This window comes from Juglans microcarpa x Juglans regia, chromosome 1D (genome assembly GCF_004785595.1).
Source record: "Juglans microcarpa x Juglans regia isolate MS1-56 chromosome 1D, Jm3101_v1.0, whole genome shotgun sequence".
NCBI classification, from domain to species: domain Eukaryota; kingdom Viridiplantae; phylum Streptophyta; class Magnoliopsida; order Fagales; family Juglandaceae; genus Juglans; species Juglans microcarpa x Juglans regia.
Window position 1 is genome coordinate 17,097,305 of NC_054594.1, and position 72,089 is coordinate 17,169,393.

The 72,089-nt window shown below is 37.1% G+C and overlaps 3 protein-coding genes, 3 long non-coding RNA genes and 1 pseudogene across 7 annotated transcripts; 2 read left to right on the forward strand and 5 right to left on the reverse strand.

The window, feature by feature from the left end:
• Window positions 1-4,266: 4,266 nt before the first annotated feature.
• LOC121256640 lies at window positions 4,267-22,776 on the forward strand. The gene is given in 5 exon segments (XM_041157485.1): window positions 4,267-5,755; window positions 5,840-6,135; window positions 20,462-20,548; window positions 20,878-21,940; window positions 21,942-22,776. Coding segments are annotated over 5 exon segments (2,625 nt in total). The 5' UTR covers window positions 4,267-5,167; the 3' UTR covers window positions 22,533-22,776.
• Window positions 9,370-10,163, forward strand: LOC121256654. Its single transcript, XR_005939041.1, has 2 exons — window positions 9,370-9,575; window positions 9,890-10,163. It is a non-coding gene; the product is annotated as an uncharacterized LOC121256654 (long non-coding RNA).
• LOC121256649 lies at window positions 10,186-16,237 on the reverse strand. Its single transcript, XR_005939040.1, has 4 exons — window positions 16,101-16,237; window positions 10,780-10,782; window positions 10,708-10,717; window positions 10,186-10,196 (listed from the first exon to the last, which is right to left on the reverse strand). It is a non-coding gene; the product is annotated as an uncharacterized LOC121256649 (long non-coding RNA).
• A 544-nt stretch (window positions 22,777-23,320) lies between the features above and the next one.
• On the reverse strand, window positions 23,321-41,744 carry LOC121234301 (annotated as a pseudogene).
• Window positions 26,707-28,870, reverse strand: LOC121234306. Its single transcript, XR_005934365.1, has 2 exons — window positions 28,650-28,870; window positions 26,707-26,933 (listed from the first exon to the last, which is right to left on the reverse strand). It is a non-coding gene; the product is annotated as an uncharacterized LOC121234306 (long non-coding RNA).
• Window positions 41,745-43,380: 1,636 nt separating the features above from the next.
• LOC121235142 (probable voltage-gated potassium channel subunit beta) lies at window positions 43,381-46,119 on the reverse strand. Its single transcript, XM_041131410.1, has 4 exons — window positions 45,547-46,119; window positions 45,076-45,219; window positions 43,760-43,924; window positions 43,381-43,485 (listed from the first exon to the last, which is right to left on the reverse strand). Exons 1-4 carry the CDS (start codon window positions 46,108-46,110, stop codon window positions 43,390-43,392), a joined length of 969 nt encoding a protein of 322 aa, XP_040987344.1. The 5' UTR covers window positions 46,111-46,119; the 3' UTR covers window positions 43,381-43,389.
• A 1,907-nt stretch (window positions 46,120-48,026) lies between these two features.
• Window positions 48,027-56,408, reverse strand: LOC121240663 (purple acid phosphatase 23). Of its 2 annotated transcripts, none has more exons than XR_005935584.1 (10): window positions 55,957-56,408; window positions 55,665-55,856; window positions 54,080-54,416; window positions 51,561-51,778; window positions 51,264-51,454; window positions 50,211-50,492; window positions 48,996-49,118; window positions 48,525-48,634; window positions 48,373-48,442; window positions 48,027-48,263 (listed from the first exon to the last, which is right to left on the reverse strand). XR_005935584.1 is itself a non-coding variant. In XM_041138160.1 (10 exons), exons 1-10 carry the CDS (start codon window positions 56,216-56,218, stop codon window positions 48,247-48,249), a joined length of 1,770 nt encoding a protein of 589 aa, XP_040994094.1. In that variant the 5' UTR covers window positions 56,219-56,405; the 3' UTR covers window positions 48,027-48,246. The 2 variants fall into 2 exon arrangements, 1 of the variants encoding a protein (XP_040994094.1); XM_041138160.1 differs by having other exon boundaries at window positions 48,525-48,602; window positions 55,957-56,405.
• Window positions 56,409-72,089: the final 15,681 nt, after the last annotated feature.

Sequence of the window (72,089 nt, forward strand, 5' to 3'; positions counted from 1 at the left end):
AACTCTGGATAATGAAATAATAAATATATACTATTTCAATTTATAGATTTTGGAACAACGTGCTCGTGATCCCGGATCAATTTCTTCTGAATTGTATGCATTGGCCCGTGGTCCCTCAAATAAAGCACTTCGATATACTGCATGCACGGTTCGAGGTTATAGATTCCATACTTTGGACCGTGAACGTAATAGAAAGACTCAAAATTGTGGTGTGTTGGTCGAGGGGAGTCATGGAACAGATAATATTGACTATTATGGTGTCATACGTGATATTATCGGATTGAAATATCTGGGTGGGTCTGTAACATATGTCTTTAAATGTGATTGGTGGGATCTAGGCGGTGGTCGGGTTTCGATACATAGGGATAATCACTTTACGAGTGTCAATACTGCATCTAAATGATACGAAGATGATCCATTCGTATTGGCTTGTCAAGCTACCCAAGTCTATTACTTGATTGATCCAATGAAAAGTGCTGATGAAGATAGTGGGGAGATAACTTGGCGAGTCGTACAAAAATTTGTTCCTCGAAATATATATGAAGCAGGAACGAGTGCAGATTACTAGAATAGTGGAGATGAAGATGACACTCCGATTGTTGAGGCATACCAGGAAGATGGAGAAGGTATTAACTTGTTTGTTGACCTCGGTGCACTCGAGTTGCTCCCCTTGTGTAGAGATGATGTCCCACCCGTACATCTCGACCCGTCTGTATTAAATGATCATTTAATTCAAATCAGTGAGGAGGAAGAAGAAGAAGACGAGTCAGTAGATGAAGACGAATCAGAATCCGGGCAGAAGGTGGATAAAGATGATGAAGAAGAGGTGCATGATGATGATGAAGATGTTATTGATGGAGATTCTAAAACAAGCATGGAAAATTCATCTGAAGAATAAAAGTACTAAATATTTTATTCATATAGGTGACTATAAAATATCTTGAATTTTCATAATTTCTTCTAATTAATTTTCTTTGATATAATTAATTATTTTCAAGAATGCCGCCAAAACGACAACGAAGAAATGTGCCTCCGCCAAGTCCAAGTCCTGAACCCATTGAGGACTTCCCACTCGAGGAATCCGTTCCTGAAGATCAAGCTAACACAGAAGAGAACAACAGCCAGTCGACACCTACTAGTAAGGAAATATTGTCGTTGATAATTATATATATAGTTAATACTTTTTTCTCAATAACTATATAATTATAATTATAGTATATCTATTATCATGTAGTTGATGCATCTGCACGTCGCGGTCGTGGCTATACACGTGGAATCTCTCTTGAAAAAAATAGAAGGCATGGTAAACTGAAGATCACAATTCCTGATAATTCCACTGGAGGAGTGGATGATTGTGCAGCAGCGCTTTCCTCCTATATTGGCACAGTAGTTCGAGCTTATGCTCCATTTTATGTGCTCTCATGGCGAGATGTTCCGAATGAGATTAAGGAGCACATTCGAAGTCATGTGCTGGTGAGTTTACTTTTCAGTACATTTTTTTCACCTAGATTAATATATTATATTTTTTACCTGATTCCCTTATTAGAATGAATTCGACCTCGACTTTGGCCGTAGCGAGGATTTGAGAACCGTGAATGAGTTGATGGCTACACTATTCCGACGTCACAAAGGACGATGTCATGACCACTTCAAGAAGTTTGAGACGTTGGAAGAGGCTGCGCAGTCTCCTTTTCAGCAGATGAAGTTAGATGATTGGAGAAAGTGTTGTGATCTTTTCGCATCTCCAGATTATCAGGTATTTTACATTTATACATTTTAATTATTTACATTCATATTCGTTTTATATATTATATGTATACATATTACAATTAACATTTTTAATATATTTTGTAGCACTTGAGTTCTACAAATGCACAGAATAGATCCGTTCTGACTGTCCACCATCGTGCCGGTTCAAGGTCATTCCACCGTCTTGCTGAAAAAATGGTAATTAAAAAATTATGGAATTCATTTATTTTCCTGATATTATTTCTGATAAGTACTAATATTATCTTTTTAAAATTGCTAATATTGTCGCTTTGTTAGAAACGTGTGATGATCCTGAAAACTTTTCCCTCATTCATGTCTATGCTGCTGCTCACACCAATGAGCATAGTGAGTGGATGGATCCTGTCGCTGCAGATAATTATGTAAGCAGTGTTAATTTTGTTAAATAAATTATTTATATAATATTTTAATAGTTTATTTCTTATTTCTATTTCTTTTAATACGTTACTAATTATTTACGATCATTACCTTTTAAATTGCAGAGCAAAATATTGGAGATGCAGTCGGCTTCTGAGGAATCCTCTCCTAGTGACATAGACATATTCACGCAAGTGCTCGGGCCGCAGTCTAGTATGGCAAGAGGTTTGGGACGATCTATCAAGCATAAATGTTCATCCTCCTCAACCTCATCGACTTCACAAATTAATAATCTTACGGCAGATTTAGAAGCTGCACGGCGTGAGAATGAGTATATGAGGTCGAGACAACAAGAGTTAGAGTCTCTCTTAGAATGACAGTCTCATTTAGAGACGCGTTTGCAGGACCAACAGAGAGACCAGGAGGAAAGAATACGCAATGAAGTGCAAGAGCAAGTGCAACGGGAGATGATGGTGCAAATGGAACGTGTTATGTTGTTGCAACAGAATCCCCGTGGGCGAGGGAAAAAGAAGAAATAAATTTTATCAATATTTCTGACTAGTTTTAATATCTAATTTTGTACTTTTATAAGACATTGTTACTTGTTAATTGGGTATGTAATATAATACAATTGGTATTATGTTTTTAAATTTTATGAAATTAGTTTTTCTGATCTGTACGTTCGAATGTAAATAAAAATCGTTCGAACGTTGGTTCACACTGTAACAAACGTTCGAACGTAAATACAATTGAATCGTTAGAACGTTAAACTATACGTTCGAACGTACTCACGCTAAAACGAACAAACCTTTCGAACGGTAAAGCGACTAACGTTCGAACAAAGAACTTGCATTCGGACGCTCCTTCGTTTACATTCGAAATAACGTCCGAACATTAAACCCGCTACGTTTGAACATTTACGTTTACGTTCGAACAAATATTCGAACGTTTATTGTAATTAACGTTCGGACGCATTAACATTCGAACGTAAATATGATACGTTCGAACACGATATCCAACGAACGTCAACTTCTCTCATTCGAATGCCAATCGGTCGGGTATAACGTCTGAACGTTTGATTTTACATCCGAACGTGATTTTCTGTGACAGTTCATAACCGTCACAAAAAAAGGAACGTTCGAACGTTGTACCGAACGGAACACTTCCAACCGTCACTAAAAATATTTTTTGTGACGGTTGAACAGTAAACCGTCACCAAATGTTTTCTGTGACGCACTTTAGGTGACGGTCATGGTGACGGTTTCAAACCGTCACCAAATATGTTTAGTGACGGTTTGCCATTTTTTTGTGACAGTTGTCTCTGTCACAAAACACACATTCTGTTGTAGTGCTTCCTGGTATACTTGTTGTCAGACCACGGACAGCTCAAGGCCATGGCAATTTAGGCAACTGCCTAAGGCCCCTGCTGGTAAAGGGTCTCAAAATTGTGAAAAAATAGATAAAAAGAAAAAATGATAGACCGAGAAATGAGTAATGTTAGTTGCAAGTTTTAAATAGATAAATTATATATAATTTTTTTTTATAAAAAATTAGGTCTTACATATTAAAAAATAAAATATATTTTTTTAAATGCGGTCTATTGTTTTACAAAAAGATTGTATAGAACTTTCTATTTAAAGTTTCTACAGATCATTTCTCTAATATTATAGTTGTAAGCTCCCTGACTTGACATATGACTTTAGATTTATCAGCTTAACTAAGTTGTTTTTCACACTTTATATATCTTTCACTCTTTCTAACGCTTAGATTCTTTGGTTTCCATTTTCTTATTGAAATATTTTAATTTTCTATTTGCATAATATTATTGATTTTATTTGGCTATTCTTATGAATTTAGTCTCCCCTTAGATTCTCAAGATCTTAAGCTCTTTAGTGTATTTGAGTTTCGATAGCATCGTAATTGGAAGTACTATATCATATTTAAGTACGTAGTTAGGAATATTGTTAACTTTAAATAAATTTTAATTTAATTTTTATTATTATATTAAAGATAAAAGGGGCCTCATGATCTTAATTTTCGCTTATGCCTTATTTTATACCGAGCCGCCCTTACTGTCAGACATTACTTTCACAATATATTCGCAAATCACAAATATAATGATATATAGAAATGGCAGCGATATGAGAAAATTTCAGAGATCAAAGCTACTGATAGGCATATAATAGATGGGGTATTTGACTCACATTCACAGTTGCGGCATGCACAATGCTCGTGATGATGATCACTAGCTACTCTAGTCCACCCTCCTAATTACTCAACGTTTCCTTCGGTATATATAATAGTTATCTGATATTGGAAACTCTTATCTCGAGCCTTTTATCAGAGAGCAGTAGAAGAATCTGCAGCAGGCGATTTACCCGGATCAAATTATTAAGCAAGTAAGTTCATTTCCTTTCGCTTATTAAAACACATTAATTAAGACAGCAAGTCCATTTAATTAACCTTTCTTCTTTTCTGCTTTCCTTTTTCGATTTTTTTCGTTCTAACATACTGAAACATTTGGCCAGTTTTTTCTGTTCTGCAAAGCCGAATGAAAGAAAAAAAAAATAGATAAATAATAATTCCCACCTAATTCTCTAGCTGTTTTTCCACTAACCAAGGAATTGTTTAGTATTTCCAGTAAGTTCAGGTGATTTTTCCTTTTCTAAAGCCAGAATAAATATAAATAATAATTCCCACCATGAAAAATGGAACCTAAGCCGCAGTACTAGAAATATCACTCAGCCAATTGTATTGTCTAGGCAAAATAAATGGAAAAGAAGCACCTTGATTATATTTATATATATATATATATTAATGGAAAGGTTTGTCTTAGATGCATGTCATTTTTTTAATGGGAGCTTTTATAAAATTAGTGAAATTTGTATGCAAATACTTGAAACGGATCTTGTACTATGTCTCTAGAATATAAACGGATCTTCTACATTTTTATCATAAACTTGTTAATATTAGTGAGAATTTGTATGCTTTGTATTAGGATCAGAGAGTTGCACACAAAATCATGGGTAGAGATGCTCTCTCCACTCGTATTGAGGCTATTGACAAAAAGCTAGCTGGGACTCCAATTAATGCTGAAGAGAGTTCTATATTTAAAGTGCACGAGCTGTTACTCAAGATAAATGAGAAGGCATACAAACCCATGCTGCTTGCGATCGGTCCTTACAACGACCATGGCAAGGATGGGCATGGGTTTATGGAAGAGCATAAACTGAGGTATCTGAAGCAAATGCTTCAAAGGAGAAATGAACGTAGTGTGAAAGATTACATCAGTGCCTTGAGTGATTTGGAAGAAAGAGCCCGGAATTGCTATGCCGAACGCATTAGCCTGAAAAAAGATGAGTTTGTAGAAATGATGCTACTTGATGGGTGTTTCATTATTGAGTTTTTCCGAAAGCGTTTGATGCCGCATCTAAGGGATAAGCATGATCCAATCTTCCAAACATGCTGGATGCTTGCCATTATAGATTGTGATCTTATATTATTTGAAAATCAACTTCCATACTTTGTTCTTACTAAATTGTTCGAGATGAGTGCGAGGGACCAGACACCACTTCCTAGCCCATCCATACATCCTAGAGAACACACCATCAATTTTGAGCAAAACAATGAAATTACCTGTCTTGAAAGCTCAACCTCCATATATCATTCGAGTGTCCAGACCATTCGACTTAGTGATTTTGCCATTGATTTTCTCATTGGCTCATTATCAACATTTCAAGATTGGGATTTCATTGGTACTTATTCAACCGAAAAGATTAAGCATCTACTTTGTCAGACGGATATAGCTATTACTCCTCCACTCGCAAATATGGTACATGAGCATCTAAAGGTTGGAGCCAAATTCAAGAAGGCAGATTTTAAGCATCTACTTGATTTGATGCATACAATTATCAAGCTTTCAATACTTGAAATGGAACTACATTATGCCACAGAAAGTCAAGAGGTTGGAGTCAAATTCAAGAAGGGAGAGATATTTAAGCATTTGTTTGGCCTGATACATGGAGTTGTTAGTGCTTTACTTGCAAAATTGGAAAATATGAAGAAGGGCGATAAGAAAAAGTCAATATTTTATGCCAAAGAGCGTCCAGATGATCTGGAGAGGATTAAAGACTGGAAGTCAATACCATATGGAAATGAGCTTCATGACGCTGGAGTCAAATTTGAGATGGCAAAGAAATTTGAGGATAAATTTAAGGAGAACGAAAGCTGGAAGTCAATAAAGGATGGCATTGCATTTCAAGAGGCTGGAATTGAATTCGAGAAGGCAAAGAAATTTCAAGACTCTCAAAAAAGGCCGAATGAAGATGGCAAGTCCAAACTTTGTGGAATCAAATTCGAGATGATAAAGAAATTTATTCGCCTACCTTTTCTGAATAAGATTGAAAAGTGGAACTCAATTCCTCAAGGCACAAAGTTTAAAAAGGCCGAAATCGAATTCAAGAAGGCAAAAAAATATACGGATACAAAAAATATGATAGAGCCAAGACCTAATGCAACAGAGCTTAAAGAGGGTGGAGTCAAATTCATGAAGGCAAAGCAACGTACCACCTTTACCAAGTTTAGCACTGGAGTCTTGGAAATTTCGCCTTTGAGAATAGATGGCCTAACTGAAACTTTTTTGCGAAATCTAGTTGCATTTGAGCAATATAGTTCATACAATGATTCGAGGTACGTCAGCAACTATGTGTGCTTCATGGATGATCTCATTGACTCTTCAAAGGATGTTGAAATACTCCGTCGGAAAGGAATCATTGAAAATTGGTTGGGTGATGATGAAGTTGCTTCCACCATGGTTAACAAGCTTGCTTACTATGTCGAATTTTCACCCAGCAACTGCCTTTATGCTAAAACGTCCATCGACATGAACAAGCACTGTGCCAAACACTGGAATGAATGGATGGCAAATTTAAGGCACAATTATTTCAATAGTCCTTGGGCTTTGCTTTCAGTTTTGGCGGCTATTTTATTGCTCGGACTTGCAATTACACAAACCGTATTCTATTATTAATTAGGTTTTCATGTAGTGTCTTCATCTTATTGTTCTCTTAGTTAATGTAATATAATGTTGAGTTTAATAATATTTAATTTAGAAATTAAATGAGTTATATGGTTCCTCACCAAATCTTTTGTTTGAGCTACAAATCATCTTTTATTGAATAATAATGTGGAGGACACATCTACCTCGCATGCTTGATTTTTCATATTGCATGAGAATTAGCACTAGTCTAAACAGACCAGCCCCAGGGATAGTCATTGAAGTAGAACTTCGGGTCAACCCTAAATATTGAAAACCAATAGTTTAATGTATAATGATAAAGTTTCTTTGAAATAGCTAGCTAGCTTGTAGAATTTTCCTATACATGAATATCCACATGTATAGTGATAAAGTTTCTTGTTTCGTATTTTTAGTATTAGATGGAACTGTATATAGAGCAGTTTATAAAAGAATATTGGATTTTGGAGAACCCAGAGATGCCAAGATCTCATATCAACTGTTGTAGAATTTTTTTTTTTTTTTGTTTTTTTGAGAAATGGTATGGATATATTCATCATCAAGAAGGGGCCAAATGGCCGATACATGCAGGAATGTCTTCTAGATCTATGAGTACAACATCAGAATGTAGTGTGTGTTTAGCTAGTAATTGAGCTATCTCGTTGGATGCTCGGTGAACATGTTGTACAGACCAAAATTCAAAATGATTTAGAAGAATTCTCGAGTCCGAGGAGACGAGTCCAGCTGGAGTCCAATTCTCCTTTGTTCCCGTGATCTCGTGCATCACCTGCAGGTCGTGCCCTCAAGGATGATCTTTCGAAGGCCAATATTAGGCGCTAGGAGAATCGCCTGTTGAGCTGCGTATGATGATGCAAGATGAGGTTCTGAAAAATTGGAACTCTGCATCCTCATTGTAGCTATGAAATTGCCTTTATTATCTCTGATAGCCACTTCTATTCAACTAGTGCAATTTCGATGTTGGAAGCTAGTGCACCAATTAACCTTGTAGCAATCGTGAGGAGTAACCACCCATTGGGAGACTGGGAACCAAACCAGAGGAGTAGGCGAAGTGCAGTGTTGTAGGATTTCCAGCTGGTCTTCTGTTTAGACTGAAGAGATAGGGTCATGGGGTTGGTGAAGTTCTTGTTAAAAATAAAGTCATTTCTACGCTTCCAAATTTTCCAAACCACAACTAAAAATTCCACCAGAGTGGCCTCCTCCATTTCTGCTAGCATGGTAAATATTGACAGAATCAAATCCCACCAAATTAGCAATCTCTTGATCTTAGGAAATTTATTTTTAATTGTAATTATTTATGAAATTTTTCATTCAATTGTAATTATTTACTTTTTAATAGTTATCATAGAAAGACTAGGTCTCTATCTATATATTTTAGACGTCCTTACACTGTAATTTAAACTAAATAAAGTGTTCAATTCTTAACATGGTATCAGCCAAACAACGTTCCTAATCCTCCAACCTCAACGCCTTCCATGGCCATTTCCTCCAACCCCCCTCCTTCCCCATACCTCCTTCACCCATCTGATTCCCTAGCGTCATTCTCGTCTCTGGAGTACTCATTGGAGATAACTATCCCAAATGGCAAAACGCCATGACCCGTGCACTCAACGCCAAAAACAACTCAGTTTTGTTGATGGTACTCTTTCCCCACCCACCACATATTCACCAAATTATACTCAATGGAATCAAACCAAGGACATGGTCCTTACCTGGCTTCTCAACTCCATCAGTTCCTCCATCGCAAACTCTGTCGAATTCCATACTGACCCTTGTGACGCCCGGGTCTATAACCTTAAACGAGAGCTATCCTCCCTACACCAAAATACCACTTCCATCCATGAATACTACAACCAGATTAAACAACTCTGGAATGAACTTAGTCATCTCCAAAAATGCAGTGACCTCAAAGAATTTCAACAACAAGTGGAGGATGAACGAGTTTACCAGTTTTTACTCGGTCTTAATGACTCATTCTCTCAACTGAGAATCCAGATTTTGGCACTGGAACCCCTTCCCCCCATCACCAAAATTTTCTCTATTCTATTTCAGGAGGAACAATAGAGGCTTCTTCAAATCCGAAATACCCCATCAGAGCTTTAAAGCTTTGCCGCCCACTCCAGTGGCTCCCAAAGACCACCGTTCAAATGCTCGGAATGTGGCCGGAACGGCCACACGCGTGACAGGTGTTGGCGCCGCATCGGGTACCCTCCAGGACTTGAACCCCGCACGAAGTCTCCTCCATCTCTTCTTGGCAAACCACCTCCGAATCAGTTGCCGATGGCTCACCAGGCCTCTTCCTCCACTGCAAGCTCGCCAGTACCTTGTCTCACTCTCGATCTCTACCAAAAACTCTTGGATTTGCTCAGCCCATCAAACCCTTCCGCAAATTTCATGGGTAATGTTTCTTCCAATCTCTCTTCTCCTCAAGGCCGAACATGGATCATCGATAGTGGAGATAGCCACCACATGTGCCATGATTGGACCCTTTTCTCTGCACTTTCATCTCCTCCCCATGCGCAGAACTTGTGCTTACCCACGGGTGTTTTACTTCCCATTGAAGGGATCGGCACAATTCATTTGGCCGAATCCCTAACTTTATCTAATGTCTATTTTGTCCCTTTATTCCATTTTAATTTACTTTCTGTACCCCAACTCACCTCTAATAATACTTGTCTTGTCTTTTTTTCCTCCACTCATTGTTTTTTTCAGGACCCTCAGTCGACGAAGCTGATTGGAGCGGGTGAGCTTTGCAATGAACTTTACATGTATCGATCTCAACCCATCACAGCTCTTTCTACTCAGACTCTTGCTAATAAGATCCTATGGCACCAACGCCTAGGTCATTCTTCTCGTTTAAATATTCTCAATTTTTTCAATAATAATGCTTGTATTATTTCTGATTGCGATATTTGTGCTCGTTCGAAGCATACTCGACTTCCTTTTCCTTCAAATGTTAATAAAAGTACTTTTGCTTTCAATCGTATTTTTTGTGATATATGGGGTGGTTACCATAGTTCTTCAATTTGTGGTGCACATTATTTTCTTACCATTGTTGATGATTTTTCTGCTCCACTTGGATCTATCTCATGCGACATAAATCTGAAGCATATATTCATCTCATACATTTTTTTGCACTTATCCAGAATCAGTTCAACACCATGATTAAAATTATAAGAACTGATAATGGACAAGAATTTCTTTCCCACAAATTTCAAATTTATCTTCATGACTACGGGATCATTCATGAACGTACCTACATTGAGACTCCGCAACAAAATTTTGTTGTGGAGCTCAAACACCAACACCTTTTGAATGTCGCTTGTAGTCTCCGATTTCAAGCACATTTACCCTTAAAATTTTGGGACGAATTTGTTCTCACGGCCGCTTATCTTATTAACTGCACCCCGAGTCGTCTTCTTCAAAATAAATCTCCTTTTGAACTTCTCTTCAATATCCCACCAAATTACGCTCATTTACGCGTATTTGGATGTCTTTGTTACGCTCAAACTCTCCATGCTTCCAACGACAAATTCTCACCTCATGCCACCAAATGCGTCTTTCTTGGGTATCCTGGTCAACATAAAGCTTACAAGCTTTACAACCTAGAAATCCAAGCAATTTTTTATTCTCGTGATGTTACTTTTCATGAACAAATATTCTCATTCCAAACTGCTTCTTCTTCTTCTTCAGATCCATCACTACCCATTATTCCTCACCCCATTCCCGAACCCATAACTTCTCCTCCCCCCTCCACTCCTATTCCCGACCCACCACCACATCCACCATCTACACTCTCCATTCGTCCTAGACGCACCACCACTCGACCCGTATATCTTCAAGATTACGTCTGCCCAACCATTCATACGGAGTCCACTGCATCCTCATCAGCTGCATCAGCTTCAGGTATTGCTCATCCTTTATCTGCTTTTCTTTCCTATTCTCATTTTTCTCCTTCTCATCTTACCTTTTTAACTGCTCTCACAACATTTGTTGATCCTTCCTGTTATTCCACTGCCATTCGCCATCCTCATTGGCGTGAGGCCATGACTGCTGAGATCCGAGCCTTAGAGGATAATGCCACTTGGACTCTTGAGCCCTTTCCCCTGGTAAGAAACCCATTGGATGTAAATGGGTTTTCAAAACTAAACTCAAAGCTGATGGCTCTATTGAAAGGTACAAAACTCGATTAGTTGCTAAAGGTTACACCCAAGTTGAAGGTCTTGACTACCATGAAACATTTGCTCCAGTTGCCAAAATAACCACTGTCCGCTGCTTACTGGTAGTTGCTGCCATCAAAAATTGGGTCATTCAACAACTTGATGTCAATAATGCCTTTCTACATGGTGATCTTGATTAAGAGGTCTATATGACTCCACCACCTGGATATTTCCCTAAGGGGGAGACTCGTGTGTGTCGGCTCCAGAAATCTCTATACGGTCTCAAACAAGCCTCTCGCAACTGGTTTTTTAATCTAACCACTGTACTTCTTGATGCAGGTTTTAATTAGTCTCAGGCAGACCACTCTTTATTCACTCTTATCTCTCACACCAGCATCACTATTGTCCTCGTTTATGTAGACGACATCCTAGTTGCTAGCAATGATATTTCCCAGATCGATGTTTTCAAGAGCATTCTATCTGCACACTTCAAAACAAAGGATCTCGGCTCCCTCAAATATTTCCTTGGTCTCGAAGTTGCTCGATCTCAGAAAGTCGTTCGATATCCTGACTGATAGTGGTCAACTTGGTGCTCGGACAGCTCACTTTCCCATGGAACAAAATTTTAAGCTCGCAAATCGTGATGGCTCTCTCCTCACCGACCCTGGTGCCTATCGACGATTGGTTAGACGTCTTATCTACCTGACTATAACACGTCCTGATATTGTTTTTATAGTAAATATTCTCAGCCAGTTCATGATTACTCCACAAGATCCACAGATGCAAGCTGCCATCCGTGTTCTTTGCTATCTCAAAGGCAGTCTAGGTCAAGGTATTTTTTTTCTCATCATCTAGCACTTTGCATGTTACTGCTTACACAGACTCCGATTGGCCTAGCTGTCCCACTACTCGAAGATCCACCACAGGGTTCTTCATTCAGCTTGGCACAAGCCCTATTTCTTGGCACACAAAAAAACAGACGACAGTGGCACGTTCCTCCGCTGAAGCCGAATATCGCGCCATGGCAGTTACCACTTGTGAACTCACCTGACTGAAACAACTCCTCACAGATCTTGGTGTCTCTCATTCTAAGCCTATCAGTCTTTATTGTGACAATCAATCCACTCTACATATCGCTCACAATCCTATTTTTCACGAGCACGCCAAACATTGAAATTGATTGTCACCTTGTTCCTGATAAAATTTGGGCAGGTCTCCTTACAGCTGTTCACACCTCTTCTCATGAGCAAGTCGCCGACATCTTCACGAAAGCCTTGGGATAGGAACTTTTCCAACACTTTCTATGCAAATTGGGTATTACGGATCTCCATGCACCAACTTGAGGGGGAGTATTGACAGAATCAAATCCTACCAAATTAGCAATCTCTTGATCTTAGGAAATTTGTGCCTAAAGCTCCTTGTTGCAAATTGGTTAAGTGGATTAAGCCACCGTCGGGATGGTACAAATTGAACTCGGATGGTAGTAGTCTCGAAAACCCAGGATCTTGTGGCATTGGTGGGGTTATTCGAAGCGATTCAGGATGTCTTGTCAAGGCTTATGCCTGGTTTCAGTTCCAACAACAAAGCAGAACTTTTGGTGCTTCTTCAAGGTTTGAAATTTTGCAAGGTGGTGTTATCGTGGTGGTTGAGGGGGCGTTGTGGTGTGTGGTACCAAGAGGATTTTTGGGAAGAAATTGTTGGTTTGACTCGTTCTCGTCATTGCCGGTTTCAACATGTGTTCAGTGAGGGTAATATGGTGGCAGATTGGTTAGCCAAGGAAGGTGCCTAGGCGCCGACTTGGTTTTTTCTAATAATTGTGATTTGCTGCGGACTCTTTGTGATTTGCTCCGTTTGGATTTCTTAGGCCTTCCATCTCTAACAGTTTAGTTTATTCTGGTTTTTGTGGTTTTGTTCTAATAGTCAATAAATAAGTTTGACTTAGATTTGTTGTTCTTGGTTACGGGCCTGATGGGTTTTCCCATGGTCCTTTCTTGTTAACACAGTATTCCTCCATAAGTGAGAGCTTTATTAATAAATTTGGGAGATGTTCACTATTAGACATGTGACTTTCTACTCTTCTTAAAAAAAAAAAAAAAAAAAAATTGTAGACGTTACCGATCATTAACGTACAACATTAGTTTAGGATGATGTGAAGTAGTTATCTATATATTAAAACCATTGTTGCTTTTCTAGGAATTTTGATAATTGTGGGGAATGCCTTGGATTGGTTCATTTTGTTGTCTAGTCCGTGCATGCATGGGTGGTCCCTATATACAGCTTGGTTGAAACTTACAACTCATGACGCATCAACATTGACTATATATGATGATATAGAATATCGATTATGACAACATCTGAGTCAATTAATTAACTAAAATACGTACTGACAAAAACTAGATACTCAAATTGTAAGTTAATATTTATAACACAAAATATATTTAATCTTAGTGAACATGCATGGAAGGTCTTGAGGGTTTTGATAATTAGTAAATGATTCGGTCAGTTTTTTAAGAGTTTCGTTTTTATATTTTTTATAACCCTCAAATTATCTGCTATAAAACATATTTCTCCGTCGGAAATAACACACTTTGTATTAATAAAAGTTAATCACAGTATGTTCTTTAAATAAACTACTTTCAACATAATCCACATGATTGATATATGCAGTATATTGTCTATCCATTAATTAACCACATAGTGTGCATCACGTGGATGAGGCTGATCTAGATCATGATGTATTATTATAAATGATGTAGACTCGTGGCCAATAAATTAGTTAAGCCTTGACTTGCATACGACGTCGGAGCAATCGAAGAGTGCCTTTCCATAATATTGTAAATGATACGCATACGAGTGCTGCTGTTCTGTGAACATTTATATTTCAAACATTCATTTAGAATACTACGACGTTTTATCTACATGATAATATATGTCTCTATAGACACAAGATGATAAAAATAGGACAAGTCGTTATTGGATGGGCTAATCATGAAGGTTTATATCTAGCTAGCTAGTTGGCAGGACAGATGGCAAGTTTTGTTTTCTTCAAAAGAAATGTCGATAAAGTTTGAAAGAAAATGTCAAAGCATACTGTCAATTCTCGCCTCACGATAGCTAAAAATCTATGAATTATTGAGGCCCGATGTGTAAACTTGGATAATGAAATCACATCTCGTTTTATATTATTTTTTTATATCAATATTTAAATACATAAAATATAAATATTTTTTAATTTTTAAAATTTTAACTTTTTTATTTAATTATTAAAACTTCTTAAACGTACAAACAAATTAATATAAAAAATAATTCACTTTTCAAATTCTAAAATAAAAATAATATTAAAAATATATATTCCAAAAAGATTTTAACTTTATAATATTTTTATTCCATATTTACATATTTAATAAAATATTTAATTTTTATTATTATATTAAAGATAAAAGGGGGCTAAGTAAAAAAAAAAAAAAAAAAAATTAAAATAGTCAAGCGAAAATTTTAAACAATAACATTAGAACGGTAACTCTAAGGTCCAATTTGGATACAAGAAGTGTTTTATCTCATCTCATCATTATAACTTTTCTAAATATCCACACAAAATATAATAATTCATTCAGTTTTTCAAATCCTAAAATAATGATAATAATATTTTAACAATATTCAATTCAACTTTTAACTTTTATTTCAATTTATCTTATATCAACTCATTATGATACAGAGGCTACTCGGTTTGGATACACAAACCTATCTCATCTCATCTCATCAATACAACTTTTTCAAACTTCCGCAACAATAATAATATTAACAATTCAACTTTTTTAAATCTCAAAAAAATAAAAATATTAAAAATTATATTATAACTATATTTTATTTAAATTTTAATAAAATATCTCGTCTCATCGTAACCAATTAAACGAGACCTAAGAAGCAATTTATGTGCGTTATTTTATATCAAGCCGCCCGTGTCAGACATTGCTAGCTTTTACAATACATTCGCATGTATAAATTTCACATTTCAGTTTTATTTATTTATTTTATAATTTTAAAATATCTTTAAATATTTTTTTCAAAAATAATATTAATACATTAAAATTAATTTTTTAACTATTAATTTTTTAACTATTTTTTAACTATTAATACATGAACGATGAAAATAAAAAAAATAAATATATAGAAATGGCAGCGTTATGAGAAAATTTCAGAGATCAAAGCTGCCGCAATAATCCCAGATAGGTAGAAATGGGGTATTTGACTCACAGCTGCGGCACACATGCATAACGCTCATGATGATCAATAGTCTAGTCCACCCTCGCAAATCAACGTTTCCTTCGGTATATATATACATATACATATAGTTATCTGCATATCGTAAACTCTAATCTTGAACCTTTTTACAGAGAGCAGGAGAAGCAATTTGCAGCAGGCGATTTACTCCGAATTATTAAGCAAGTAAGTCCATTGCCCTTCGCTTGTTAAAAAACACTAAGACATGAGCAAGGCCATTTAATTAACCTTTCTTCTTTTCTGCTTTCTTCTGTGATTTTCTTCCTCTAACATACTAAAACATTTGGCCAGTTTTATCTGTTGATCTGCAAAGCCTAATGAAAGAAAACAACAGTTTACATAGCTTAGCGTCTCTACTTTTTAATATTCACTTTAATTAAATGGTTCTATTCTGCAACTAAGATTTTAGAGCTTCACAAAGAATTGGCTTATAAATTACGGGCCGCCTGATCCCGGCCAATAGCAATATTAGAATTTTCTACTCAATTCATCAGCTTCTTAATTTGTGATTACCCAATCAAGGTGCTTTTCCATGACTAACAAAGGAATTGCCTAGTATTTCCATTCAGTTCAGCTGTTTAATTTTTCCATTTTGAAAGCCAGAATAGAAAGATAAATAATATATAATTCCCTCGTGAAAAATGGAACCTAAGCCACAGTACTAAAAAAATCACTCGCCTATTGTATTGCATAAGCAAAATAAATGGAAAGGAAGAAACAACGACATAAATGGATGGATGATTGCTAGCTTAAGCACCTAATTGATTATATTATATTAGTGGAAAGGTTTGTCTTAGTGGATGATTGTAGACTCATGTGGCCGACCAATCGAAGAGTACCTTTCATAATATTGTAAATGATACGCATGATGCGAGAATGGTACTTGAATAGTAGAGAGAATAGTTTATAAGGGGGACCAGCCCGAACCATGAGTAATCTTCTTTCCTTAATTCGATCTTAGTTTGCTGCTAATTAGCAAGATGGGCGGCTTTCTCTGGTTGCGAAGGATCAATATATGATTAAAAATTAATTAACATCAGTGAGTTATCTACTAATTTTATCATTAAGACTGATCATGCATGGCTGTAAAACTCGTCCTTGAAGGTTGTTAACTAATTATCTAAGAGCGCATTTAATGGGTTTTGTAAAATTCATTTATATGTAAAACTTGAGAAAAGTAGCTCAAAATTGCTTGATCATCTATTTTCAAATTTATTTTTTAATTTGCTATAGTGTTTAGCTACATACAACATGAACGGTAAATAAGAAAAATGATACTTGCAGTTGTGAGTGTGCAAGTATTATGTAGTCGTTTTGAAAAAAAATGAATAAATATGAGATCCAAATGAAAAGAAATTAATTTTTTAATAGTAGACTCTATTCTTTTTCAAAACAACTGCACGGTTTTTGCGCATTCCACGACTGTATGTAGCATTACTCCTGTACACAAATGTAAAAATATTTTATTTATTTTTTCTCTTTCTTGTACTTTGTCTCTCACAATAGTTTCTCTCTGCTTGTACTTTTTTTCTAATAAATTATTAAATAATATAACATTTAAATGATGTAAAGAAAAAACAGATAAACTGATATTTGACATATTATAAAATTCAGTATATAAATTGAAAAAATGAATGTTGTCGATGTATTTTAAAAAACTGATACATAAATTATTGTGAGTGTTCTAATTTCATAAGATAATATTAATAATGATGCTCGTGATGGTGATGGTACTGATGGGACAAGTCGGTCGTCCCTAGATGTGCTAATCTTGAATGTTATTGTAACACTTCATATTTTAATGTATTTTTAATCGAAAGATTATTTGTTATTAATTTAAAAATTGATTCTTTTGTTTTAAATTTTCATATTTTAGAAGGTTTATTTTTATGATTTTTAATTTGTAAAAATTAAATTTGACATATTTCCTTAATATTAATAATTATTATGCATTTAAATTTATCTTTAATTTAAATTAATTTATTGTTGAGTTTGATTATTTTATTTTCATTTAATTAATACGTTTGAATTATTTTATTTAACTTGCTGTTTTGAAATTATTTCCGTTGGATCATTTTTTATGACCCAAAATTCAAAGATTAGACCTCATTTATTTCCCTCAATTTTTTTTTTCTTTTTCTTTTCTTCCTCTTTTTCTTTTTCTCCTCATTTTCTTTCTCCTCTCTCTTTCCTTCCCGCGCGCGCAATTCTCTCCCCTCTCCCTCGAGCATTTTCTTCCTCTCACCCAGCCCGCCGCCGCACGCTGCCGTGATCGACACCGCCCAACCCATTCGCTCCCCCACCGGCCAGCGACACCACCCCTCCAATCTCAGCCCCTCTCGTGCAGCCATTTGTTCCCACGCACGACGCAAGGCCGCGGCACCTCTTGTGTTCGCGCGCCGCCGTTGCGCCACCTCCGGCCACCATTTCTTCACCACTTCATCATCGACCTCCTAGCAACCCAATGGATCCAACCCCAGCTCCAATCCATCACCGGTGAAGCACATCCAACCCTATTTCCAATTTGGGTATTTTTGGTCTTCAACCACCCTTTGCGCCCCCACCTACGGCCAACCACCACTACCACTAGCTTCACCGACATACCTAAATCCTACCCTAGCAATCTCGGGTCTTGATTTGTCCCCGTTCGAAAGTGAATTTTTGAGACCCACGGCTACAGTGCATTTGGCACTGTTTTGTTGCTGCGTTGCCGCTTCTAGCACCTCTGTGATCTTTGAAAAATTATATTATAGCATTGTAAGTATTTTTCAAAGAACTCTTGTGATTTAAATGTATTTTTGCACTAACTCATTTCACTGTGATTTGGTTGATTATGCCGGACTGAGTCTGATGAGTAGGGGTCGATTGGATTGGATGATGGAGTTGTTGGTGTGAATGGTTTATGCTATGAGATTTATTGGCTGTTTCGGGTTTAAATATTGGTGTTTTGTGTTTGACGTGGGTTATGGTGGATATTGGTGATTTTAGAAAGTGATGATATATTTTGGGATTATGAAGATTTTAAATTTTGAGGAATTAAAATAGGTTATTTAAGAAACTTAGGCTTAAATATTGAAATACGTTATTTATTGGAAACTTACAGAAATTACGTGATTATTTTTATAGGTAACGATTTATAGTCGATTCGACATTTTTTGAGAAAATTTTTGAAAAGCTAAAAAGTCCAGGTAAGCGGGGTTCCTATGCTAGATTTGCATAAGAAGAAATCAACTGAGGTTGGTTTGTAAAACAATGTACATGTTGTTTTAAAAAGAAAAGGTGAAAAACAACCTCAGTATATGTTATGCATTCACTCATGAGATATGTATGAAAGATAAAAGAAATGTTTTTGACATTAATAGTGTAGACATGAGCAATATTTGACATGTTTCTGAAATATGCAAAAGAGCGAATATGATATCATTGAGACTTTTATGCATGTGATATGAAATGATTTGGATCTGTTTTTTATCAAATGGAAATAATATGAATATGTTTCACACGTGTTTTGATATAATATGGATATGATAAAACTTTGGCATACTTATATGTTCTGAATCTGATTCTGAATATGGTTCTGATACGATGATGCTGGTTCACGTGATATGGTTGGTACCAACATGATATGATATGATATAAGTGCACCCACTTTGGAAACAAAGTGATCTTTTTACGTATTCTTTCCTGTGTGCACACTCAAGGCTCCGAGATTGAAAAAGGGAAAGTTCACCATATGACACTGCATAGTTTGGCTATCGGGGATAGCAGAACCCTACCACGGAGGTTAAACATGGTATATGATATGACACGATATGATATGATATGATAAGATGAAAATGTTTAGTTATGTTATGCCAAAGTGTTTTTGAATATGAAACGGATCTTTAAATATGAATAGTTGATTTTGTGTATGTAAAGATTGAAAAGTCGCTCTGATTTTTTGATGACATGTTTTTCTAAGATCTGCATATAAAAATAAAATTTTTTGTTTCTACATACTGAGTTTTCTGAAAATGCTCATGTTTACATACTAGTATATGTTTTCTGATTACTGAGTTGTTGATAACTCACCCGTTATCTCCATAATATTTTTAGATGATTTGAATGTTCTAGTTGAGAATCAAGGATATGGAGCATTGGTGAGAGAAGTTAAGAATAATGGTTTAAGCATAGAAGGTTTATATGGTTATTGAGGATTTTCATTCAGTAAATTTGTGCTCTGATGATGTGATTTGTTGGGAGGTTGATATTTATATTAAGACTTTGTATTATCTTAGAATAGTTGTTTTGGAGTAATTGATGTAAATAAATAGGTATCTTGTGCGATAGAAAAAAATTAGAGTACGTACTATATGGATGGAAAAATGATTTTTAAGTGACATGGGTTAACTCTCCAGACCCTCAGGGACGGGACGTTACAGTTATTGCTAGGTAGCTAGTTGGTAGAGAACATTGAGTTTAGTTGGTGCAGATCATTTAACTCACTCTGCATCTTTATGTTGTTTATCCTTTTAACTTTTTCGTGGCAGCAGAGAGAAACGAAGGAAACGATCAACTGGATCAGGAATTTGACCCAAAGTATCATTTATTAATTAGTTATAGCGTCGAGTTGAGTTATTATTACAACTACATACTCAGCTTTAATTTTAATTTATAACATACTCTGTATTTGTAAGACTTGATAAGATTAAGGGTCATGATTTTGTCTAAATTAATAGAAAATGGTTGTTTTGTAAATCTTTAATAATTAGAGGGGATCGTTGTGACTTTTCAAATTGATATTTATGAGAAAGCGATGGACAATTTGAGTTACGTAGTTGAAACTTACGTTGTGTTTTCTTGGAGCAGATCGAACTCAGTCTGCATTTTTATGCTGTTTATCTTTTCAGCTTTTTGGTGATAGCAGCGCCGATTCAGAATTTAACCCAAAGTAAGTTTCATTACCTTCTTTTTCCTTGATTATATTATATCTAAATCATTTTTTTTTTTTTTTAGTTCAAGAAATTAATAAGTTATTTTACATTTTCTAATTATAATCTTGAACAACTCAAGTTGAGAATGGCAGAAAGAAGAAGGATATGCTTGTGATAAAATCTGAGATTTTGGGGAATAAACATCAAAATCTACTCATGTCAACGATCACTGTGGCTGTTGATGTTGTGTTTAAGAATCTTTATTATATTCTAAGATGCATCATGTGGAAAAGCTTGGCTTGAAATGCAATAATATTATCGGCAAACTATTCTCTGATATTTATAGACTAGGACAGATGCCTGCTGGTGAAGCTCATCATGCTCTCTCCGTTGACGAAAGATTGGCCAGCCTCAGTAGTACTCCAATTGATCGAGAGTGTTGTGTATTTAAACTGCACCGCAGTTTACGCCAGACAAATCCCGCGGCATATGAACCTGATCTGCTTGCCATCGGTCCTTATCACCGTGGAAAGGATCACCTTAGTTTTATGGAAAAGCACAAATTGATATTTCTCCAACGAATGCTTAAAAGAAGGAATGAGAACAGTGTAAAAAGATACATCACAGCCATGATAGAAAAGGAAGAAAGAGCTCGTAGATTCTATGCAGATCAGTTCCCTGAATTATCCAAAGTTGAGTTTGTAGAAATGATGCTACTTGATGGGTGTTTCATCATTGAGTTGTTCCGCATCCAGCGTGACGCACTCTTTGAATACTTTGAAAATTTTCCAATCTTCCAATCCGTTAAAAATGAACCAATCTTCCAAATCTTCCAAACAGATTGGATGATTAACGGCATAATGCGTGATCTACTGTTATTTGAAAATCAACTGCTATTCTTCATTCTTACTGAATTGTTCGAGATGAGTGAGGGTTGCAACCAGAAATATGATTATGCTCATTGTGAGAGCACAACCTCTGCAAATCAGAGTGAGAAGAACCAGACTGTACTACTTGGCAGCCGATCTAGAAAATCTAGCAAACACGTCATTGATTCTGACCAAAAACATGAAATTACTATTGATGAAAGCTCAAGCTCCAGGGATGTGAGTAAGAGGGTCCTGACTCGACTTCTTGATTGTGCCCTGGCATTCTTTTGTTTTGCTTCGGAATTATCACGTGGATTGAATGTCGATGGATCAAGTTATGTTTCAGACGCCAATATTAAGCATCTACTTGGTCTGATACATAAAGTTATGAGTCCTTCACCTAAAGGGCCAGGAGTACCTTATTCACCTAAATCAAAGGATCTAGTTGGTCCAAATGAGAATGTAGACCGGAAGTCAATACCTTATGCCACAGACCTTGAAGATGCTGGAGTCACACTCAAGAAAGCAGAGGAATTTAAGGATATGCTATATGCTATTTGCTCAGCTTAATAGGGAAGAGTGGAAGTTAATACCAAATGTCATAGAACTTAAAGAGGCTGGAGTCAAATTCCAGAACGCAGAGACGGGTAACTTGTTTCACATAAAGTTCAACAATGGTGTAATGGAAATTCTGCCTTTGAATATTGTAGATAACACAGAGTCAGTCTTTCGAAATCTAATTGCCTATGAGCAACATAGTCAACATATTGATCTCAAGTATGTTACTGACTTTGCAACCCTCATGGATTATCTGATTGACACTCCAAAAGATGTTGAATTAATTCGCCGGAATGGAATAATTAATAATTGGATGGGTGACGATAAAGTTGTTTCCAACATGTTCAACAGATTTTGTAGCTACACCCAATTTAGCAGGGACTTCTATTATGCTGACATTATCAAGGAAGTGAACAAGCATTGTGACAGACGCTGGAATGTATGGAAGGCAAAATTAAGACGTGATTATTTCAACAGTCCTTGGACATTGCTTTCAGTTCTAGCGGCTATCTTATTGCTTCTACTAGCAATTGCACAAACCGTATTTTCCATTCTTTCTTATGTTTTCAAGTGAGTCATTACTTTTACTAGTGTTTGATCTTCTTAGTTGTTGTTATGTTTTCATTACGTACGTGGCTGCTCAGGAAATCTTCTCTCTTGAGCTTCCAAAATCATCTTTTGTTGAATATTGGAAGGATTAATTGTCATGGAAACCAAATCAGGGGCTGCATCTTTGCTTACTTTTTCGACTTTAATTTTCGGGATGTAACTCTATCATGTTCATCTATTTGAATATTGCAGCTTCTGATATTTATCCATTTGGCTTCCTCACTTCTTAATTATTCTATTTTACTTTTTCATGCGTCTTGGTTGGATCAACAACGAAGACTGCTGCTCCTCCTCCTACTACTACTACTAATAATAATAATAATAATAATAATAATAATGTGCATGTGCATAGGCAACAGGGAGGAAAAATCAACCAACTTCGAATAATTGAAAAAAAATGGAGTCCTTGAAACCCCCGTAGGAGCAAAGTGATACATGCCGATCGAGGGTATGCAAGTGCATAGAAAATTGGACGGCGAAAGCCAGACCACGGGCCGATTTGCTTGCATAAGTTTGCAAATAACATATTACTATTCTGTGATTCTATTGCCTCCAGGCTCCAACAATCAACACAGTGGCTATGACAAAAACATTAATTAAAAAAAAAATACGTAGGCAGAAATAATCAAGACAGTGCTTTTAGCAACAAACATATTTTGCACCCAACACCTAAAAACAAACCGAAAGAGGAAAAAAAAGACCAGGTATGCATGAAATCTCAGAGTTGTTCGGAGTTGTACTTTTTTTTTTTTAACTATGAGAAACTAAGCGATGAATCTGTAACGATGGAGTCTACCAACGCAATGTGCAGAAAAGAGGAGCTGTTGGATATATTGTTTCACCAATATGAATCTGGACGCTTTGGCTTGCTTTGAACAACAGCCTCAATCCTTTCCATCACGACTGGAGTCTGCAGAGGGATGACATCAATGGCTTTCATGTTCTCTTGAATCTACAGAGGGAAAACAGCTCTCATTAATTAGCTATGAAACTCGGTCCAACATTTTTTTTATGCTTTTTTTTTTTTTTTTAAGAATAAGGATCACATTTCATTCATAAAAGTGAACATATAAATATGACTGAAAAAGTCAATTACAAACGTTAATAGCCAGCACACTTTCGTGGCTGACATGGTCTAGTTTAGACTACAGATCTCTAAAGACCTAAGTCTAAGGGACAAAAATTTTTTTTTTTTTGGATTTTTATTACAATAAAAGAAGAACAGGACACAAAATAAAATACAAAGAAAAACTGCTACAACCACGGACACAAAGACTGCTCCCAACGGCTGCGGTGGCGTGTGCAGAACATGCGCCACCCTGGGAGAAAAATGTCAACCGATCTTGGAGGATCCAGACTCACAGAACCCAGTGGCGCCGCGCGTGACGACAACAGAGGGCCTCCTGGCGGAGCAAGAGAGCCACTCGCCAAACGTCTCTAATATCTTCTGGTTGCGCGTGCGAGCAACTCGCCGCTCCATTTGGCGTCGCCTTCGGTAGTCTTGAAGATCGGCGGCTGGGCAACGCCATGGAGAGGCGCATGCTGATCTATGTTTGCTGGAAGATCTAAATCCGCCTTTCTCCCTTATTTAGCCTGCAAAATACAACAAAAAAACAAAATAGAGCACTACACAGAGGGTCTGGAGAGTAGAGAGAAAGAGAAAGAGGGGAGGAGCCGAAGTTCCCACCCCCTTGAGTCAAATCTGGAAAAAGGGAGTCAAAATGGACTTTTCCTTTTAGAACCGAAGCTATACATGCATTTTCAGTAAAGCTTTTAATACATAATATTTTAAAGCAACCCAGTGCCACCTCTTTGGAAGGGACTTCTAAGTTTTAACACATAACTCTATCGATAGATTGGAATGAGAGTTGTAACGAAACATGTATGAAAGGAAAGAAAAGTAAAATACCACATAAATAAACAGCAAAAGTACAGTGGAAAATTAACGATTAAGGGGTGTTTGGACATAGAGATAAGACACAAAATTCTAAAAATTCTCAAAACTCATTATAATTTCATTTCCAAACATCACTCAAATACAAAACACTTTTTAATTTCAAATATTTAACTTTTTCATCTAATAATTATCCAAACATAAAAACCAATACAATTTTTACAAACTTCAAAACAAAACAAAAATCATATTAAAAATCATATTATTTTTTAACTTTGTAATATTTTAATTCAACTTTTTTCTCTCTCCTATCCCAAAGTGCACTTAAATCATTTCACTACTATTCATAGAATTTTAGGATACTCCAAGTATCCAAACGAGCTCTAAACCGAGGAGAAATTTTGGAGGCAAACCACAGTGAAAGGTCTTTCACAGAAGACACACAAAGCCCTTTTCAAAATGCACTGGGAGTAATATAAAAGTAAAGGAAATCCCCAATTAGAGAGTTATGGCAACATGCACCAAGCATGAAAACAAATTGGACACCTTGGAGCACAATATAGTAACATCATGATTTACTAGTCTTCTTTAATAAATTTGAATGATAAGCGTTCATTTCGGATCTATGGTAATACCATAGAGGGTGATCAATAGGTCAAAATGACCAATTATACCAATTTAGAACTATTATGATGTTGCTTTTGATATAACTCTTACTGTTCCATCTATCAAACATATGGATATACTGTGTGTGAACAAAAGTGACAACTTTGGTAATCATCTCATATCAATACACACAGAATATGATGATCAGCTATATATGAACCAATCACACACAAAATACAATGCTTTTGCTAACGAGAAAAACCCAAAATGGGAGAAATGCCTTGGATACTTTATCTAGTCAACATGGAATTCGCTATAAAGAAAATAAGTATTAAAATGAGTAATGCTATATACAGTCTCCTAAGATGTGCAAGTTCTATGCACTCCCTTAAAAGTGGTGTACACCATGAAAAGTAGATTTATTCATATGGATCCCAAGTTTGCATATTTTTTCAAAAGAAGTGCACAAGGCTTGTATATCTTAAGATGTACAAATCATTTCCCTATAAAATTTACAGAACATGTAAACCGCCACACCATAATCTTAATGTTGTACCATTCACCTAGCACAAAGTTCGATACAACCATGGTCCATGAATATTGCTTCCCTTTTGACAATACCATGCTCCAAATCCAAGGTGTGCTTCATGACCACGTTCACAACATTTTAAATTACAATACTTGTACTTCCAATCTCAAGTGAAAGTGAAAGAATTATACACGGTGAGGTTTGTATTTCTGATATGATTCAAGCACAAACTAAAGCCCTTCAGATCTGGTGAGGAACCTAATCCTTGAGCTCCAATAACGGTGTTTTATCATATTGATGCAATTCTCTCTGATCTTCTCACAAACAAAACACTATGGCATTCTCTCTGAAAAGCTCATTCTGTTCTTATTCTCTCCAGAAAATAATATTTTGATAAGAAACATAATTTCTCCAGAAAATAATAACCATAAAAGTTGTCTCTATAAGATGTATTTATATAGACAGTGTAATCCCTAAAAATCACAATTAGGTTGAAAGTGCAGTTCATGAAATATACCAACTACGTATGATAATATGCAAACCAAACAATAAGCAAACAAAACCCATATGAAAGTAAATGTCACTTCATCCAACAAAGTACGGTTTCAAACACGTGAACACTTCAGATCTCACCTGAGATTCCTTTGTTGCTCCAGTAATAACAGAAGAAACATTCGGATTCACGGCACACCATGCAATTGCAAGCTGAAATAATGGAACTCCAAGTTCATTCGCGATTGGCTTCAGACCTTCAACTTTTTTCAGCACGTCATCAACCAATGACCTATTAGCGAGATTCTACAAGGAAAAAGCAACAGCTTTGCATTCTACCCTTCTTTCTTTTCTCCCAGGAAAAGGGTGATATTTTAGTTTAACTGTGCAGAACACTGATGAAAAGTAAATATCACTCATCCTAAAAGAAGCCATAATTTTTTTTTATATAAGTAAATAATTATATTGATATGAATAAGCATAGCCCAAGTACACAATATGGCATATAAAAGGTAACACCTATTGTAACTCCCCGTCCCCGAAAGTCCGGAGAGTTAACTCATGTTACTTGATAATTAACTCTAACATTGCTAATATATTTCCAAAAGCTCCAAATCAAACGTAAACACTTTAAATTTAAATAACCACACATACCCGTATATAAAATCCTCAATACAGTAATCCCAAAAATTCACAACTTCTCAACATATCACTTAAACCAACCACATAATTATCAAAATCACCAATACTCATCGAAAGCGTTCTATTCTTAATCCACTATTCTAAAGTCATCTCACCCAATTCTTCGTAGTCCTGATCCTCAGCTGAAATATCCCAAAAATCATCTGAAAAATATTGGAGACAAGTGGGGGTGAGTTATCAACAACTCAGTAAGCAGAGAACATATGCTAGTATGTAAACATGAGCATTTTCACAGAGTTCAGAATGCAGAAACAAAACATTTCAATATGCATATCTCAAAAATACATTCTATCAAGAATCTAGAGCGATATTTCAAACATTTCATATTCAGAAAACAACTTTTCATATTCAAAGACTTCTTTGGCATAACATGACTGAACATTTTCATCTTATCATATCAGAACATAACAGAAGCCATGTTTAACCCCCGTGGTAGGGTTGTGCATTCTGCGAAAAACCAAGCAGAACATAAATCACCATGAATAACAAAGCGATTGCACTCAGAACAGAAATCCACTATTATATCCTGTGGTAGGGCCAGAGGTCACTATTGTATCCCGTGACAGGGCCAGAGGTCACTATTCTATCCCGTGACAGGGCCAGAGGTCATTTTTCTATCCCATGACAGGGCCACATATCAGAGCAAAACAGAATCAGAAACAGAGTCAGAACAGAATCAGCAAGTCATGCCAAAGGTTTTTCAGATACCACATCATATCAAAACAGTATATTGAAATTCAGATCATTCTTACATATTGAAAACAAAAGTCGGAGCATCTTTTTAATCAATGCACAATTTTTCATATTCTCATTATAGTTTCTTTTTCAGATTTCAGAGATAGCATGACAAAAATTTAGCTCATGTCTACACAATGCATGTCAGAAATTATTTTTCTCTTTTTCGTACAGATTTCATGAGTATGCAAATAAACGACCGAGGTTGGTTTTGTTTTTTCCAAGTTCTCATTTCACTACAAAAAATATGCAAACTTTTCAGAAAATCAACCTCAGTCTCAAATAATTCATTAAGATCTAGCATAGGAACCTCACTTACCTGGACTTCTTAGCTTTTTCGAAATTTTCCTCAAAATGTCGAACAATAATTAATCGTCACCTATGAAAAATAACCATGAAATTCTCATAAATTTCCAATCGAACACATATTTCAATATTTAAGCCTAAAATGCTAAAATAACCTATTTGAATTTTTCAAAAACCTAACTTCACGTAATCCTAAAATATCGGCACATTTTCTAAATTCATTAATATCCACTTAATTATAAACTCATAATATTTCTAAAATTGCATAATAATATTAGTAATAGATACAATTATGTCGTAAAATACATATCTGGTTTACAGGCTCATTAAAACAAAATTGATTAAAGTAGGAGGTCAAATATTTCATTTAATAAAAGAAAATAGACTAATTAGTATCTCTTTAAAGAGTTCAAAATGGAAATCCTACACCACTATGTACTTCTAAAAATATTAATACTTATAATATCTTTCAAATATTTATTCAATTTGTATTTAAAACAAAACTCATACAAAGTGAATTTAACATATAAAAACTACAGCAAGATCAACTTGTAAATATTTTGTTTAAAGCACCAGTACATTGGTTTAGCTTATAAGCCCAAACATATGTGCCCAAAATAGACTATAACCCACGCAAAAACAAAACCCAAGCTTTCAGATTCAATGAGCATAATATTAACTCATATGTTCCAAAGAAAGCAAATTGGTAAAACACCTAATATTATTTGAGTAACCGAGAACCACAAACATATGTATATTTCTTTCTTAAACTACCACAAGACAAGAAAGTCAAGAGATGAGCAACGACAAAGACTTACTCAAGGGAAACCGAGAGGCAACAAGTAATAGCAGAACACACACTCACGGCAAGCACCAAACTCACCAAGATACGAGTGAAGCTTAAGGTTTTATGGCAAAAACAGGGCACGGCAAAAGTAAAACACAACAGGGCAGTGAATGACCAAACCAAAAAGGGAAAGCTATGGAAATAAATCACAAGCATGAGCCACGAAATTACTAGGAAAATTAAGAGAAAGAACAGCAAAAGATCTGCACGGTTTTACAGCAAAAGAACAGCAAAAGATCAGCAAATGCTTAGAGGAAGAGATCTGCACAATTTTACAGCAAAATTGAAATTGAAAATTTAAGAGATGTAAATGGAACCATTACCAGTCGAAAATGGAGGAATGAGGGGCGACGTTTGCTGACTTACAGAGGAAGAACTGAAAATGAAAATGGAGAGGAAGAAGAGACGCAGCAGACGGCAACCCACTGAAGAAAAGAAAAGAAAACGAAAGAAAGGAACAAAATAAAATGGAGGAGAAGAAAAGAAGTAGCAGCTGAACGTATTGCAAAAAGGGGATGAAGACTGGAACGGACATGAGGTGAAGAAGCCACGGCGCAGGAGAAAGAAGGAGAAGAAAAGAAGAGATGAAGCCCAAAGGGCTGGACCCAAAACGACGCCGTTTGGGGGGGGCGGAATTTAGTGGGCTGGGTTGAAAGCTCACGGGTTGGGCTGGGGACCAAAATTGGGTTGGGCTCAAAAGAAGAAGAAAAATAAATAAATAAATAAATAAACACACACACACAAAAAGACCCAGTCCGAAAATAGAAGGGTCCAACAAAAGAAAAAGGCACAATAAAATAATTTAAGAGCCAAATAAATTTCACAACTAAAAAATTATAATATAAATGTAACAAGAAATCTGATAAATTTAAAACAAGAGAATTAATATTTAAGTTAATAATAAACAAAATCCTTCATAAAAATAAAATACACCAAAATGCGGTGTATTACACCTATTTAGGAAGAGGAAATAGAAACTAGAAAATCATGAAAATTGAGGCCACGAAAATCCACAGCTGTGGCCTATAGAAAAAGAGTGCTGACAAAAAATAATCTAAGTTTTTCCAATGAACGCTCTTTGTCTTTAAACGTCTGGTCATTTCGCGTCTTACATAGGCACCACAAAATACATATCAGAACCATTTTCCACATTGCTGAGATTTGTGGGAGACCTCATACATTGGTCCAAGTGGCCATGAGCTCAATCACTGTACTGTGGTAGGCATCACCCAAGCAAGATCTAACCTGTTAAACACTTAATTCCATAACATTCTAGCGACCTTACAATGCAACAGCAAGTGATCCACAGTATCACCATTTTTCCTGTACATGCAACACCACTCTACTATGATCACCCTTTGTTTCTGTAAGTTGTCCAAAATCAAGATCTTACCCAATGTTGCTACCCACACAAAAAATGCCACTTTAGGAGGCGTCTTATTTCACCAAATCCTTTTCCATGGGAATTTGTGTTCTATGGTTGTGTGAGGATCTTATAAAAAGAGCGAACTGAGAATATACCTTTACCGGTGGGTATCCACCATATCGTGTTAGCGCCTTGTGTTCTCGGTATCATGGTGTATAGAAGACCAAAAAACTCCTCAATGCTGCCAACTTCCCAATCTTGAGCTGCCCTTGTGAAATTCACGTTCCATTGAATTGGGTCCACAGAGAACTCCATACAATCAGTCACTGATGCATCTTTCTCACATGTAATTCTAAAAATTGAAGGGAAGAATCCTTTAGAGCATAATCTCCACACCAATGGTCAGTCCAAAATTTTATTTTAGAACCATTACCCAACACCAGCAAGTGTGCCTAACAAAAATTCCCCACCCTTCTCTAATGTGTTTCCAAACTCCAAACCTTATCCCGATTGACTAGGTGAAACTTGAATTCATCTCCAAACCTATTCCACAGAAAATCACAATAAAGTTTCTTGATGCATTTCGCCACACTTGTTGGGATTGGGAATACAAATAAAAAGTAAGTTGGCAAATAAGAAAGAGTACTTTTGATTAGAGTGATCTTGTCACCTTTCGAAAGATACAATCTTTTCCAACCTACCAATCTGCATTCAATCTTCTCAATAATTGTATCCTAAATTGATATAGACCTTGTAGCTGGCCCCAAGGGAAAACCAAGGTAATTCATAGGGAGAAAGGAAACCTTACATCCAAGGGTATTAGCCAACTGCCGGACATTGCCAACATTACTCACTAGTACCAACTCTGATTTATGATAATTCACTTTCAACCCTGATACCGCTTCAAAACAGAGTAATAATGCCTTCAATGCTTGAATTTGGTTTTGTTCTGCCTCACAAAAGATCAGTGTATCATCTGTAAACAATAAGTATGATATAATAATGGAGCCCCTAGTAGGATTTCTAACCAAGAAGCCATCAATAAATCCATTGTTCACCAAAGCTAAAATCATTCTGCTAAGCGCCTCTATAACAATGACAAATAGAAGTGGGGATAAAGGATCCCTTTGTCTTAGACCTCGGGAGCTGTTAAAGAAACCATTCGGACTACCATTCACCAAGACTAAAAACTTCGCCATCGAGATACACCATGTAATCCACGAGCACCATTTCTCCCCAAACCCACAACTCCCAAGCAAATAAAGTAGGAACTCTCAATTAACATGATCATATGCCTTCTCCATATCTAATTTGCATAGAATCCCTGATTGTTCAGATTTTAGCCTATTGTCTAGACATTCATTGGCAATGAGAGCTGAGTCCAAAATTTTTCTACCTTCCACAAATGCATTTTGGGGTTTTGTAACAATCCTCCCCAAGGCCTCCCCTAGGTGATTTGCGAGCACCTTCTATATGATTTTATACACCCCATTCACAAGGCTAATGGGCCGGTAATCCTTCACCTCCGATGCCCTAAGCTTTTTCGGAATAAGTGCGATGAATGTGGCGTTGAGGCTTTTCTCAAACTTCCCAATCAAAGAGAATTCATACAACACTCTCATTAGATCCTCCCTCACCACATCCTAACATGTCTAAAAATATCCCATGGAAAAACCATCTAGGCCAAGTGCTTTATCTTTGACCATTGTTCTTACCACTCACTATGAACTTCCATCTTGTTAAAGGGCCTCTCCAACCACGAGGCTTGCTGTGTATCAATTGACTCAAAAGCTAGTGCATCGAGTTTTGGTCACCATCCCATCTGCTCACAAAGCAATTGTTCAAAAAGTCAGTAACATGCTTCCTAATCACAGGAGGTTCCACACAGTCCCTGCCATCTGTTTTCAACATCTCAATGTTGTTAGTTCTCCAATGAGAGCTGACCACTCTATGGAAGAACTTTGTACTTTGATGTCCTTTCAATCACAATGCTCTTGATTTTTCGCCTCAGGAGATCTCCTCCAATAACATAACCTTATCTAGCTCTGCCACTTATTCAGCCTTCTGAGAAACTTCCTATAGGGAGAGAGCTACCTTCATAATTTAGAGACCATGTTAGCCTCTTTAGTTCCCATTGTTTTTTTAGAATCTGATTTCTTTAACTGACCATGTCCCATTTCAATGGCGGTTAGCAAAGCCATAAATTGTTCCTCAAAACCTGCACACTCAATTCCTACACAATGTTGGATTTCCTTACCTTATGAAACACCCAGTCAAAAACACTGGACTAATTTGGCAGTAGGTATTGTAGTGGAATCGGATCCCCCCCCTCATGTCAATCGCATCCCTGGGTGCCCACTGTGTCTTCATCGGCACTTCCAGATTTTTCTCAATACAGATAGGCCTTTCCCCTCACTCAGAGGAGTCCCTTGTAACAACTAGTATCCTTGAAGGCCCCACGGACTCCCCCCGACCCCCCAGGTCGCTCCCAGATTCTGAATATAGCACACGGGCTACATCCAGTGGGTAAAAGTCACTCGCAGGCGAAGCTGTCGGCTGAATCTCAAAAGGGGGCTCTTCACCTCTGTCTGTTGGCCTTGTCTGTCCTTGTTGGGACTAAATGAATATCGACACTCATTTGTGCAACAACCGTAGGATCAGATTCAACCTCTTCCAACGTCGTCGTCTTCATCATCGTCCACTTCTCAACCAAGGACGAGACTATCAAGATCTTCTCCGCTAGCGCATCCTGCAGCCTCCCGCCGATAAAGGAGCCAGCCTCTCCTCCCTCTCCAATTCTCCAAAGGAGCTGGGCTCTTGCTTTGAATTTGCCCTTGACAAGGCCCGTGGGTTGTGGCCCACAAACCTAGCCCTTAGGCCCTTCAGTTCAGCCCTTACCATCCGATAAGCCCACGACTTCAGCTTGCCCACATCCCTGATCTATCTTGTGGTCCAAGCCCAAGTCCACCTCCTCATCTTCCTCAACACACCGTAACAATAAACTGATTTACTCCTATAATGCCTCCACCTGTGTTTGCATGTTTTGTAAGGTAGCATGCACACCTCTCTTCGACAAGCCATCAAAGGACTTGCCACCACCTCCTTCCCTCTGCATACATACTGTACCCGAGGGCTTAGGAATCATTACTGGCTTAGGAATCATTACTGGCTTCTGGCCATTACCATGAGTTGCCCTACTGCTAGTGCCTCCACCCCTATGTTGTTCTTAGGACTGCACCAACGCCTCCTTGTACGACTGATGCTGTGTATTGAACTTCATCCCCGGTAATCTCTGCATAATTCCACCTCCATTATGTTTGACACCTTTTTTCCTCCGAGATAAGGTCCTTCATCACATCTGCCAACCTCCTCCAGCCCCTCCCCTCCACGTCTTCTGAAATGAAGATAAAGTTATGCCTTTTACCCCCACCATATTCCACCAATGCCATATATCTGCCACGAGTATTTGAGCACCTCTATGCTATCAAACTTCTACCACCTTCCCTTATCGTAGCATACATCTCCTTCATCCCACCCCTCAGGCATTCCTCCAATACTCTAATAAGCCAGTGTACCATTGTTTTCCCCAGATATATCTCCTTCAACACCTTCCAACTTCTCTCTGTAATGATCAAGGAGCCTCCCTCCCTAATCAAAACAAAGTCTTTTGATTTAATAGCTAACTTTTTTAGGACTCCCCTTATACTTGATCTCACCTAAACTCACTATCCACATGTAAAACTCATCGGAGAGAAAAAGTTGTACGGACTCCCATCAAACAAGTACCTGCACCCTATTGAGCTTGACAGCTTTGTACGGAATAGGAACAAAAGCTGGGAAGCTTCACAAAATGAAAATACTTTGTAACTAAACCCGCATAAACCCCCCGACCCCCCCCCCCCCCAATGGCCAAAAAATAACTCTTGGTCAATTAGCAGCACATATTATACATACATGCTGATGGTGAAGTTCATTTATTTCTTGCATAAACGTAGATATCATAGAGGCACAGCTCTCAGAATCAATTTTGATCCACCACACATGCTACATGACTATACTCATATTTATTTTTGAAAGTTCAGCCAACAAGAAACAGTAAGAAATTGAATCCACAACCTAAATCAGCATTCAATAATGAGGTAAAAAACGATATGAAAGCAGAGTGGTAATAATGCTAGAAGTGAACAAACATGTTGTTGGGAATATAGAAAACCAAGTCATGAAAGAGAGAACAGAACAATACAATCCAGAAGAAACTTACCTTGTAATTTTCCAATGCAAACTGGCTATCGGGGGGTACAACTTTCTTGTTGTATTTTCCAGTGAGCACTCCATAAGCAAGCAGGCTCCATGTGGTAAGACCCAGGCTGTAGTCGGTGTACAGAGGAACGTACTCAGACTCAACCTGTAGCAATTCAGAATGAAATCATAAACAAAGCTCAGTTATTTATAGATAAATGCATGTGGCATACACTCAGGATGCTTAGTTGTTGTTCTCGTATATATGTCCCGTGAACTTCCACTATGCCTAAGTCCTTGTCAATAAAATTCTTATTTCACTGATAAAAAGTACATGTAGCTTTATGTACATATTGCTGCAACTGCTCCATAATCCATTGCTTATGACTCAAAGCAGAAACTTTTCGATAAAGGAAACACCATACAAGAAAAGGCCAATACTTGAGGGTAAAAATTTTCCGCCTCTGGGGTAAAACCTAGGAACTAAAACGTTGGCGAGCCGTCGTTCCTCTATGGTAAGTAAAGAATTAATGTTGTCCCTCTATTGAAGCTACAAGATCCGACAAAACTTTAACCAAGCCCAGTGATTGCAGTAAGGAATATTCAATGAAGTCAATAAAAATAATACTAAAATAATAAATAATAATTGAGTATTACGAAAATGATAGCTCGAAAATCCATCAAAAACGTAAAAGGTATTTTTTTATTTTTTATTTCTGTTATTTCATATATTTTTTTAATTATTATAAATATTTAAAAAAATAAAAAAATTTACAATATTATTAAAAAAATACTTTCTTAATTATTAAGTTTAAAAATTAAAAAAAAAACATTCAGGACTGCATTTGTCAATGATCTACTACCCAAACTACCATGATCACTGAGCATCAATTAAATAAAAAATATCACATCGAGTTCTATTCCCTCGAAAACAACAACGCATTTCATACAAATAGGAAAACTGTAACAACCACCTATCGAGGAGGAGGAGGAGCAGGTGGTAGGGCGGCAGTAGTCAAGGGAAGCGGCAGCAAGTGACAAACCCTAGATCTCTAAGGTAACTTCTGGAAACCGAAAGACAAGTGCAAGTGAAGTGTGTGGTTTAAGTGAAGTGAAGTTGTCGGCAGGACACACGCATGGGTCGCGTGCCTGGGCTTCTCCATGGGCTTCTTAGTTGGATTAGTGAGTAGTTATGATTCTGTTATTTTCATTTCAGTGTCAAGTCCTTCTTTAAATGGGCCGTGGGCCTGAGTCTTATTATTAGCTTTTTAATTGTTGAGTCCATTGTAAGTGGCCTGGTATGGCCCCTTCGTAAGTCTTTATAGGGTAGTTCCTGAAATATTTGAGATATCAAAAAGTTAATCAAAAACCCTATTCTCTCTCGTGCGTTTCCTGGAGGCGCTTTCCCTCGAAGAAAGCTATTACCGTTTTCCATTTCTCCTGCTATTTCTTTCCATATCTATCAGTTGTGTTACAAATTGGTATCAGCAGACACCGATTCTCTGTTACTTCAAAAATTCAAACATGGTTGATGGCACAAGAATGACTCAGTTACATGAAGGTCTTAATGCTGTACAAAAAACAATAGTAGGGCTGGGTACAGAGGTAACAGCCATTAAAGGACAACTTGAGGCAGTTATACAACAACTAGCAATCTTGAATGTGGTAATGCAGCGGAGGAACAGCAGTGGAGACTCTTCTTCCAATGTTCAGAATCAGGAGGATTCAAACCCTCAACGTCCACATGGCGAGGTCCAAGCTCGCACCATCCGACTTGATTTTTCGGTGTTTTATGGAGAGGATCCTGCAAGTTGGATTTACAAGGTGAATCAGTTTTTTTTCTTTACATAATACACTACCACAACACAAACTCAGACTTGTCTCATTTCACATGGAGGGTAAGGCCCTCCCTTGGTTCCAAGGAATGGAAGAATCTGGACATATTCCAGATTGGGAGGCATTTATTAATGCATTATTAGTAAGATTTGGCCCTAGTGTGTATGATGACCCTATGGAGGCCTTGACAAAATGGGACGGTAGAGGACTATAAAGTAAGGTTTGAAACCTTAGCTAATAAATTAAAGGCATTGACAGATCCCTACAAACTCAGTTGTTTTATTAGTGGACTAAGCGATGACATCCGGTTGACTGTGAAAATGTTCAACCCCCTGACTTAAACTCAGCCTACAGTTTAGCCAAAATTCAAGAAGAAAAAAACAGCATCATCAAGAAAAGCCCAACCAGATTTAGCCATAACTACTCCCCAGGCCCAGGCATCCTCAAAACCCCCAACCAGCCACCTCTTTCTCATCCAAAGAACCCACAATATGCCAATAAACCATTTTCAAAACCTTAATTTTCCATACAGAAAATCAACCAATAGCAAATGCAAGAGAGGAGGGAGAATGGACTATGCTATTATTGTGATTCAAAATGGCACCTGGGCCATAAGTGTGAAAGGCCTAAGTTGTATGTATTGGAAGATGTCTTGCAAGAAGTTGATTCGGCAATGGCGGCTTGTGAGGACAGGTCATTTAATGATGTCTCAAGTGAGGAACCACCTCCACCCGACCTGGTTGAGACCCAAAACAGCTCAGAAATTTCACTCCATGCACTCACTGGATCTCAAGGCCCAAGAACCATTCGTGTGAAAGGAAAACTTTACAACCAATGGGTGACCATATTGGTGGATACAGGGTCTACTCATAGTTTTTTGGACCCAGCAGTGATAAATAAAAATAAACTTCCTCTTGACACCAACGTGAGGGTGCAGGTGAGAGTGGCGAATGGTGAATTACTTCCTAGTGAAGGCAAGTGCAATGGGGTTAATGTGTTAATCCAGGGAACTGTTTTCCCAGTGGATGTCCATGTCCTGGTTTTGGCGGGCCGCGACATGGTGTTGGGAATTAATTGGCTAAAGGACTTAGGGTCCATTTTATGGAACTTTGAGAAGTTGGTGATGCAATTTCAATACCAAGGCAAGTCGGTATCCATCTATGGACTGGCAGGAGTTAAAATGATAGAAGAAGGAACTTTTAAGAGGCTCGATGGGTTAGAAAAAAAGGGCATTATACTACAAGTAATGGAAGGGGTCAAAACCAGCAGCTCTACAACTGTAGAAGAAGTTCCAATAGTGTTACAGCCACTGTTACAGCAATTCCCCGAGGTGTTTTCATCACCTAATGGACTGTCCCCATCCCGAACTCATGACCATGCCATTAACTTACTACTCGGAACTAAACCCATTTCCCTAAGGCCATACCGTTACCCATACTACCAAAAGGAAGAGATTGAAAAAATAGTGCAGGAACTTCTCTCCACAGGGGTCATACAGCCTAGTAAAAGTCCTTACTCATCCCCGGTGTTGCTGGTCCGTAAGGCATGGTACATGGAGACTTTGTGTCGACTACCGGGGCCTAAATAAGGCCACTATCAAGGATAAATATCCTATTCTAGTGGTGGAGGAGCTAATGGATGAACTGTACGGAGCAATAATTTTTTCTAAGCTGGATTTGAGGTCGGGTTACCACCAAATCCGGGTCAAACCAGAGGATGTTCCCAAAACAGCATTTCGGATGCATAAGGGCCATTATGAATTCCTAGTGATGCCTTTTGGGCTAACTAATGTACCCTCCACTTTCCAAAGCCTCATGAATAAGGTATTTAGGCCCTATTTAAGAAAGTTTATTCTTGTCTTTTTTGATGATATTCTTGTGTACAACAAATTAGTGGAAGAACACGTACAACACATCCATGTCACCCTTGACATATTGCGTCAACATGAGCTGTACGCCAAGCGGTCAAAGTGCCACTTCAGGTGTAAGGAAGTAGCCTATTTGGGCCATCTGATTTCAGCGGAAGGAGTGCGAGCAGATCCGGAAAAACTACACGCCATGTTAGACCGGTCCTTACCCAAGTCACTTAAGGGCTTGAGGGGATTTTTGGGGTTAACGGGATATTACCGTCGGTTCATAAAAGGCTATGGGGGAATTGCTTCTCCCTTAACCCAAATGTTAAAAAAGGATTCTTTCAAGTGGAGTGATGAAGCACGGCTGGCTTTCAACAAGCTAAAGGAGGCTGTAACCCAACCCCCTGTGTTAGCTCTTCTAGATTTTTTAAAACCATTCATTATAGAGTGATGCCTCAGGCAACACTATTGGGGCTGTTTTGATGCAACAAGGCAGGCCTCTAGCCTTTTTCAGCCAAGCCCTAAAGGGAAGAGCTCTCATGATGTCAACTTATGAAAAGGAACTATTTGCTTTGGTTTCCTCAGTCATTAAATGGCGGCATTACCTACTAGGCCAGGCCTTTGTGGTACGGACTGACCAGCAGAGTCTCAAGCACCTTTGAGATTAAAAGGTGGGAACTCCTATGCAACAACAATGGATTACTAAGTTGTTTGGTTATGATTTTGTAGTGGAGTACAAAAAAAGAGTGGAAAATAAAGTTGCTAATGCCTTATCGTGGAAGGAAGTTGATGGGGGGGGCTGAATTGATGTTGATTTCATTCCCTAGTGTCCAATGGCTGGAAGATTTAAGGGCAGCGTGTGAAGAGGATACACAGATGCAGAACATGACCAAGTCATTTTCAGAGGGCAAGCTGGGCCCTAAGTACACAATGAGGGAGGGTCTCCTAATGTATAAGGGCAGGTTGTATATCCCTCGACAGGAGGAATTTAAGAATAGACTGCTGGAACTGTCGCACAGTAGCCTGTGGGGGGGCCACTCGGGGTATCACAAGATCATCCATCGTATGAGAAGGGATTTCTATTGGGAAGGCCTCAAGAGAGATGTTAAGGCTTTTATTCGAAATTGTGATGTGTGCCAAAGAGTTAAAATCGACAACACCCTCCCTAGTGGGCTACTGCAGCCACTACCTATGCCTACACAACCATGGACTCACATAACCATGGATTTTGTGGAAGGGTTACCTAACGCCCAAAGGTTCAACACGTTGTGGGTCGTGGTTGACAGGCTAACTAAATACAACCACCTTATCCCGATCAAACATCCCTACACCGCTAGGGACATTGCTCATCTATTTTTCAAACACATCTTCAAGTTACATGGTCTGCCATAATCCATTGTGTCTGACCGAGATAGCACATTTACTAGCCATTTTTGGCAAGAGATTTTCTCATTGCAGGGGGTTCAACTCTCCCTAAGCACAGCCTATCACCCGCAAACCGACGGATAATCTAAAGCTGTCAACAAAACTGTTGAGAACTACCTAAGATGTTTTAGTGGAGATCGACCTAAGGATTGGGCTAAGTGGGTACCCCTAGCTGAGTGGTGGTACAATTCCACTCAGCATTCCTCTACACGGATCACTCCCTATGAGGCTCTGTATGGCCAAACGCCTCCGAGGCTTTTAAACTATGTACCAGGGACAGCACGGGCTGAAACAGTGGACCACACATTGAAAACAAGGGATCAGATATCACAACTTCTCAAGCACAATTTACAGACGGCACAAGCTAGGATGAAAAAATATTTTGACCTTAAAAGAAAAGAGCAGCAGTTCATCGAAGGGGATGAAGTATACCTCAGGCTTCAGCCCTATCAGCAGAGCACGGTGGCGCAGAGACAAAATCTCAAGCTATCTCCTCGGTTTTTTGGTCCCTTTCGGGTTCTGCAGAGAGTAGGACAGGTCGCCTACAAGTTGGATCTTCCAAGCTCCTCACGGATTCACAACACCTTCCATGTTTCACAACTCAAAAAGAAGCTAGGATCCAAGGTGACAACTCTCCTGTCGTTGCCTCCAGTGGAGGAAAATGGAGTGATTCGGCCAGAGCCAGCTGAAATATTGAGCTGTCGCATGGTTAAAACCAGCAACCAAGCTCGGGCGGAGCTACTGGTTCGATGGAAGGGTCAAGAGGCCAGAGATGCAACATGGGAAGGTTACACAAAACTCAAAACCGAGTTCCCCCACCTTGCGGGCAAGGTGTTCTAAACGGGGGGGCTATGTAACAACCACCTACCGAGGAGGAGGAGGAGCAGGTGGTAGGGCGGCAGTAGTCAAGGGAAGCGGCAGCAAGTGACAAACCCTAGATCTCTAAGGTAACTTCTAGAAACCGAAAGACAAGCGCAAGTGAAGTGTGTGGTTTAAGTGAAGTGAAGTTGTCGGCAGGACACACTCATGGGTCGCGGGCCTGGGCTTCTCCGTGGGCTTTTTAGTTGGATTAGTGAGTAGTTATGAGTCTGTTATTTTCATTTCAGTGTCAAGTCCTTCTTTAAGTGGGCCGTGGGCCTGAGTCTTATTATTAGCCTTTTAATTGTTGAGTCCGTAGTAAGTGGCCTGGTATGGCTCAATTCGTAAGTCTTTATAGGGTAGTTTCTGGAATATGTGAGGTATCAAAAAGTTAATCAAAAACCCTATTCTCTCCCGTGTGTTTCTTGGAGGCGCTTTCCCTCGAAAAAAGCTATTACCGTTTTCCATTTCTCCTGCTATTTCTTTCCATATCTATCAGTTGTGTTACAAAAACCAATAAATATATTGTTGTATGAACTCCGAAAAGCAACAATTCAGCAAATAAAAAAAAGAGAATGCTAGAGGTGGGAGCCCCAGTGGGAGCTGTGTATTTTATTGCGTGTATTTTCTAATTTTTTTATATAAAATTTTTAAATATTTTAAAAAAAAAATTCATAATGTTATTAAAAAATATTTTCTTAATCACGAAATAAAATAAAAAATATAAAAAATATTTTTTATTTTATTTCATGATTAATGAAGTATTTTTTAATTTTTTTTTACTTTTTAATTATTAAAATATTTTTAATGATATTCTAAATTTAATTTTTTAAAAATATTAAAAAAATCTATTTAAATCATAACTTAAAAAAAAATACATGTAAATACATACTAACATGAAAAAATGCCAGACCTTGTGACGGGACAATAAATTACACTCAGGCTGCTCGATGATCGGCCCCACTAAATCCAACCTCTCTGCGATCCCCCAAGCCTCTGTGATCTACAGGGCGGACCACTCGCTAGTCCCCCAGTAGAATGCCCAGCCCTTTTTGATCACGTAGTTCATTTCCCTCACGATCTCCTCAATCAGCGTGGATGAGTCTGGGCTGTGGCAATAAACGACATCGATATAGTCCATGTCGAAACGCTTGAGGGAGGCCTTGGTCCCCTCGACGACGTGCTTCCTGGAGAGACCCTTGTCGTTGGGGCTCGAACCGCCCTAGAAGATCTTGGTGGAAACGACGATATCGGAGCGCTTCCACCCGAGCTCCCGAATGGCTTGGCCCATAATCTCCTCGGCGCGGCCAATGGCGTAGACCTCGGCATTATCGAAGAAGTTGACGTCGTGGTCGCGGCAGCACTGGAGCAGCGTCTTCGCCTCCTTGACGTCGAGCTGGTTCCCGAAGCTCACCCACGCTCCGTACGAGAGCTGGCTCACCTTCAGTCCCCGATCTCCCCAAGTTGTATTGCATTTTCACTTTGCTATTTTACTTTAGTTCGCAGAGAATGTGAGAGACAGCTAGAACAAATGTGCTTGCGTGTGCTCCTCATACGTAGAGGAGGGAGAGGGTGGAGTGATCTGATGAGGTGATAAATGGCGTGTTACGGTGCAAATTACATACGACGCGTGGCTAAAAATAGTGAAATGACTATTTTGTTGTTTTGAAAGTCGGAGTAATCTTTAGATGCGGGCGGCAGCACTGGTGTCGATCTGAGTGTGACTATTTTTTTATTTTATTTTTTTCTATTTTTGTTTTTTAAATGCTAATTTGCCTTCTGTGTTTGACGGTTATTACATTTTATTTATTTTTAAATATTTTTTAAAAAATTACTAAATTTGTATGTTTTTCTAAAATATTTAAAAGAAAAGACAACATAAACTAACAGTCATGCCCAAAAGTAAAAGAGCTGGTAGTACAATGGCATCATCTTTTCTTTTTAAGGATTTATTTTGTATTATCTACTATTTATTTTCACATTTTATATTCATAATTTTTTTATAAAACGTGAGAGTGGTTTTTATAGAGCATGGAAGTATTTTCATAAGATGTAGAGTATGAGGTGATGAATAATAATTGATAAGAAGTTTTTTTTTTTTTAATAAAGTTTTGTAAACATGGACTATTCATCATTTATTTTCAAGTGAGTATAAAAAATAATTTTTTATCTAATAATCTATCTATTCTGTCAACTCTTTGAGTAAAAGAAATCAAATAATTCATTAGCTGAAAACCTTGTAAGATATTATTTTGACATTTTTGAATAAAAATATTTATTAACATCCACCCAACATTACCAAGAGTTTTACTTTATACCTTGAGTTATCAATAGGTTTCATTTTTTATTATTAGTTAAGAATTGGTGATTAAAGATTAATAAAAATAAGACCATTAATTAAACATAATATTGAATCTACAAAATGAAATATATTGGTAGTAATAGCTTAGAGTTTTTTTGGTATCCTAACAAATTTCAATCCAACCTAAATATATTATTTTGCCGGGGGGCGGAGACGAGGTGCGTAATGCAGCATTTATCCTAATTAACTACCTAAATGTAATTAATTAAGTAGGTAGAAGTAGGACTCCCACATGAAATCACTGACACGAGCATGTGGTAATAATTAATCTATTATTTATTATATAATATATTAATGGCGCTACTAATCAAGACAGAGGAGGGAGGAGGTACGCATGAAATCCCATTAGTATTAGTTCAATGAAGAAATTAGAAATAATTTAAAAGGAAGCATATATAAGTTAATATATAATTACTTTACATACAACTGATCATCGAATGATTCGAATGCTTACATAAGATTGTTTATCCGGCCGGTTATAGGTTCTGGCCCAAATTTTATCCGGATAGAAACCCGCATCACCTATAACCGGCCCAACCCGAGCTGAACCATGGGATTGCATATATAATAGAGGTCGAAGAGCATTCAATAAAGTGTAAATGATGATAGATATGAGTTTAGAACATGCAAAGTGTGAAAAATACTATATATATATATACAAGTTTAGGCGGACGTTCGTTCAAATTGTACAGTTAATAAAATCGCATGCCCTGAACCTGTCCAAATTATTTTTTATATATAAATTATTGTTTCACGTATTCGAATCCAACTGCTTAATTTGGCTTGCTTTGAACAACTGTCTCAATCCTTTCCATCACGGCTGGAGTCAACAGTGGGATGACGTCAATAGCTTTCATGTTCTCTTCAATCTACGCACAAGAAAACTTCTCCGTATAAGAAAATAAAAAAATATGTTAACCACAAAGTATTAAATAAATATAGATTCATAAAAAAATTATATTAAAATAAATTCAAAAAATAACATAACTTGACGTGGATTATAAAAATCTATTACATTAATATCTCTTATATTGTTTCTCATATGACAATAATCAGCAAAAGAACATACGAAAACAAACGTGGCCTCATGTCATGTAACAAGAGATCAGATATGTTTGGAAGAATGAAGTTTTTAGAACTCACTTGGGATTTCTTTGTTGCTCCAGTAATAACAGAAGAGACATTAGGATTCGCAGCACACCATGCAATTGCGAGTTGAGACAATGGCACTCCAAGTTCTTCTGCAATTGGCTTTAGACCTTCTACTTTTCTCAGCAACTCTTCATCTAATGACTGATTAGATAGATACTGCGCGCAAATTATGAGAAGGTAAAAGCTTGAGTAAGTAGTACACTCTGCCCAAAAGGAAAAAGAAAATTATATCCAAAGCAGAACACCGCAGAAAATAAAACATCATTAATCCTAAGATGAATATAAAATAAAAAAAAACACATATATATCGTACAGTATTAGAAACAAAAATTGAATAGTGAGACTGTGAGTCGTGATGGGCTGCATCATGCTCCTTGGTTATACAAACTTATGGGATAGTAGTGATCGTGGTGCTAGGGATATGGGCCCGTGCACGGACAGCGTGCAAGCTGAGCAGTGCCACGCAACCCATGAGTAAGGGTTCAAATGTTGACCATTCAATTATGGTAAAAAATGCTCACTGACAACATTCGGCACGTCAACCAGTTAAAACCCTTGTTGCCTAGGTTAGGAGAGCTACAGAGGGGAGATCTCCTCTCCCACTGTTTCTTTAAATTAATTTGTAATGTTTTGTTTATTTATATATTTATGGCTGGTTTAGGGACTAACCTGAAATGAAAATTTTGTAGTTTAAGTTGAATATTTTTTGTGTTTTAAGAAAGTAAGAAAAAAATTGAATAAAAAATATTTTAAAATTAAAATATTTTAAAAATATAGTTTTATAATATTATTTTTGTTTGAATATTTGAAAAAGTTAAAATTATTTTTTATTTTTTATTTGAAAGTTTGAAAAATTTTTAATGATTTGTTTGAAAAATATGGAATGATTAGTTTAAAAATTTTGTATTTATATTATGTTTAGAAATAAGATTAGATGAAATAAAATGAAATCATATAAAACTCAAACCTGCCATAATTGTAACTAAATCTCTCAGTTATAAGGGAACTATATACGTTTCAATTCATAGATTATAGGTTTTTTCTTTTGTCATCAAAAGTTAATTAGTCAACAAGAAACAGCGCCAAATTAAAATGATTCGATTACTTAAATCAGCATTCAATAATATTGAACTAATTAAAATAAACTGAAAGTAGATCAGAAGTAATAGCAGATATATATATATATATATATATATATATATATAGCAGCTTGTACAAGTGAAGAAGACAGAATTAATTGATGAAAACATAAAATAAACCAAAACACGACTACGTCCCTACACGATCGAGAAATTAAAAGACTTAACTTTGAAATTTTCCAATGCAAACCGGCTATCGGGCGGTATAACTTTCTCGTTGTATTTTCCGGTGAGCACCCCAGAAGCAAGTGGGCTCCATGTGGTAAGGCCAAGGCCATAGTTGGTGTACAGAGGAAGGTACTCCGACTCAACCTGCATCCGTTAATACTTCATAATTTAGAAAATCATTAATAATAAAGCTAGGATATATATATATATATATTATACATGGGTATATATAAATGCATGTTTGATCGATCGATGCATGTTTGTGGTTAATTTGTATATAGCTTTATATATGTTCGTAGGGCTGCAAGTACTGCTTCAATATTTGCTCATAATGATCAATATATAATATAGAGCAGCAAAAGGGCATGCAGTTAAAGGAACAAACTCTCCACGTTTTGTGCAAAACCAGGGAACAAATATATATAGAAGCTACCAAGTCCTAGAAAATAAAAGAAGAAAATCGTTGTCAACCTTTGTTCGGGACAACAAATTATACTCAGGCTGCTCGACTATCGGCCCCACCAAATCCAACCTCTCGGCGATCCTCCAAGCCTCGGTGATCTGTTCGGCGGACCACTCGCTTGTCCCCCAGTAGAAGGCCCAGCCATTATCGATCATGTAGTTCATTGCCCTCACTGTCTCCTCAATCGGCGTGGTTGTGTCCGGACGATGGCAGTAAATGACATCGACGTAGTCCATTTCAAGGCGCTTGAGGGAAGCCTTGGTCCCCTCGACGACGTGCTTCCTAGAGAGACCCTTCTCGTTGGGTCCCGACCCGCCCCAGAAGATCTTGGTGGAGACGACGATGTCGGATCGCTTCCACCCGAGCTCCCGAATGGCCTGGCCCATGATCTCCTCGGCTAGGCCACTGGCATAGGCCTCGGCGTTGTCGAAGAAGTTGACGCCGTGGTCGTGGCAACACTGGAGCAGCGACTTCGCCTCCTTGACGTCGAGCTGATTGCCGAAGCTCACCCACGCTCCGTATGAGAGCTGGCTAACCTTTAGCCCCGACCGTCCCAAGTTCTTGTACTCCATTTTCGCCCTTTCTATTTTTACGTTAGAATCTGAGACACACTTTGAACACTCATGCGCTGCTTATCATGTATATAAACTCACGTATATTTGGAAAATGATATTATTTTTATAAGATATTTTATAAATATCTTTTTTTTAAATATTATTGAGTAAAGTGTTATAAAAAAAATATGTGAGTTTATCGTTTTTCATTTATCTTCTTATGTCGTCCATCGGTCATATTAATGAGAAGGAAAATGCTTAGACCATTGAGAAAGGTGATTTTGAAAAATGATTGATTTTTTTATTTATTTAATAGTTAAGGAACTGTTTTTAATGAGTTTATTTTCAGGAATGGACAAAAAATTCATTATTATCTTAAATATTCCGTACGGTCAAGAAAATTAAGAAAGGAAAAACTAGGCGGAACATATTTTAAAATTAGCAATTATAGGAGTTAAGGAAAACGACGGCGTTCGTTGGTAAATCTATTATTTAATAAAATAATTGATATTTAATTCTAAAGAGGCATCCATCCACACAAATGACAACAAATTAACAAAACAAGCTGAAGATGTCATATCCACATCACTCCCAAACATCCATTATTTCTCTTCTTAAAAAAAAAAATGTTAGAGCTAAGGATAAGTGAGTCTTTTCCGTTCTTAAAAATAACTTTTTTTTGTTTGAGATTAAAAAAACTGGGTTCTTGTTCCTTACTTCTTGTTTTAGAGGAGAAGATTCTGTGCTGGAGATTCAATGGAAAAGATACAAAAGAGACAAAGGCAAAGGCATCTATGATGTAATTGAAATTGATCGAGTTTGAGTGTTTGTTTTAATTCAATAATAGAGAGAAGGATTTTTGGAAGAGTATAGAAGATTTAAGGCAAACGAGTAATACTAGAAATCATTTTAAAATGTGCAAGCTTTTTAAAAAAAAAAAAAAGAAAAAGAAAATGAAACCTGTGAATTTTTTCAAGTAGGTCGCCCTTTTTTCAAAAGGCTTGTAAGTTCTTGAACCGAACTTGTATGTCCTAAGCTTTCATTTCTTTTTTGAGAATTAGAAAGAAAAGAATATATCTAACAGTTAGAAGGTGCCAAGCTTTCACTATGTTGTGTTTAGTTGTTAAACTAAATTCAATTCACCTCAAACTAATCATTGATAGAACCCATTATTTTTTCAACTTTTTATAAAAAAGTTAAATTCATCTCAACCTACTTTGTACATTTTAACTTAAAAAATTAAACCCATTTCAACTTAAAAAAGATAAATCCATTTCAATGGAACTCACAAGATATTACTATTCACAACTCAACTCAACATCTAAACGTAACTAAGTGGAGGGTTCAAGGTAAAACATTTTGTTAGTTTAAGATAGTGATTGAAAAATGGGTAATAATTAGAAGATGAAAAGTATCATCATTCATCATCAATTAAGGCATCATTTCATATCCTCCACATACTGAATTATCTTATTTAAGTGTAAGTGTTGTAAGGGAAGGTAGAGTTGAAATTCAAGTAAGGTGAAATTAAAGTCTTACAAAGCTTTCCAAACTTAGATGTGACAAACAAAACTAGATTGTAGATTCCATTCCAATGCTTCAAATTTTCCACCAAGTTCATACTTTTGGTATCAGAATCGTTGATCTCAAAAGAAGGTGTTCTCGCTAGTATCTACATATATTGTCAAGTCCAAGAGAACCTTTGCCAGGCAAGTAACAGAGGCTTGACGTAGGGTCGGGTTGACATTAATTAGTATAGTAGGCAAGAACAATTTTTACTTCCAAGTTTGTATGATATGATTTTCAATAATGGGAACTTAACTTCAAATCAGCCAAAAGAAAAAAAAGAATGTTACTCTAAAGATTGACTTCAAATCAATTGAAATCTAAACTGCCAACATGCACAAAAGTTTAATACTTGTACATCTCCAACAGTGGATAAACGCTTTCATACTTAAATTGGAAAAAATAAGCATTCTATTTACAACATAGGCAGTGGAAATCCAATGATTCAAATCCAAACAATTTCGAGATAGTTTTGCATCAATTAACCAAACAATTACTAAATAGATTAAAAAGGAAATTAATAGCTCGAGTAGAGAGTATATAGGAGAGGGGCAGCCGCAGAGCCGATGGTTGAAGCAAAGAGATTGCCTAATACCCCATTAAGCCTTTTTTTTTAAAGCAAAACAAAGAGGAACAGACAAAAAAACTATTATTAAATTGAATTTCAAAATAAAAACAAGAAGAAGAAGAAGAAAGAAAGCTGAGATCACATACACACATATAGAGAATGCCTGGGAGTGGCAAAGAGAGATAGAACCCCTATGAGTGGTGAGAAGAGAAGGATCTGAGAAAACGAAATTTAGAATGAGAACAATTTTTTCACCCCAACCGAAATTTGTCCAGAGAGAGAGAAAGAGAGAGCTTACTAATTGAGAGTGGCGGTGGCAACAAGCAGTAGAAACTGATAGAGCAGGGAGGGGAGCCGGAGAGAGCAGAAGTGAGGGCTGCAAGTGTGAGACAGAGATAAGACCACCACCTACATTTTCTGACCAGATTTTTTAGCAACAACATTAACCAGTAAAAGTTCCCCCACAAGAGCTTATGGCAAGAAAAGCACACCATTTGCTGCAGTTTTTCTTTTTTCTTTTTTTGGCCTCCAGAAAAATATTGCGATTAATGATGATATTGACATAATTCGTCAAACTTCAAAATACTACAATATATAACGGTTTCTTTTTTTGGTGACTAACTAATATAGTGATAAATCATAAATAAAACTTTCAAGTTGCAGGTTACAATGGCATATATATTTGTTTGTGAACAAGGATAAACATTTGTCTTGATAAAAATAGGAGGAGAAGCTTCAGTATGCAAAAGGTTAGTGCCTAAGAAATCACTTTTTTGAGTGTAGAGCACAATTCAGGTTGCCGCACAATGTATATTTGATCGCCATGGCTATTTTCCTTATATATGTCTTGGTTTCTATGCCAAGTCCATAATGCGTAAGTAGAATTCACAACCTGCATTAAGAAACAGTAGGATATTTAATGACTTGAGAGAAAAGGATTCCCACTATATGAATGAAGCAAAAATCATGAAATATTACAGTATTAAAACAATAGACTGAAAGGCCCAACAATGGCCATGCAAGATCTCCAAATGGACAAGATAAGTGCAAACTTTCTGTTGAGCCACAGTATAGTCGTTCATGCTTTTATATTTAAATGATGCCAACCTTTAGTATTACATCTGCGTACCAACACGAAATCTTGTCACCACAAAAAGCATAATATCTTGTAGTGTCGGGACACAAGCAATCAAATTACTTAAACCTTCTACACACATGACAGAGAACCATAGGAACTACCCAGCCTGCTCATCGAAGGTAGCCAGCCAAGGTACACCACTCTTTTATATGTGTCCAAATTGACAATATATTCTTTTGTGTACTCTTGTACTCTTTTTTAGTCATACACCGGTATTGATATGTAAAGAATCTTACAAACCAGATCCCAAACTTGGGGTCAGTTGTGCCTTATGTCCACGTCCAATTCTCTGTCTCGGTCTTAGGAACTGCCCAACTAAATATGACAATAATCACTATGGCAGGGAATCGGCTAGTAGGTCTCTTATGAAGCGAATTGAATGACAAAATGGTTGTTTTTCGTATCAATCGTCTTTATCAATGACCAAACCAAGATATCAAAAACAGTCACCTTAAGTATCTCGGTATTATCTAATCATTATCTCCACCATTCACACCTAACTTTACCAAACCTTGTACATGGATAAAACAGTGAACTTCTAGTATCCGTATATCCAGTCTAGTCCTACTAAACCTAAATCTCTTGTACTTTAAAGTAAATCTCTATAGTTTCCAATTGAAATTAATCCCTTCTCTAATTTCATCAACACCAGTAGTGAAGGATTACGGAACATAAATAATTTCTGGGGGCAAGTGGCAACTCAATATTTAAATTCATGTAGATATTCCATATATGATCACGAGAGGGATTAAGGTTGGGCTGTAGAGATAAACTTTGGGGATAACTACGCCATAGTCTAGGATAGAAATACCAAAGAAGTGTATGATTTGAAGGCTAAGACCGTACCTCAAGTATTCCATGCCCAAAGCTGCTTTCTCTGTATGCACTCCACTCTGGTTGTTTGTTCCAACAAAACTGGCCTTTAGCAGGACCAGATGAAAATTTTAAATGACATGTACCTCCAAACTCTGGTATGTTGTCTGCAGCAGAAGGGCACTTTCCAGGGTCATCTGCGAAATCGACATCAACTTTCTCAATATTTCCACCATCTCCAACTGTTAAGTAGACAGGTCCACATGAATCTAATGTATAGTTATAAACTCTATTCATGCGCTCATAAGCATGCACCTGCAAGGAGACAATATATCATGCTGTATTCAAAGAAGAAACCTTAGTTTAAAATTGAATTTGTGTAAGAGTATTTCTACTTCTATTGGTTTTTGTCTATGGTTTGAAAGGTAAGGCGGGACCTGAATGAGTGACTTTATTAAAATTTTCTCTGAATCATCTTCGGGGTTTCACAAACTATATTAATTAAATTACTATAAATGCAGTTATAATCAGGCCCAAAATACAAACAAAGTAAACCCATTATCTGGTCCTTTGACTACGAGAGAGAGAGAGAGAGAGAGAGAGAGAGATCCATATCCACCAATAAGTAGTTGAAAAATCTGCCACAGGAGGTGCAGTCTTCTCAGCATTTTATTTATTTCCATTTAAACTATTGTGATCTTCACAATACTGTGATGTAGGCAAAGGTCACCATATAAGAGGACATTATCTATGAAAGAATAAATTTTAATTTCAGAGGAAGTTCACTCGCCATCCATTATAAGCGTCTTAAGAGAATAATTGGTCAGAAAAGGTGCTTATTTAATTAGCTAAAAGATCAGTATAAATAAATCGAAAGCACCATTGAGAAATTTAACTTCGGGATTGAGCAAGAGATACAAAATCTTCAATGCTAAAACAAAACCCAACTAAGCTAAGCTAAACTTTGAAGGTCACAGAATATAACAAACTTTCAGCTCCACAGTCAATATCTCGGATAAATAAGCACCTCCTTGATTACCAATCATATGTTTTACTCAATGATAGGTAGAATATATTTCAACTTACGTGACCAGAAAAAACAATATCGACACCATACTGATACAGAATTGCTTCCATTTCCTGTCTCATGCATTCAAATTCCTGATAATGTGAAGAATAGCTGTTATACCAAGGTGGATGCCATGCAGCTACCAGCCAGGGGGTTACCGTGCGGTCTATGTGTTGTAGATCTTCCTTTAGCCAGGCATATTGAGCACCTAGAAAAAAGATAAATGAAATACTCTTGGCATTGCAACATTATTTGTTAAAAAAAAAAATTGGAGTTTGGGTTGAATATCAATCTAGGGGTGATGTATTAGTTACCAGTACTATTGTAGTCAACATATGCTCCCAACATGATAAAATGTACTCCTCCAGCATCAAAAGAGTAGTAGAAATTGCTCTTAGAGCCACTCTCCACTGAGGGAACTGCAAATCGCGTTAAATATGATTTGAATGTGATCCCAGCAACTTGAGGCTCAATCTCATGGTTGCCTTCAATGACCATCATAGGAACTCTTGAGGTTAACTTCTCCATGAATCTGAACTTTCAAAAAGTGTTCAAAATTATCCTCACTCTATTTCAACTGATTCAAGTTAGACAAGTGTTTGCAGAGGAAAAAGAATGTAACATGTGTTCACATCAAGATTAATTTGTGGACAAAATATTCTTCCTTTTTCTGTAAGTACATATGATTTTCTTCTCTTTTGTTGAAAGTAACTTGAATCTTAAGGACATGCATAGCTAATGGAAGCTTACAAAAATGATAGAATAATGTATCATGAAAAGAGGAACAACTTTAGAAGTATGCTAGATTTCATACGAAAACAAATGCCACAAATCAGCCTATAATATTTTACATGGACTTATATGAACCATATGGCATGGATACCAGCACTGTCCTTGGTGCTGATTGTATTATTTCTATGACAAAAGCTTGGTCTACAAAGAGATCCTACAAAAGGTAGTTTACAAACTGATGCGACTTTCTATGGTACGTTGGATTATATCGTTCTTTTTATTTCAAAGCATATGTGACGTATCACATTAAGCCAAGTTAGTTTGTAAAATTTCTTTTGTAAGATGCCTTTGTAGACCAAACACTTCTCTATTTATATAAACATCCCTTGATGGTGAACCTGGGTATGCAATGGGTATTTTGCAACCATGCAATAATTACTTAATTGTGAGAATGGACATACTAACAAAAATAAGAAGACATGAAAAAGTTTTGATATATAAAACATCCAAGAATATAACATTCAAACAAATAGACTGGATGTTTGGTGGTTCCCAAGTGGGTGGATTAGCACATTGCTACCCAACAGCTAAACTTCAGGTCTAGGACATTACATCACACCTTACTGATTGTACTCTGGAGCTAAAAACGTTAATTGAGCAGACATATATGCAGAAAAGTTTAGTGTCATAAGAATGGAAATGTACTTGTAGGTGAGAGAGGACATATGTGCAGAAAAGTTTAGTGTCATAACAATGGAAATGTACTTGTAGGTGAGAGAGTAAGATTTAGTCAAAGGAAACATGTTGAACTAGAGAAATCTCACATTTTATTATGGCTTCAGCATTTAGAAAAGCTAAAATGTATCACTGAACAGGGCATATAAGGAAGACATTATTACCTTCCAGAACTTCTATAAGAAATAATTTTCCCAAGCCATTAAGATAATTCATTTAAGTTTTGATTTCTTTCAATTCAAAATGAAAGAAAAATGCCTTACAAACATATGCTGTAAGTAAGCCTTTCATAAAATGCATAAAAGTAAGGAGAGAGGAAAAAGAACCTCAAGGCATTAAGAGGACTTATTTTACAATGCGTTCAAAATGACTAAGAAAACTCAAACAAGTTAAGCAGGTGAAACACAAAGATTATTTATCAATTGGCCACAAATCACCCATTAAAATATAATTTATTTTATAACAACGAATTTATTTTTCGTGTGTACTTCCTGTAGTGACAAACAATAACCATTGATAGGAAAAAGGAAGGTTCTGGGCCTTCTGGCCATTATGCCTGAAGCTAAATTACTATCAGAGATCTACCAAACATTCATCACTTAACAATTATATGAAAAATGACCACTTTCAACTCTGGAAAAAGCAGCAAGAAGATTAGTTCAGTCTATTAGCTTTCATTCCATATAGACTCTGCTTACCACTTTTCACTAAGTGAACTCGTCGCTTGAGATTGAAACGACTGTCTTTATGAGCATTTCTAACAAAAAGGGAAAGCTGTTAAATTATGCACTAAAACGTGAACTCAATCTTTATCAAGAAATGCATTGTATTAATGCGTTTAAGGATTTGTTTTATTTGACATTCAAGCTCAGTTATTGCTTAGCTAGTAATGCAGGTTCTCATCAACTCCCTCTCTCCCTCTGTCCTACCCTCCATCTGGTAAATTATGCACTGAAACATGAACTCAATCTGTATCAAAAACTTCATTGTCTTAATGCATTTAAGGATTTTTTTTCTTTGTCAGTCAACCTCAGTTATTGCTTAAATAGTAAAGTGGGTTCTAATCATATCCTTCCTCCCTCGATTCCACACACGATATATACCAACAACTTCATTTCTGGGTTTTTCAGGGTTTGATAATTGTTTCTGTGAAAGACTGTCATGTCATTATAATGAGTTCAACAATAAAAAGAAATACCTAACCTATCTAAGAGAAACAAAATTAAACTTAAAGAGGCAGAACTTGGTAACAGCATAGTCATATAGGAGTCTACTTATCAAAAGAATAATAATAATAATAATAATCTTAGGAGTTCACTCACTATCCACTTGCACAGGAATGACTTAGAAGTTGCATAAAGGTTACCTTCCCCACCCATCCCAACGGGGTTGATACGTCTCCCTGATAGGTGCATCAGGAAATGCACATGAGAAGCATGCAGCTCCTTTTCCACCAGTTGTACGGTATTGATTTGCATAAGTTAGGTCTCCAACCATTAAAATCATTGAAGGATCATTCTGAATCAAATGATCAATTGTTGTGGTAGAATTTTTTGTGAGACCCAAATCTCCAATAACTGCTATCCGACTCGGATAACTTTTTGGGCTAGGCACTGGAAAAGTTTCAAAGACATGCTCTTCACTCATAGCTGGAATAGAGCTATCCCCACATTTGAAGTAATATTTTGTTTTCGGTTTAAGACCTGGAAGAAAATAGAACATTTCAAACTTATAGATTTGATCATAAAATTGGCAAATCTCAACTTGGTGCAGTCTCCTTCTCTCACATAGGCCTAGTTTGGACACTGAGGTATTCCCAAACATCACTCAAACACAAAACTCTTTTCAAATTTAAATTTTCAACTTTTTCATCTAATTATTATCCAAACTCAAAATCCAATACAACTTTCCCTAACTTTCAAACAAAACACAAAAAACAATACAACTATTTCAAATTTCAAACACAATAAACAATACAAATTTTTCAAATTCAAAAACAAAAATAATATTAAAAAATGTATTAAAGCAATTTTTTAATTTTATAATACTTTTATTCAACTTTTTCTCTCTCCTTTCTCCAAACTCAATAAAACATCTTAACTCAAACCATTTCACTACTATTCACAAACATTTTCATTACTATTTACAAATATTATGAGATATTCAGTTTCCAAACGAGCCCTTAGACTCTCATGTGTGTTTAACTGTTTAATGAGATGACCATCCACGCATATTGAATCGACAAAGCATTTTTTTGAGAATAGAGATTTTAGAGCGTAATATAAAACCATCCGGCCACCTAGTTATATGGTGGTATGGTTTGTAATTGCTTTTATACGCAAAAGTTTCTTAACTTTAGATGATTGAATTCTCACAGTCAAAGATCTAATTACCAGATTAAATGGATTGGTAAACAATGAAGAATATGGAGTTATGAAATTCAGTAGAGCACAGGGTAGCAAACTACTACAAGCTGCATAATTCAGGGCAAAACATTCCTCAGAATGGATCACTGGAACGAACAACTTCAGGTTTCAAAATATGTTATTTTAGAAGCATGTAAATAATTTAGGCAAGTGGTTTAATATAAATACTGTGTTTAAGCACTTCTCTAGTCACATAAAAAGCTTGCTTCCCAGAATAAATTATCATTTCGTTTCCTTTAAACTTGAACCATCATCATGTGCATGTAAATGTAAAATTATGCTAGATTTGAAGATGCGGTATGCATTGATCGTGAGAAAGGAGAACACATAAATGGAAGATAGCAAATTCAGCCTGCCAATCATAATATATTTAGTCATCTTCAAATATCTAAGAATGTCTCACTAACATGTTCATTGGACCAAAGTTCAATATCAGTTTAAGGCCAGTGTTATAGCTTTGAAATTGAGTTTAAGCAATAAGTATGATATAGAAAAATGTTATTAGGACAAAAACGGAACTTATACCTTTAAGCCTCACATGGTGAATGATACCAGACGTGTAATTCAAGAGGCCTTCAAATGGGTACAATTGACTGTAAACGGTGGAAACCCCTTTCGCTATCCTAGTATACTTGCCACTTTTTTTCCCATGCCACACCTCGCTCGCGACCGACGAAGGATCAAGCTCGGTCAAATTTGAACCAACCTTAGCATCCCCTAAACCAACGCAAGCAAACCCAATTTACCAACTCCACCAAACCAAACAAGAACAAGGAGAAGAAAAAAAAAAAACATTGAGTATTGCACAGACAAGTACCAGTTATCCAGGAAACCCACATTGAAGTTGCAGAAGAAATTGCAAGAGCTATCTGTTCTGGGAAGTTCGAGGTGAGATTCTTCTTGAGCCTTGGATCATTCATTGGCAAGTCATCACTGCCTCTACGCAAAGAAGGATCTAAGCGTTGAGTCACTGGCTTAAATGGGCCTTCCAGAGTAGTGGGTATGCGAGCTTCAGTAACAACCAGCATTGTTATGATCAAGAAAGTGGTCAGAGGGAACCATAACTTGCAGTCCATCATTGGGGGGTCTCTGCTTTTTTACTTTTTTTTCTTGTTTGTTGCCGTTACTTCTTGCCTTCTTGGTACAGTAAATATCAATGGCTTTAATTTTTTTGTATGGCGGACAAGGAAATAGTTTCGATGTTTTTGGTAGTTCGAGATGGAGATGTTGGGGTTGATGAAGTTTGGCTGCTTTGGCATATGTGGGATGGATAAGTGAGAATATTCTGTTTCCCTTCCCACGAATGCACGTTTATACAGAGGTTAATGATTTCGTTTGTATGTCTCAGTCTCAAGCAACGGCGAAGTTGATCAGATATCATTGTCAGCACGCGTTTGGGGCCTTGGGTCATGCCCCCACGCCACAGGTGCCTCTTTCTATTGGGCCTCCATTTAATAATATGTCTAAATCTTAGATCCGTAATTTGCCACTTTATATCTTAAATAAATTATGAATATTTCTTGAATTTACGCATTCAGTTAAGATTTAAACATTGAAATAAAGTGTATCGATTATATCCTACTAATAATTTAAATTATTTATGAATTTTTAAAATTTAGATTGTAAAATACTAAAATTGGTCATTTTTCAAGTAAGTGCAAATAATATTTTCCCATTATTAATCTTATTTGCAAGTATTTTAAGTGGTAACGAAGGTTGCTATAAGCAAGTTTGGAGATGCGACTATGACAGTTTCAAAAGGCTAATACCATATTTAATTCAGAAAAAAAAAATTAAAAAAAAAAAGTAATTGTTGGCATTTAGGCCGAGTCTGGCCAAATCTGGGTTCATTAGTCGCACAACCCGATGCAGGCAAGTTGGCCTGGCCTGGGCCTCATGCACGTTTAGCTGAGAAAAGAAGTCCAAAGATGTTGCACCGGCGTCAATTATCAAGAGAGCATCAAGTTATACTAATGACTGGGGATGCCTCTCTCTCTCTCTCACTCACTGATCACTCATGATAGTCAGACACCGAGTAGAGCTTTTAGGGTGTTGGGATTGTGTTTTTTGCAATAGTGGCAGTGGAAGCTGACCAGTGCATGCTGGATGATTAGCAAAGTTACAAGAACAATGATTCAAGCTGAATGATCGTTTCCTGCATACTTTTCTCCGAATCAATCCATAATTTTGTCTAACTGATCATCTATTAAATTATTAATTACTGATCTCTTGATGGATTGGTGGAGAAGAATTGCAGCAGCTATATATAGCTAATACGAGTTAACACATGCTCTAAAATGAAGTACTATTAATATATATTTCTCAAGATTTTAACTCGACCGTAGTCTAATAATTTGGGGTGGAATGGGCTCATTTTGAAGTAGGATGTTAAAACTCTTTCTATTTTTCTATTCGAAAATAGATATAATATTAAATATTTATGTGGGATTCATTTTAACTCTCTCGTTCAATTTGGGGAGGAAAAAATTTGGAAACGATATCCGTCGACCCAAATTATAAAACTAACATGCATGCATCCATGCTTTAATGAAATACCAAAGAAATTATTAATTCTACGTACAATCATCTATTAGCTTAAGTTGTAAGTGATTATTTAATATAGGGGGCGGCTACTATGCCGCCCCATTTTAACCGCTGGGCATAAATTTTTTTTTTTTTTTTTCTTTTCACATTTTTTTAACATATTTAAATATATTTAAAAAATAAAAAAATACACCAATACACTTAAAATCACTTCCTTAACCATTAAGTAAAAATAAAATAAAATAAAAAAATAAATTTTGACTAGGGGTCAAATAGAGGTGTCAAATTAGGGAGGCAAAGTAGACTTTCTCTTTAATATATATGCACACTGCTCAATATCAAGAATTAAAAATTATTTTTGTTTTTTGTTCTAAGCAATGCAAAAAGGGGAAGATATATAGACTAATGAATATTGCTGGTATGTATACGTTACCTGTACGTGTGTGACCATGCGTATATGCTGATGCTGGCCTTACGTAATGTGTGTGTGTGTTGAGAGATGACTTGAATCTTGTTGAAAAAAATGCCTCTACGTACAGATTGTTCACTCGAGCGGTGTCTTTGCCACTCGAGCAAAGCCTCATCTAGAGAGTTCGCTCATCAGCTGCTCGACAGTAAGCCCGAGCTGGACACAATCTGAGAGTTTGCTCATTAGTTGCTCGACAGTCATCTCTAGCGGTATGGCAAGCAGAGAGTTCGCTCGACACTCAGCTCGACGGGATGGTAACCCTAACGTTCACTCGAGCTCCGCTCGACACTTCGCTCGAGCGAATGTTTGTAATTTAGGGTTTGTGTCGTTTCAGTATAAATACGAATGTTTCAACATTCAATTATGACTTCTTACCTTTTGTGGCTGTCGAAAACTTGTATAGTGAGGGTCCTCTTGTGATATTCCTCATAGTGTTTTGACACTTTGGAAATAAGATTTTGTAATTAATCTCTTGTACTCTATCTTTGTTGATAGTAAATTCATTGAAACTGACTCCGCCAATAGACATAGGCTCACATTGAGCTAAACCACTTAAATATTTGTATTTTGTGAGTGATTGTCGTTATTTCTTTTGTTTGTTTCCGCTATTATTTATTTCAATCAAGCATTTGATAACCGGTTTATCCCAACAAACTGGTATCAGAGAGCTAGGCTCTTTGCGAAGTCTTAAGGGATGGCTATGTCAAAGTTTGAAATAGAGAAATTTGACGGTTAGAACATCTTTAGTTTATGGCGCATCAAGATGAAGGCCCTGCTGCGACAACAAGGTTTGTTGAAGGTATTGGATGGGAAGGTATCTGATGATTCTCCTTAACCGGCAAGAAAAGATGAAGAGAAGGCACACGGTGTCATTTTGTTGTCATTGTCAAATGGAGTTTTGAGGGAGGTTGTTGATGAGGAGACCGTTGCTGGTCTTTGGGCTAAACTTGAGAGTTTGTATTTGAAAAAATCTCTTACCAACCGTTTGTATTTGAAATAACGGTTATACACGCTCAAAATGAAGGAAGGTACTTCTATCTCTAAACACTTAGATGAATTTAATAAGATTATTATGGATTTGAGGAATATTGATATTAAGCTTGAAGAAGAGGGTCAAGCCTTAATTGTTTTATGTTTGTTGCCTATATCATTTGATAACTTCGTGAATTCAATATTGTATGATAGAGATACTATTTTCTTAGCATAAGTGAAATCTGCTTTGAATTCTAAGGAATTGAGAACTAAATTGAATTTGAAGGGGACGGATAATCAAGCCAGTGATTTGTTTGTTAATGGTTCTTCTAGCAGGGGTAGATCCAATGAGAGAAGTTCAGAGAAGAACATGGGTAAATCCAAGGGCAGCTCACAGTCGAAGTTTAACAAGAAAAATATTAAATGTCATTACTGTCATAAATTTGATCATTACAAAAATGACTATCCTAAGTTGGAAAATAAAGAGGAAGGCACTAGTTCCTCTAATGTTGTTATCGTTGCTAATGAAAAGTTTAACAACTTAGATATTATCTTAGCAATTAGCGGCTCAAATAGTCACTATGGTGTCAAGTGGGTCATGGACTCAACTTGTACTTTTCATATGTGTCCCAAGAGGGACTGGTTCACCACCTATGAGCCAATCAATGGTGGTTCCGTTTTGATGGGAAATGATATGACATGTAAAATTGTTAGGGTTGGTTTAGTTAGGATCAAGATGTTTGATGGGATTGTCAGGACATTGTCTAACGTCCGACACATCCCAGATTTGAAGAAAAATCTTATTTCATTTGGCACTCTTGATTCTTTCGGTTTTCGATACACCGGTGAAGGTAGAGCTATTAAAGTCAGTAAGGACTCTATGATTGTAATGAGAGGAGGTAAGAACAGTGGTATTTATTTCCTTCAAGGTAGTACAATGATAGATGCAGCTGCAGTGTTTCTTTCAGATGATCCAAACTCAGACATTACCCATTTATGACACATGCGTTTAGGTCATATGAGTGAAAATGAGATGTCTATTATGAGTAAGCAGAGTTTGTTGTGTGATCAGAAGATAAGGAAACTTGAATCTTGTGAACAATGTGTGTTGGAAAACAATGCAGAGTTCAGTTTACTACAAGGGTTCACAGAACTAAAAATACTGTGGACTATATTCATTCTGATCTCTAGGGTCCATCTTTTGTTCCATCGAAAGGTGGAGCTCAGTATTTGCGTACTTTTAGTGATGATTACTCACGAAAGCTTTGAGTTTATTTTCCAAAACAAAAGAGCAATGTATTTGCTAACTTTAAACAGTGGAAGGTTTTGATTGAAAATCAGACAGGCAAGAAGGTTAAGCGACTCAGAACCGACAATGGTTTGAAATTTTGCGGAGGTGATTTTGATGAATTCTATAAAGATGAAGGCATTGTGAGTCACCGCACAGTGAGACATGCTCTATAGCAAAATAGGGTAACTGAACAGATGAATAGGACTCTTTTTGAGAAAGCCCATAATATGCTTTCAAATGTCGGCTTGTCTAAAGATTTCTAGGTTGAAGCAGTCAACACATCTTGCTATTTGGTTAACTGCTATCCAACCACAACTGGTTTAAAGACTCCAAATGAGGTATGGCCTGGTACTACTTCTGATTATTTAAATTTGAAAATTTTTTGTTGTCCTACATATTTTTATGTTAATAATGGAAAACTTGAGCCAAAGGCAAAGAATGACATATTCATTGGATATGCCAGTGGGGTGAAATGATTTAGATTATGGTGTACTAATCATAAATCATCAAAGTTTGTAATTAGCAGGAATGTTGTATTTGATGAATAATCCATGCCTAATCCGAGAAAGGAGTTTACTGTGCCTACAGGTGAAGAGCAGGATGATGGCAAGAAGATGGAGCTACATGTTAAAGCTTCACAAGGGGTGCCAGGTGGCACCCAAGATCATGCTCTTACTGATGAGCATGATTTTGACTTTGATGATGGTGCATAGGATGAATAAGACAACAACATTGTTACTGGTAGACAAGGGAGACAGATCGGGCCACCTCAAAGATATGCTCATGCAAACATGGTGATGTATGTACTTACTACGACATAGAACATAGATGGTCAAAAGCCTTCCAGTTATTCATAAGCTGTCAAAAGTAAGGAGTCTGCACAATGGCGCATAGCAATGATTGGGGAGATTGAGTCTCTTCACAAGAACCAAACATGAGATTTGGTTAAGTTGCCTAAAAAGACGAAGACTGTTGGTTGCAAATGGGTCTATAAAAGAAAAGAGAGAATCCAGGGTGTTGCAGATGCAAGGTACAATGCACGCTTAGTTGTAAAAAACTACAGTCAGAAAGAAGGCATCAACTTCAATGAAGTTTTCTCTTCAGTTGTGAAACACAATTCAATTAGGGTGTCGCTTGCTATGGTGGTAGCGTATGACCTAGAGTTTTAGCAACTTGATGTTGAAAGAACGTTCCTGCTTAGTGAGCTTGAGGAGATCATTTACATGCATTAGCCAGATCGGTTCATTGTTCAAGGAAATGAAGATCATGTGTGCAAATTGAAGAAATCAATGTTTGGTTTGAAGCAGTGTTCGAGGTAATGGTATAAACGTTATGATCCTTTTATGATAGATCATGGTTATTTGAGGAGTAGCTATGATAGTTGCGTTTATCACAGACAGTTATCTGATGGGTTTTTTTATTTATTTGCTACTTTATGTTGATGGTATGATTATTGTTACTAAAACCATATCTGATATTAGCTTGTTGAAAACCCAACTCAGAAATGCGTTTAAAATGAAAAATTTAGGTGCTGCAAATAATATTTTAGGGGATAGAGATCCACAGAGATAGGACAGCTGAAAATTTAGACTTGTCCCAGGGAAAGTACATTGAGAAAGTTCTTCAGCGATTTGGAATGTCTAATTCCAAACCAGTAAGTACACTACTTGCTACACATTTTAAACTTTCAGCATCCCTATCTCCTTAGACAGACGAGGAGGAATGGTTCATGGCTAGTGTTCATTTTTTCATTGCAGTTGGCAGTATTATGTATGTAATAGTTTGTACTCGTCTAGATATCTCATAGGCAGTGAGTGTTGTTAGTAGGTACATGGCTAATTCGGGTAGAGCTCATTGGCAGGCTGTGAAATGGATATTCAGGCATTTGAGAGGTATTTCGAACCTTGGTTTAATTTTTTTATAGAGAAACTAACTACAATTCGAGGGTGGTTGTTTATGTTGATTCTGATTATGCTGAGAACTTAGATAAGAGAAGATCATTGACAGGGTATGTTTTCATTTTGTGTGGTTCTACTATTAGTTGGAAAGCTATACTACAATCTACTGTTGCTGTATCAACTACAGAAGCAGAGTATATGGCAGTAGCTGAGGCTATGAAGGAAGCCATTTGGTTGAAAGGTCTGATATGTGATTTGGGACTACAACATGATGCAATTTTAGTGTTTTGTGATAGCCAGAGTGCAATATATTTGACCAAAAATAAAATTCGTGAGAGAATAAAACATATTGATGCCAGGTATCATTTTCTTCTGGAAATTATTACGGAAGGCATGTTAGAAATTCAAAAGATTGCTACTACTGAGAATCCAGCAGATCTGATGACAAAGCTAGTTCCAGTATACAAGTTCAAATTTTGTTTGGACTTGGTTGGTGTTTGGGGTATGTGATTCCCTTAGGGGATTTGGTGGAGGGGGTCGGTTCTTTGGTTAATGGACTCTTGTTAGGCTTGGTAGATTTCAAGCCAATGTGGAGATTTGTTGAGAGGTGGTTTGAATTCTGTTGAAAAAGTACCTCTACAAATTGTTTGCTCGAGCGGTGTCTCTGCCGCTCAAGCAAAGCCTTACCAAGAGAGTTCGCTTATTAGCTGCTTGATAGTAAGCTTGAGCTGGACACAACCTGAGAGTTTGCTCGACACTCAGCTCGAACGGTATGGCAACCATAGAATTCGCTTGACACCCGTTCGACACTCAGCTTGAGCGGGATGACAACCCTAACGTTCGCTCGAATGAATGTTCGTAATTTAGGATCCGCGTCGTTTTAGTATAAAGACGAATGTTTCAACATTCATTTATGACTTCTTACCTTTTGTGGCTACGGAAAACTTGTATAGTGAGAGAGTGGTCCTCTTGTGATATTCCCAATAGTGTTTTGACACTTTGGAAAGATGATTTTGTAATTAATCTCTTGTACTCCACATTTGTTGATAGTGAATTCATTGAGACCGACCCCGTCAGTAGACGTAGGCTTATATTGAGTTGAACGATTTAAATCTTGGTGTATTGTGTGTAATTGTTGTTATTTCTTTTGTTTGCTTCCACTTTTATTTATTTCAATCAAGCATTTGATAACTGATTTATCTCAACAATATATACCTACAGTGAGTCCCATGCACAAGAGAAACCTAGCTAGAAGAAATTGAATAAAAAATTTTCATGACACATGATATATATTAATTTGTACTGAATATATATGTTCATAAATCATGACCAATTAGTTTGCAGACTTTGTTTCTTTGTGAAAAATTATGCAATAGTAGTACTGCCCATGCATTCATGGAACAACGTCAATACTAGCTAATACTACTTCAGTTAATCAATATCACTATATTCATATATGAGAAATTCTACTCTTAGGCCGGTTTCCTTTACCAACACCACACACCGTGATGTGCAAACCCGGTTTGGTTACTACGTCACGATTTTACACTTGTCGAAGGAGGGAGTTTGCACGCAGTCTCGCAGATGAGAAATTTTCTCCCTCAGATCCCTTCCTCCTTGTCTCCCTCACTTCCGTCTCGAAGGATCTTGTTTGCACGTAGTCTCGCAGCTGAGGAATTTTCTCCCTCGATCCCTTCCTCCCCGTCTCCCTCATTTCAGTCTCTTCGTAGCCCGTGAGATCCCTTCCTCCCCATTCTCTTCTCACACAGACTCTAAACTTCTCCCTTAGATCCCTTTTTTCGCCCTCTACTTGTCGCCCTCACTCCTATTTCTCACTCTCGAGGCCGCACTCCCTCTCCTCCCTCTCCTCACTTCCGTAGCCCTCATAGCCACACCTCTCTCACTTCCCTCCCATAGCCCTCTCTCTCTCTAACCTTGATCTGTGACTTGAAGACATATACATTGGTTTTGAGTTCTGATCTTTTTCCTTTATTTGTCTGAATCTCAAGTGGGATCAATTTGCTGCACAGTTATCGGGTAGAACAAATAATGAGATTAAAAACTTCTGGAATTCATGTTTGAAGAAGAAGCTGATGAAGCAAGGAATTGACCCAACTATCCACAAGCTGCTAAGCGAAATTGAACCAAAAGATGAAAAAAAATGTACAGAAATGGCATCTTTGCACATACCAAAGTCTCAAGGATTTCCAACAATATCAGCCTTGGCTTCTCAGGGTCCAACATTTTTAGTTGAAGACATGAATTACTATGATGGTGAAATGCTTCAAGAGAGCTTCTCATGTACAAGCATGTCTTTGATCCAAAGGCCTACCTTGAGTTTCCAGACGTACAACATGGTAGAAAATTAATCTTTTCATGGGATGCCGACAACAAGTTAGAATCTTTTTTTCAATTTCAGGTAAATGGTATAAAATCCGAGAAACCAAAGCCAAGTTCTTGGCAACATGAACAAGGTCAGTTTCATGCTCACAGTTCAGTAACTATTCGTTAATGTTGCTATTAAAGATCTAACAGGAGCAAATTTTGATGTCTTCCAGCATATATGAATTGTAAATTCCTCTGTTTTTTATAATTATTTTCTTTATTCATAAACGAATGTAGAGATGTTGATAGTACAGGGAATTAAAACGCACATTTTGAAAAAATAATTAAAATCAATCCGCCTCACTGGGTGTGTGGTGTTGGAGAAACAAGAGTTTACGAGTAGAATTATTGTTCATATATATATGTATTGAGAAAAAGAGAATTTATATGATCCCATTATTTGCAATGAACAGTAATTGAGATTTCTCTAATTAATGGTCATATCCTCCAATATTAATTGAAATAGTTGACAACCAGCTTGCATGAAGGAACCCATTATTCGAAGGGCAGCATTGCCACTTGGCCTCTCTCTCTCTCTCTCTCTCTCTCTCTCTCTCTCTCTCTCTCTCTCTCCTCCTTGTATGTTTCTTATTTTACGGCTTCGTCCCTCAGCTTTCTTTCACCACCACAGTGACTTTCTAAAAAATTGAAAAGCAATTTCACCGCCATAATATTTCTGCAAGTCTCTCTTTCTCTCTCTATTTTGCAGAAAAGGCTAAAATCACAATTGTGTTTTGTAAAGTTCCCCCTCTACTCTCTCTCTCTCTCTCTCTCCCCTACAGAAAAGGTTGAATTAAAACAACAAATTTCCTATTTCCCGATTTCTCAGAAACTTCTCGATTCTTCCTATTGCTCAAATCCTAGTGGTTCTACAATGCCCTCCTGCACCAAGAGTGCTCAGAGGATTCAACAAAGTTAAACAAGGACAACCTTTTTTGCTTTCAAACCCTCGGCCCGTCCACCTTTTAAACAAAACCAATGGCGAACAATTCCCTTAATTCATTTATTCACTGCTTCCGTTCGGCCATCCGATTATGGGTGATAAGCTAAACTCAAGTTTAGTGAAGACCCTTGTGCAGTGAAAATGGCCTTCTAGAAATTACTTAGAAAAATTGTGTCCCTATTTGACACCAAAGACCTAGGGCACCTATGTAGCTTAAAAACATTCCTTATAAACTCCTCCGCTACTACTTGAGTAGTATAGGGATGGGCCAAGGGTATAAAATGGCTATACTTAGAGAGTCAGTCAACTACCACCAATATTACACTGAAACCCTTCGACACTAGTAACTCTTCCACAAAATCAAGTGGTATATCAGTTCAGGGTTGGTTGAGAATGGGGAGTGGCTGGAGTAACCGGCTGAATGTATTGTCTTATTCTTCATAATCTGACAAATGTCACATTCCTTAACCAACCTCTTTATGTCATTTTTCATCCCTTTCCAGTAAAAATCCATTTTGGCCCTTTTATAAGTTTTCAAGTATCCCGAATGACCTGTTTGAGGGTTATTATAGACAAATTGCAACATTTTAAAAAAAAAAAATCAGAATATTCCAGTAACACAATACGGCCCCTTTTTGGAATCACCCATTGCCTCAACGAATACCCTTTAGGCACATTCAGATTTGCTTGGAGTTGATCAAACAACATAATCATCTCACTTGATTCTTGATAATTGTGTTTTAACTCATCTAACCATGAGGGGGTGGGGAAAAAAGTATAGCTGCACGCTCACCCTTGATTGGGCTTTCTATCCTTTTTGAGAATGAATCCACCACCTTATTTTCTTTTTCCTTCTTATACTCAATAGCAAAATGATAGCCTATCAACTTAGACACCCATTTTTGCTGCATTTCAGTCCCCATTCTTTGTTCTAACAAATACTTAAGTGCTTCTTGGTCAGTTTTAATAATAAAAGTTTGACCAAACAAATAAGTTCTCTATTTTTGGACCGCTGTCACAAGATTTAAGAGTTCATTTTCATACGTTGATAGCAACAAGGCCTTCCCTTTAAGGCCCTTACTCATGTAAGAAATGGGTTGTCTGACTTGCATTAACACGGCACCCAACCCCGTTCCACACGCATCACACTCAATAGTAAAATAACTGTTAAAATCAGGTAATCTCAGCATGGGAGGCTGTGATACAGCCTGCTTAAGCTCCTTAAAGGCATTCTTAGCCTTGCCATTCCACTCAAAAGAATTCTTTTTTAATAATTTTGTTAATGGGGCTGCAATGGTCTCGTACTCTTTTTTGAACTTTCGGTAATATCCCGTTAGCTCTAGAAATCCCCTTAGGGCCTTCACATTCTTAGGCTCGGGCCACTCCAACATAGTGGCAATATTAAAGGGGTCGGCCATTACCACATTAGCATTAATGACATGGCTTAAATATTCACTTTCCCCCACAACAAACATTCACTTGGACCTCTTAGCAAACTATGAATTCTGTTCCAGCAGTGATAAAAACTTATTTCAAATGGTCCAATTGTTCCTCCCCGAGACCGTCTGTACACAAGTATATCATAAAAAAAAAGTACGAATTTCCTCAAAAAAGATTTGAACACATTGTTCATCAACCCTTGAAACGTGGCAGGTTCATTAGTTAAGCCACAGGGTATTACCAAGAACTCGTAATGCCCTTCGTGTGTTTGGAAGGTTGTTTTGGGTACGTCATCCACCGCCACTCTCACTTGGTGGTATCCGAACCTTAAGTCAAGCTTAAAAAACACTACCGAACCAGCCAACTCATCCAACAGTTCGTCAATTATGGGAATGAGAAATTTTGTCTTCACAGTTTCTTTATTAAGTGCCCGGTAATCCACACAAAGTCTACAACTCCCATCTGCCTTTCTCACTAGTAAAAAAAGAGATGAAAAGGGGCTCATATTTGGTTATACAACTCCAAACTTCAACAATTCTGCTACAATTTTTTCTATCTCAGTTTTTTGGTAATACGGGTATTGGTATGGCCTATTAGTAATGGGTTGGGTGCCCTCCTTGAGGACAATTTTATGGTCATGTTTACGGGGTGGTGGTAACTATTCAGGCTCTTTAAAAACTCCTTCCAACTTAGCCAATAGTTTGGTAAACTCAGGATGTAACAACTCTTTTTTTTTTTCTGCTCATTCACTTCTTGGGTCATAATTTGTAGCAAAATTCCCTTCCTCTTAGCCGTGGTGGCCTTGAGCAGCTTGTGTCCATCTTCTTTCACAGATGGGTTTAATTTTAACCCCTTTAACTCTACTCTTTTCCTTCCATATGTAAAACCCATCGACAACTTCGAAAAATTCCAAGTTCTAGTATCTAAAGTAACTTGAATGCCCAACACAATGTCACAACCAGCAAGATTTAATAAATGAAGAGAGGATTGGAACATTATATCTTGCACCTTTAACTTCACTTGCTTACATACACCACCGCTCCTCAAACTCTGCCCATTGGCCACCCTTACATTCAAGTTGCTGGAAATATCAACTGCCAGCTTCAATTTGAATATCAAAGTGGACTCTACAAAGTTGTGTGAGCTCCCGAGTCCACTAAGATTACGACAAGTTCCCCCATCAAAGTTCCTAGTAAACACCATGGTACTCATGATGGGTTTTCCTGTGATAGCTGCTAGAGAAATTTCAGGTGCTTCAACACTAGTTTCATCCACTCTTACAACTTCATTTTTAGTGATTTCTTCCACCATTGGTTCCCTTTCAGATTTAGGCAACTCTTCATCACCTTGTATCAAATAAATTCTAGGATTCTTGCACGTGTGATGTGGGTTCCTTCTCATCACAGTGGTAGCACAAACCCTTTTTTCTCTTTTCATCCATTTGAATGGATGACGTCTTCTTCGTTCCCCCCACGACATTTGCCATTTGTTGTTGTTTCCTTCTCTCGAATAGGGTCCACGGCTATAACTTCCTCCTCCCATTAGATTGATTTTATCCAACACAACCTTGCTAGATTTCTTGGAACTTGCAAGGTGTTCTTCTTGTATTTTAGCCAATGCGTATGATGCACTTAAACTAACAGGGTTGAATATGCGAATGGGGAGACGAATCTCATCCTTCAACGCACTTAGGAAACAACTCAGCTTGTGCACATCGAATAATCCCCTTAATCGATTGAAAAGGGCCTCAAACTATGCTTGATAAACAGCTATAGAACCAGTTTGCTTCAAACGAGTTAATGCCTCCATGGGGTTGTCATAAGTTGTTGGTCTAAACCGAATCAACAAAGATCTTGTAAAAGTATCCCAATCTCGAAACTGGCCCCCTCCAAAGCCTCTTGGTACCACACAAGAGCTTCTCCATCCATATAATAGGAGGCTATAAGTAAACGGTGAGGTAAATGTGTTTGGTGAAATTCAAAATAGTGATTGGCTTTAAAGAGCCAAGCTGCTGCATTATCACCATGGAAATGGGAAAAATCAAGTTTAACTTCCTTAGATTAGGCCTTCTGAGGTCATTTTGGTCATGGTCATTTTGGAATTGGTCATTTTGGAAATGGGGATGTTCTTGGTAATGGTCTCTGTTTTGGGGAACTTGGGTATTTTGGGCTATGACAATGGTACGCACCAGATCATTTAACTGTTGTATGTTTGCTTTAAGGCCTCCATTGTTTGATGATGATGAATGTTTTGTTGCTGGATATCCTGAACCTGTTGATTGAGGACATCATATTGCAGACTTTTGGAGCGTGCTTTTTCTGCCATAGGAACGACTGCTAGCTGATACCACTGTTAGAATCCTCTTGTAACTCTACTGTAATAGTGAAGATGGTGAAAATGGAAGAGTGCGGTTGTAGTATTAATTCATTGGGATGCTATTGTATTGAGGAATGTAATGGAAATGGAATTCTACGGACTAATACAATCGTGAATGAGCACACCAGGTGTTTGGATAAATGGCTAGAAGAAATGTATTGCTACGGGAGTAACTTCGAGGGCTCCCAACCTCCTACAGAATTCCTTCTTACAATATTCTCTGATGCTCAATTCCACTACCTTCCATGCCTTAAGACGTTGCTCTAACAGAATTCTGAATAAACTAACTTGACCTCACAATATTTAGAATATAAATGACAGACCAGTATGAAAACAGACAGTTGATAGACGAACGTTTCGTTTGGAATAATTCCAAACACTGCATTTACAAACCCCATAATAATAAAGATAATTGAAACGGTGTGTAGCACCCATCTATAGCTAATAAAAACACCCACCAATACGGTGCTTCTTGTTCTTCAAGTCCCAGACTTCCACGATGTTGTTCCAGCCTCCTTTGAACTGCTTCAAGTCTTCCTTCTTCACTTCAACAGATCCCACAAGCACTTGACTTCCGTAACTCAGCTCCTGTCTTCTTCCTTAGCACCGACAGAGCTCTAATAGGTTGTGCACTTTGGATGTGTGGCATCGGCGTGGCAGCGACATGGGCTACGACAAGGTCACTGGTTGTGGGGGAGAGAAGAAGAAAGAGAAAGACTGTGGAGGGTGATGTGGCGCGCGAGAGAGAAGGGAGGGGAGAGAAGAAAAGATGAAGGGAAAAAATTAGGGTAGAAATGATGTCGTTTAAGTAAGGGGTTGGGCTTTGTTTTCTTCAGCTGGGCTTCCATACGGGTTGGTCTTGGGTTTTTAACTTTTGGGCTTTATATGTGAAAAATAGACCATTTCAGAAATTAGCCCATCTAAAAAATTTATCACAACTGGCCTATAGTCTTTTTTTTCCTTGTAAATTGATACTAATTCTTCATAAAAAATTTATGAAGAAAAATTAAACTTCCGAAAAATTAAACTTTACTGTTGGGCAGCACTTTATTTTCTTTAATTTTGAACTTCTGAAAAATTAAACTTCTGAAAAATTTTCTTTAATTTTCTTTAATTATAACTAGATAAAACACTATCACTTGCAAGTATGGACGTTACCATTTATCTTATTCACACCATTACCATGAGTTGAATAATTGGGAAAAAAGGGGTATCACTGCTGATCATCATCGAGATGGACTGAAATTGAAAAGACATGCACCAGAAAATTATGTAGATGCATGGGACCAGATCAACTAGGCGAAGTGAAACATTGTTTCTTGATTGATATATCTGCATATCCATATAATCAAGGACAATTTAGAGGTCAAAATAAATGGAGCAAAAGGAAATATAGTTTTGTTTTCCATTCCCTGTCAATTATGCACACCGACAGTACTTGATGTGCACGTGTGTCAATATGCTTTTTCCTATCTTTTCTAAATGTACTGGTTTGGTTTAGTGAGGTGGAAATGAAAACGTAAAAAAATAGAAATGATATAGCAACAAACAGATTTTATAAAAATATAATGAATAACTATTAATGAAAAATTAATAGTTACGAATTACGATCCCTTCAAATTTTTATTTGGTTTTTTATTATAAGAGTGTCCTATTTGGCCACAGGACCGTGAAGACGAGACAATGGACTTTCCAGTCAACGGCCACTTCCAGATAAAATGCAGTCACTACAGTCACCATGGCTTACGGTCATGGTCCATTGAACTATGATCTCACTCTCAAATTGTATTAAAACTGCCACTTTGTACGGCTCCCTCTTCGCAGGAAAGGGTAGGAAATATTTATTTATTTTCAGTGCCCATTTCTTTTTCTGTTTTATAATATAGTGCTGAATTAGTCAAGAAATTGTATTTGTCGGGGTCTCCCTATTCCTTATTCATGTATTTCTATATCCCATAATTATAATGTACATTGAGCTTGCTTAGGAGGAAAAAAAAATTATAGATGCATGGTATTGCAAGGATTGGTTTAAAGAGTGGGAACAGAAGAAACGAGACTAATAAATTGAAGCAGGTGTGGATCAGGAGGAGGAGCGAAGACAATAAAACTTGATGAATATTGACCCTCAAGAATATTAGGGATTAGTTGACTGTATATAATTCAGTCCGATCCATGAGCTGGCAAGAGTTGCCAGCTATAATCACGAGAAAAAGCCGCGTGGTGTTGATCATTTACGAGCACATGATCATGAGTTGCGATCGGGAATATTGTGAGAAATTAAGGAAGATATATATAAATACATATATATATATATTTAGATGTAGCATGCAGTACGTATAACGTCTTGATCGATCAGGTTATATATATAATAATATATTGCAGTTAAAGACAGCTGACATGCACTCGTCTCCTAAAAATTAATTAAGTACGTTGGAAACATCATGATCACTAGTAAAGAAAATAGATATGTTCATGTTTTCTTGCTTTTATCACTTAGAAAATATTAGACTGATGACTTGTTTTCTTTTATGATCAATTTGATCATGACCAAATTGCAAAACTTGGTAGAGGATCGCCATAATATATAGAATCACTAGCTAATCATGAGAACTCTTGTGTTAAGATGACTTGA

Coding starts and splice junctions, on each gene's coding strand:
- LOC121235142 (XM_041131410.1), bottom strand. CDS start 46,110: ATGGAGTACAAGAACTTGGGACGGTCGGGGCTAAAGGTTAGCCAGCTC. Junction 45,220..45,546: donor ATTTGTTGTCCCGAACAAAG/GTTGACAACGAT, acceptor TAACGGATGCAG/GTTGAGTCGGAGTACCTTCC. Junction 43,925..45,075: donor TTGCATTGGAAAATTTCAAA/GTTAAGTCTTTT, acceptor ATTTGCGCGCAG/TATCTATCTAATCAGTCATT.
- LOC121240663 (XM_041138160.1), bottom strand. CDS start 56,218: ATGATGGACTGCAAGTTATGGTTCCCTCTGACCACTTTCTTGATCATA. Junction 55,857..55,956: donor GTGGGTTTCCTGGATAACTG/GTACTTGTCTGT, acceptor GCGTTGGTTTAG/GGGATGCTAAGGTTGGTTCA. Junction 50,493..51,263: donor ATATTGTTTTTTCTGGTCAC/GTAAGTTGAAAT, acceptor GTCTCCTTGCAG/GTGCATGCTTATGAGCGCAT.